We start from the raw sequence: 72089 nt of genomic DNA on the forward strand, positions 1-72089 counted from the left end.
AATAGCCACCACTGGTATAGCAAAGATAGCATGAGATATACTATGTGATCATCACGAAAGAAACTCTACAGTCAAGCAATCCAAGCTACAAATGATTCTGTTAGTGTTTTATTTTTCTCCATAAAAACCCCAACATATGATTGGCAATATTATTATTGAAAACTAAGATAGGGTTTAGCTTGGTGTCTGTTTGCTGTTATAGAAGACTGATTGATCAGAGACATCAACAGACACACTGACACTGAAGATCTGATAAAGGAAGAAGTTTCCAAAACACTGAACGCGGCTTGAAGACTTTTTTGGAAAGAAAATCAGCGGATCTATTTTGGAAGGTATGGACCGAATCTCTAAGATTGCATTCTTCACAAATCGTCCTACCATCTATAATCAACGATATTTTTGGGGAGTGGCTTTTCTAAAGAAGTATAAGTACCCTCATTCGATCTTGAATTAGAGTTACGTTTTTAAGAAGACAAAAAGCACTCTTGGCTATACAGAAGATTACATCTTTGATTATGCCTCTTCTCAAGAATATATGGTGATTATGATGAAGAACTTGAGAAGAACTATCGTTGCTTAAACGAAAGGACGCGAAGATCACTCAGTTGTGGGAACAACGTGGGACTGCGTCATTGAAGCGGACTGCATCAGAGTTAGCTCTCCAACCGAAGGGATTTTGTTGGACTTCTGCATGCGTGGCTCTCCGTCTTCAACAATCCACTAAACCTTTGTAGACTGGGTACGCACCTTGTGTGGGACACTTGGGTGAGATTCTTGTTTCTCTACCTTTGTACATTAGATTATGAGTTAGTGGATTGGACGCCTCGGTGATCGTCCCCCAGACGTAGATACACACTGTATCGAACTGGGTAAACATCGTTTGTGTGGTTTTACTGTCTGCTTTTAGTTTTTCCTCGACAAACCAATATTCGATATATCTGTCTGACTGACATCTCACATCATTACATCAGTCAGTCGTTTACAACAGTGCTTATTGCTAATAATTATCTTAATCTGCGAAAATGCAAAATTACAGATTCAAACTCAGTTTAAAACTTAAAAATGGAAGAAGAGGAAAATATCATCCAGTTTAATGCAAGGGTTTTAGGGATTGCTGGAGATGCCTTTAATCTAGGATAACATATTCCTAAACCTAGTGTAACACCCCGTGTTAACGACCTCCAATCCCGGATTAATTATTTAATTAATTCCGTTAACAATAATTAAAAGGGATTTAATTTGGTTAGGATTCCCTTTAATTAATTAATGTGGCCCACCATGAATGGTGGACCCTTGCCTAAACTAGAGTTTTAAGTCTATTAGGAATAAAGAAAGTAAACCTTTTACTAGTCAGATTCTAATTAGGAATCCTAGACCTATTTATCTATTAAGAATAAAGGAAGTAGGTCTTTTACTATTCAGATTATGATTAGGATTCTCTTTAATTAATTAATATGGTCCACTATGGACCATGGACCCTTATCCCTAAAACAAGTCCTTAGTCCTATAAGGAATAGGATTAGTAAACCCATACCACTTAGACCCTAATTAGGACTCTTAAATATATAAATAAGGTTATAGGAGGCACATAGATCTTACACCACAATAATCTCTCACCACACAAAAAGTTCTAAGAATTCCCTTAGGAGAAATCAAGAAAGAAGAAAGCTTAAAGAAAGACCCTTCATAGCCAAGGAATTAATTAAGGCTAAGAGGTAACCCATGTCTCAACAAAACCTATTTTCTTAGCTATGATCCCCCTCTAGGCATTCCTCTACATTCTTGTGTATTGATGATTCGTTTATTATATTGATGATGTGATCTTGATAATTGATGTTATGATTCCTTGGGTAATCTTGATAATCTTGATGATGGAAAGAGATTCTTGATGGTTGTGTGATATTCTTGATAAACCTAGATTCCTAGTGATTGTGTGATATTCTTGATAAATCGTATTGTTTCTTAATGTTAAAAGATGAATTACGTTCTTAGTAATTTGGTTATGATTAGAGCCCTAGAATGCGTCGTGAAACTCGTATGTGGTCATTCTTGATATATTGGGTGGGAATTCGCATGTTTGGGTGTTAATTCTGTTTAGAAAACATGATAGGATATGTGCCGTATGATTCTTGCTTTTGATCCGTTAATTGTTTATGAATTGTCATGAGTTGCGGTTTATCGGTCGGTTTCGATCGACCCCTCCGTGTTGCGATACGAGGCAGGGTGCTGCGGGGCCGTGTCAGAGCTATATGCGCTGACCCTCATGTATGGGCATGCGATTGGTCCTGTGGCGCCATCAAAGTGTGCTATGTGATGAGATATGGATGGTTTGATGTTACGAATGTTATGAAAGCGTGACCATAGGATACATGCTAGTAAACCGTATATGCTTGGTTATGACTATTGGCTGTGCTTATCTCTATCTGTCGAGTCTGTTCCTTGTGCTTGTGAATTGTATGACTGTTGACTGTGCTTATCCCTACCTGTCAAGTCTATTCCCTGTTTTAAAAGCTAGAGTCTCTTAGGATATATCTTCATGCTTCAAAATGGTTTTTCTTATATCTATATATATGCCTATATGTATTGTATTTCAACGCGTTGGAGTGGGTTACCAGCATCTCTCGCTGAACAGATATATTTGGCTTTCAGGCACAGATGATTAGACACTGGAGCGCGCTAGAGACTCGAAGCATAGAATAGATAATTTCCCTTTCGGCCTGCGTGTCATGGTTATGTATTGATACTATTTGAGGATTCTAGAAGTAAGCCTGTGCACCTGAGTTCTCTAGCTCAGGTGTGGCATAACACCCCGTACTCTTATGTTTGTTTTGGGATTTATGAGCATTTACCTTTATTATATAAGCTTCAAAAGTTTTAAAATTGTCGGGGTGTTACACCTAGGCTAGTAAAAAAGGTATTACGGTCACCGCCTGAGAGGTTCATGACGAAAGTTACAGCTATTCAAGAAAGCAAAGATCTAAATACCTGCAAACTCAGTGATTTAATGGAAAATCTTCAAACATATGAACTTGAGATGTTGCAGAACAAGAAAAATAATGGCAAAGGAATAGCATTCCAGTCAAAACAGGAAGAAAATCCAAATATTAATACTGAAACCATGGAGCAATCAATTGCACTCTTAACTAAAAACTTAAATAGAATTCTCAAAAAGTTTAACAGGTTTAGAAACAAGCAACCTTCAAATAATCAAGGAATCTCCTCGAATCGACAAAGTCAATCTATCATCACCAAAAAGAAGGATAATCCAAGTCTACGAGAACTACTAGAATCATACACTCAACTATACTCAAAATGGGAGCAACTCATCCAAGTAAAGCTAGGTCTCATGCAAGAAAATCAGTTTCTAAAAAATGAAAAAGAGAGAGAAAGACTATTTCTCTCTTATGTAAGGAGTGGCTTAGAATCTTGACCCAACTCTCATTGAGGCCAAGAACTCTCCAAAACATGCTAGTGAATGTTGTACACCAAACATTAACAATATACAAACTCAAATCCTTCATAAACTCAAGAAGCCTAGGTTAGAGTTCTTCCCCTTTTTGCATGCAATAATCACAAATTAAGCATCAAGATATATAATACAAAAAAAAAAAAAAAAAAAAACACTGGCTTTCTTCTTCAAGGGTTTCATCTTGACTCTCTCCTTCCTTGTATGCTTTAAGAGCTTTTAGCCATTGTAGGACTTCTATCTTTTCTTCTTTGATCTATATGTGCTTCCTCATAATATGTTTTTCTGAAGCATCCAATTCAGCCAGCCTTTTTTCAAAGTACCTAATCAGTGTCTGTTGATCTGTTGGGTTTTCTATTGGAGGCTTGGAGCTGATGACTTGAGATCATTCTGGTGACCATCTTTTTTCAATTTTGTGGTAGTGTTTATAGTCTTGACTTGAATCTTTGACCCATGAGATTTGAGTCCTTGCTTTGCCAGAACAGAGAATATTAGATTTGGAAAGATGAGAGAAGCTTTTAGCATACTTTTTTTCAGAAAGATTTGTAATATGACTATGAATGATGGCTCCAATGTTAACCTTGACACCCTTCCCTATTTTGTATATCAGTTCTGCTAGGCTCCATTTTACTGTGGTTTCGTGTAAAGATGGCATCCAATTAACAAGGGCGGTCTTTTGCAGTATGGCATACTTTCTTGTTAATGATGCAGCTTTGATCTTCCTTCTCTCAAAACACACATTTCCAGCTGTGAGTTCTTGGGCAACCTGCTCACTTGCTAGATGTATACTTTGTTCTTCATTGGTTGATCCCAGGTACCTATTGATGATTTCTAGATTGAATTCATAAAATTTTCCCCTTAGATACACCTTTCCATACATAGGACTGCTAGGTGTGGTGGTGTCTTTGGTGAGGTTGCAATAGAATTCTTGGACAACTTGTTCTTCATAGGGTTCAATATTGGTAACTGTTCCCAAGAGTTGACTATTAGTCAATACTTCAGATATTTGTTCATAATTGTCCAGCCTGTCCATGACTAGAAGTTTTTGACTAATGACCTTTTTCTCTACAATTTTATCCCACAGTATGGCAGACTCTTTGTTTAAAAACTTAGAGCTATGAGGTTTTGGCAGATTAGTCACTTTTCTTGAATTGCCAGCCTCATTAATCACTTTCTTCCCCTTCTCTTTGGCAGAGAGTTTCCTCTTTTCCTTTTCTTGGTGTTTGGCACGAGTTCTTGGCCTTACACCATCAAATTCTCCACTTGTTTCTTCAGGAACCCAGCTTGCTTCCTCCTTTGGTTCTTTCTCTCTTTTGTTTTCTTACCTTTGTTTTTCTAGGAGGGGGTATATTAGGCTGTCTCCGAGGTGGTCTAGCAGAGATTGGAAAATCATCAGATCTTTTAGCCCTAGAGACAGCCCCCTCGAATGGATCGACTCTCTTTCGTTTTCTTTTAATTTTGTCCGACTGAGGTGTTGGAATTGTGGTTTCATCACCTCCGGTTGAAAGATGTTCACTATTTAAGGAACTGGGATGGAAATTTATCTCAGCTTCTTGATTATGTGGTTCCTATATTTTTTTTCTCCTCCTCGGAAAACATATGCAAGTCTCTCTCAAAGCTATCAGTAGAGGACGAATCAGACACCCAAGTCTTGGTGAAGACAGATTCCCTTTTTAGGGTTTCTCTTCGTTCTTCCTCCGATTCTTCATCAACTTGCTAGCATGCCCGATTTAGGGCAAATGCTAATTGGCAAAGCTCATCATTTGGGTCAACTATGAAATTATCCCCCAAATCGGCCGCGATTGGCATAGGGTTAGATGTTTCTTCATAGACCACAATAGGGTGATTTAGGTTACCTGGATGGGGTCCATGACGATTGTGCCCGGGTCATTGGTGTGTGTTGGGGTCGTGGAACGTCCGGCGACGTCGTGGTGAGTTGTGGTTCCTCTTTGAGGCACTTTTGACTTTTCTCTCTTCAATCCTTTCATGATCTTTTCAGGCTCCACTAAGATTTTCAATTGTGACTGATGACGGTTTTAACCATTTTTGCTTGGTGGGGAAGGTAGTGGGAGTAGCGTCGTGGATGAGTGGTCTTAGGAAGAAGACAACCACATTTTTCTTCCCTCTCTTTAAACCCCTAACTATTCTCTTGCGCCAAGGCTTTGGGCCGGGTTGGGGCTTTTTCCTGATTTAACACTGTAGAGGGAATCCTGCTACACACTTTTTTCACATATGACACAGTTTAATTCCGGACCTTAATTTTGCAAATCTGTTCCCATCTAGTGTTTTTGTTAAAATATCAACTAGTTGATTTTCAGTGCTTATATGTGTGAGATTAATAATCTCATCTTTGACTAGTTCTCTAATAAAGTGATGTCTAATATCGATGTGTTTTGTTTAAGAGTGTTGTACTGGATTTTTTGAGATATCTATTGCACTTTGGTTTTCATAGTGAATGGTCATAGTTGTCTGGCTTATTCAATAATCTTCTAACATCTGTTTCATCCACAGTAATTAGGTGCAACAGCTTCCAGCAGCTATATACTCAGCTTCAGCTGTTGACAAAGATATTGAACTTTGTTTGGAAGCTTGTTTGAATGATGTAGTTGAGAATCATGGAAGAACACTAAACAAAAGGAAATGAACAATCAACAAAAAATGTAAATTTAGGAACTTGGACCTAGCTACTTTTGTATAGATGCTATAGTGTGTCCTACGATAGAGATTATGCAATGCCTTCATAGACGGAGCCAGAGGGGGGGGGGGGGGGCAGGGGGGTCAGCTGCCCCCCTCACCCCACCCCTACCCTATATTGTATATAATATTTATATATAGTACATTATTCATATAAGTATTATAAAACAGATTATATAAACAAAAGTTGTGATGGATAAGGTGGTAGCTAACATGTATGAGTTTTAGAATGGCCTGGGTTCGAGTCTTTGCATTGACAATGTCATAGTCTTCATTTTTTTGATTAACACAATTAAATTTTGGCATGATATATATATATAACTTCCATTATAACTTTCTTTATATTAATAATGGAATGTGTAATTTAAAATGTGTTTTATATTTGAATTGTTTTATCAAATTAATTATGTTTCATATTTTGTTATAAATATTTTTATAAAGTTTTAATATGTTTTATTTTTCGCTATATCCAACAATATTTATTGTTATACTTTTTAAGTATTTCATTTTTTTAAAACTTTCTCTTTTATTTTAATTTTTTTCCCTCACTAAAAAAAATTTCTGAATCCGCCATTGAATCCATCCTTACTTCTTTGCCCCCCTCAACATATTTTCTGGCTCCGTCCTTGAATGCCTTAACAAGGGAATTATAGAGATGCTACTAAGTGCATATGCCACTTTCGTAGGCATTGTGCTATCAATTAACTTTAAGTCCCACTCTAATAGTGGCTTAAACTAGTTGAAGCAATTCATCAAACATGTAGTGTTCACATCTCCTTCCAACTCCCTTTTCTCAAAGAAAAGTTGGACTAGTGAGATGTGTGGCTATAATGATGCCATATTCTCATAGTGATAACACTTATCCATGTTCCTCTCCCATAATTGGGCCCAAATTATGCAAGAGTCCATACAAATCACCAAGCTTACAACTAGAACCATCATTGAGTCATTACACTATCTCACATTACAATTGTATTCAAATAGCGTCCATAACAAAAGAGTTCAACCCAAATTGCTAGATGAACCTATCTACTCATACTTGGAATTGAAACAAAAGCATGAATTGAAATGGATGTCATTACAAGAACAATTGAATTAAAGAAAATGTAAACTAAGAAAGACTTAGTTTTGATCAAGAGAAATGGAAGATGCAATCTTGAAATTGCAATTGAAAGTTGAATTACAGTTGAAAATTACTTCAAATCTTCATCAAATGTGGAACAATTACAAAGAGAAATGTTGTGGAGATGTTTCTCCCTAAGAAATACCCAGTGAGTGAATGGAAAAATGAAAAGTGATTTAAAAATAACTGCCCAGGCCTATTTATACCCTTCAACTCGAGCAAAATAACCAAGCTAACCAATTCCGGATGCGTGCCCATGAGGTCGACCATGATCTCCAGGGATAGCTTGCAAAAGCTTAAGGTCACGTTGATGGTCACACCCACAAGCATCAGTGTGTACTTAAGCTTTTGCAAGCTGGCCTAGCACCTCACGGTAGTGAGGTTGATTGTGAGGGCTAGACCCAACTTTCTGATTCCCGGCCTCATGCTGACGCTCATGACCATGAGTGTCAGTGTGAGCTCAAGGCCGGGTTTAGAAAGTATCTTAAACTGGTCACGGTAGCTCTCACAGCGGTGAGCGCCCACATCCTTCTCCTATTCTCCGATTCAACCCATTAACTTGCTTCGTGCCCTTATGCCTTCGTTTTGTGCTTCCTTGGCTCCTTTTCACCTACAAAATGTTGTGTTCCTTGCTCGTTCTTATATTCGCCCAATCTTCCTTACCTACAATAAAACACAATTCAATTAAGAGCTATTTTCATCTCAATCACATTAATCATAGATTCAAAATGAGTTAAAATGAAGTGGCCCACTAATCCAAATTATTGCTTACCAGGTAGTGTTGAAAAGTCAACATACCTAGACAAGTTTCCAAAAATGCTTTATAGAAAGCTTATACATCTAGACTTTTTTTTCACTAGGATCATCATGAAGAGATAGTGAGTTGATATTTTAAAGTGGTTCGGGAACTCCCTACTCCACTCTTCTTCGTGATTCGGGTTCTTTAAGTTCATTGCAATTTGTTACTTTTTTCTTATTTGAATCATTACTTATTGTTGTTATGAAATTATATTATATCTTTGAATCTATGCTTGTTTCCATATTAATCATGTTTGAGTAATCTCCTATGAAGGGGATGAGGATGAGGATTAGGTTTAAGTGAATGTGACTTTGAACTGGTTGAATAAGAGTGATAAATGTAACTTTATGATGTTAATTAACATGATTGGGTTTCCATTGGGATATAATTACCTCATCTAGACTTGAGGGGTTAATTAACCATGCCCCACCTTTGAGAAAATGAGAGTATGGAATGGCAAGAACTCAAGATATTTGATGAATTAAATTTCACTTAGGTACTCATGATTCATGAGAATGTCCGTGTGTATCCTAACGGAGTGGAATGACCTTGAGAAAGGCGTTCCTCCCGTTCGATGCCATTCGTTTTGAAGTCATTTAACTTTCATTCTTGTTCTCGATTTGGTCACATTACTTGAGCCTAGTCTAAACTTCTATCATCCTCTTTCTATTATTTGTTATTCGTTTTAATTGTTATTTTTATTAGTCTATTCCTATATTGTATGAAATGATATTTCTAAGGGCTAGAATTCTATAGATGTTTTAGTACTTTGTGATTTAGTGAAAGTTGAGCATATAACTATCACCAATCCTCAAGAGAACGACAATTATTTAGAATGTGCATGATTTTCCTTATTAAAGTGTGTGAGTTTCCTTCTTAAGGCGTGTGGTTTCTGTGCTTAAGGTGTGTGGTTTTTGTGCTGTGTGCTTAAGGTTGAAACTTAACTGCGTCGGTCTAAAGGTTTAGGTGCGTGGTTTTCCTTCTTAAGGTGCATGGTTTTCCATCTTAAGGTGCGTGGTTTGTGTGCTTAAGGTGCGTCATCAGTTGTTGAAACTTAAGGTGGGTCGCCTAAAGCTTTGTGTGCCTGGTTTTCCTTCTTAAGGTGAGTTGTTTTCTTTCTTAAAGTGCGTTATTTTCCTTCTTAAGGTGCGCCGGTCTAAAACTTTAGGTGTGCGGTTTTCCCTCTTAAAGTGTGTTGCTTTCGTTCTTAAGGTGTGCCATTTTGACAGTTTTTTTCACTCAACAGTACAATGGTGTTTTTTCAGTTTTGGTTCCCAAGCTCAAAATGATCTGATCTAGGTTTTTTGTTTTCAATTATCTAATTCAAAAGAAAAAAAAAATATGATAGCAATATAATAACAAATAGTGGAGTTGTTATCTTTGGAGTAAACAACATGAAGAAGATGGATGCATTTGAGGACGCGAGTTTTTTAAAAAAGTTTTCATTGATTGAGCGTTGATCTAGATTTCATCAACGGCTCTGATCTAATCCCATCTTTTACAAGAGAGCATCTATGCACTTGATTTTTTGTGATGCTAATTTGATCTTTTTGTGGATTATGGATACTAAATGTGAAAAGTTAGGAACAGATGTTGTTGCCGTAGATGACTTTTATCCATCTTGATCTAACCCTATATATATATATATATATATATATATATATATATATATATAGAGAGAGAGAGAGAGAGAGAGAGAGAGAGAGGGGGTTCTGGATCCAGTGAGATCATCTAATAAGATGAGATCTCATCTCAAGCATTAAAAACGTTAGAATGAATGGTTAGGATTAAAAGTCAACTAGCATTTAATTAAGAATAGTTTTAAAATAGAATATTTACTATAATATAAGTGAACATATTAATCTAAATAATTAATTATATTTTAAGTTCTGAGATGAATTAATACGTCTGTGGGTGTGTGCGTTTGTGTTACATGGCGTGTACGGTGTAGAGGTGGCCACGGGCCGGTTCAAGGTCGAACCAACCCTGAATCGGGCCGGAAAAAAGTAGGCCTGGGCCTCACTGGGCCTGAGCCGGGCTTAGCTCGAACCAGAACCTCCTTGTTAAGGGCCGGTTCAAGTCCTTGTTAAGGGCCGGGCCCGAGCACGACCCGGGCCCTAACCGGCCCAGGCCCGGGCAAACACACCTATGGCAGCAAAGGATGCTAGCTTTGCTTCCATGGCTAAATGCCTATAATTCTAAAAAAAAAATAGTAATTTTGATTGTGGCAGCTAGACTTATTACTTACTACACATCCCTGCAACGTGCAACGGCCAAATATATTTGGCCGTTGCATGTAGCCTTTGTCGGAGGCTAGACTAGGCTTGGCCTCCGGTAGAGGCTACTCCTGTTCTCGCCTCTCGGCTAGTGCAACGGCTAAATTTTTTTGTTTTTCTTCTTTTTATTTACCATTTTACGCTATAAATACTCTTATCCAATTTATTTTTATCACACAAAAATTTTTAATCCGACACTTTCTTACTTCTACTCACAATAATTCTCCATAAATTAAAAGCAAACCCAATTTAAAAGTCTTTTAAAAATTTTTAATTTATCTTCTAACATAATTTAGTGAGTAAAAATCAAATGAACTTTATAAACTATACTCATTTTATAATATTTATAAGTTATCAAATAATATTAAGTCAATAAGTCTTATATAAAGATTTAATAGTACAAGACTACAAGTTCAAATGTTTTTAACGTCATTTATAAATTTTAATTTAGTAGAAAATCATGTTAATTTTAAATTTTGATATTAATAACAAAATTATTAATCTTATAAAAGTGTGTGACTATGTAATGTGTATATATACATTAATTATTATTAATATACTAAGAGGTTGTAGTAGCTTAATTGGAAAAAAACTTAAATTGGTAACTTGGATTTATAGGTTAAGGATTCAAATCTCTTTTTAAACAAAAATATATCAATTTATATAAAAATTTATATATTTAAAAAAATAAACAATATAATAAATTATGGGCATAGCTCACAAAAAACCCGGGAGCGGCCCGGATTAGGCCCGGCACGGGACCGGTTCCTGAATACCATGGACCGATCACGAGTTGTGCTGGCCGAGGCCCAAGACCGGACGTTGGCCAGCTCTAGTATGGTGTACAAACCCATATAGGCGAATTATAAAAAAATAAAAATAAATCCTTATAGGCAAATACAATTTACATATATAATACAACATTGCTACTATTAAGGAGTCCCAATACTAAACGTATTCATACAAATTCTGAATATTTAATTTTAAAAATCATTTGAAATTTTGACCCTTTTCCCAAAGAGAAATAAAAAAGATAGGTGGGTTAATTAGGGGGATGACCGGTAAAATTATTTGAAATTTTGACCCTTTTTCCAAAGAGAAATAAAAGAGTAAATACCCAAAATGGTCCATCGACTATATCCAAATTCACAAATTGGTCATCGACTTTCAATTTCAACCAATTAAGTCCTTAACTTTGCAATTTTGACACGATTTGGTCCTCCATCTATTTGACCGTTTGTTGACCGCGATCTTTGAGGATTTATATGTAGTTTCACGTGCAAAGCTCAAGAGAACGCTCTTGGAGGTGACATCGTTGTTTTGGAGGGGGAAGTGCTTCTCTGCTTGCTGCTTGGTGATCACAAGCCGGTTCAACTTAGAGAACGCTCTTGGAGGTGACAGCGTCGTTTCAGAGGGGGGAAGTGTTTCTCCGCTTGCTGTTTGGGGATCCCGAGCCGGTTCAGCTTGCCTACATCGCTTGGAGTCACGACCTTCTCGAAGAGCCACTTCAGAGACTTCGGCGATCTATCTATCAAAAGCTATAATCTCTCCGGCATGGGGTGCAGTGCCGGTAGTGGATTCAAATGTAACAGTGCGGTCTAGAAATGCAACCGGAATCTTAAAATACTGACAATGGACCATGAAATTACATATATAACCTAAAAAAGCGCAGTCAACAAACAGTCAAATAGACAAAGGACCAAATTGTGTTAAAATTACAAAGTTAAGGACTTAATTGGTTGAAATTAAAAGTTGAAGACCAATTTGTGAATTTAGCTATAGTCGAAGGACCATTTTGGATATTTACTCAATAAAATAGATAGGTGGGTTAATTAGGGGGATGACCGGTAAAATTATTTGAAATTTTGACCCTTTTCCCAAAGAGAAACAAAAAAGATAGGTGGGTTAATTGAGTAACACAATGATATGCTGAAGCCGGCCTCACGGGGAGGGGGGGGGCCCTTTCCGATCTGAAGGCCGAAGCAACTTCGTCTCTCGCCTCCGCAGAGAAACTTCCCGCCTCCACACGCCCAGTTTTCCACCATCTTAATGCTCCCGCTGGAGTTACAGGTTCGCGCTACTAAGCGCAGCGCAGAGTGCTTCTAGCTAGGGACTTATGAAGAGAATAAATTTCTCATCTGATTTCGATGTGGGAAATTGTGCGAGGACTTGTTTGGCTTTCATGGGGAAAAATGGAGCAGACAACTATCAGGCATGGTTTTTTATTTGCTTCACTGAATGGAATGACAGAGATGATTGGGTTCTACTGGCAGCATCCAATCACACCCTATAAGCTTTAATTTGCTTCATTTTTATTTCCATCTCACATTATTTTCATATGGCTTTATTGTTTAGTTTAGAAATGTGCTCGATTATATGTTATGCAGGCGAGGGAGGAATGATATGATGAAAGATCTTCAGCATTATTTGGAAGCCTTGGTACTATATATGTAAACTTTAGCAGTTTTGATCATTTATTGAGTTTAGGGGAAATTAGGGTTGCGATGGAGAAATTAGAAATTAGAAAAATATGCTTTGGATGGACCTATTCAGCAAGTTAAGTTGAAATGGAGTTAGTTCAAGCGTTTGCCTGCTCATCCCAGCACATAAATATATTTCTACCCAAAAGATTGTGTATTGTTCAATTTTCATTCCCTGTTGTACGTTGACTATTATCTTCTTATTTTTTCATAAGACTTCACATCTCGCAGGATGAAACTAATCCGGTCAAATCTCGGTCTGTTCTCAAAAGGATATGATGTTCAATGCAAAGATTAGAGTTGAAGCTTATCCCCTTCCAATCTTTTGAGGTGAGTGCAGATATCCCTATAGTCATTTTCAATTTTTCAGTGGAACAACTTGAACTAGTGTATGTGCACCTAATTGGCTAATTACCCTATAGTCATTTTCAATTTTTCAGTGGAACAACTTGAACTAGTTTTAGTAGTGTATGTGCACCTAATTGGCTAATTATAATGTTGAAAGAAAGCTGTGAAAATGATTTCAGTGCACCACCCCTTTTCTTCTAAGTTTTAATACTGGAAAAACTTCATAGTGGGCTAAAAAGACGATGGTTCAATTTGGACAGCCCATTAGGCATTAGTGTGCTTTGGACACCACAGCTTGTTATCCTTCCACTGCAGAGAGGAGGAGGTTTTCGCTGCTCTGTGAAGCCAGCCTCACGCAGTACCCTCCAATCTAAGGAGGGAGTAGCCTCCGCCTTCGCTAAGACTACTCCATCAACTCACCACTTGGAATGGGCAGGCCAGTAGATAGCAACCTAAGCCCAGCCTTCAGAGCAAGCCCAATTCTTCCACCATCTTAATGCTCTCGCTTGAGTTACAAGCTCGCACTACCAAGCCCAGCAAGCAATTCTTCTAGCTAGGGACTTATTAAGAGAACATATTTCTCATATGGTTTCGATGTGGGAAGTTGTGCGAGGGCTTGTTTGGCTTTCATGGCGTAAAAATGGAGCAGACAACTATTGTGTATTCATGGTTTTTGACAGCTATGAGATTTGCGTTGTATCATTGTGACGGAAGGAGATGAAGAAACAACGGGCGCATTATTTGTAAGCATTGCTACTATATATGTCAAATTTCACAGTTTTGATCATATATTGCATTTAGGGGAATGAAATTAGGGGTGTGAATTGAGATTATGCATTTTTCTTTTCATGCTAATTTGATCGTTGTTATGGATTATGGATAAATAATGTAGGCAGTTTACAGTTTACATAAAGGCAATTCCAATTGCATTGGTGGAAGATCGAGAATCTATCAGCAAGCTCTTACTCAGTGTATATTGTGGTTAGAATGTCTCCTGGTGAACTGTGAACATACCACTTTAATTTCTTCTTCTGATCTTGTAGTTCCTTACTAAGTTTCTCAAAGTTGCACATTGCAATATGGTAACTTCCTTCTTTGTTTGATAACTGATACGCAATCCTATGAATTTGTAGCATTTCAATTTTTTTCTGTTTGGTGTGACAGTCAGTCTGTGTTTGGCATTGGTTTCTTGATCCATAGTTTTGCATTATTATATTGTTATTATGATGTTTTGCATTGTTGAAGCTCGTGAAAGCTACCATGCCTTGTATTTAGTCTCTAACACTTCTAAGATCATATCGATGAAGCAGTGTATGGGTATTTGAATTGAAGGAGGAAACCTCTGCTTGCTGTTGTGGATACTCAAGGAAAGATACCTCTGATAGTATGGTAGAAAATGCAATAATCTTGCAGATGCTTAATTGAATATTATTGAATGTTGTAATGTGGCAGGTGCATGTTATTTTAATATATACACTGTTGTGTACAATATTGTTGACCATTTTATTTTAATAATACAATACATACATTGTATTTGAATATTGTTGTGTTGTAAATATGTGTGTTTTATGGCCATTATTTTTACTGTTATGGTAGCACTTTCTAATCCAGTTTTTCCTATTTTGTATACTAGTATTTGTCCCGTGCGACGCACGGTATAAAATTTAAGTATTTTTATTGTTGATAAAATTCAAACATCAATCATTAAAATTAATTATGAAATGTTACTTTTTTTTTTATAATACTAAATTGGTTGTTATATTAAAACATCACAACATACTATTAGCATATATTATAAAGCATTGTGTTATTAGATATCACATGATATTTTAAAATTTTACATTTAAATATATATATATATATATATATATATATATATATATATATATATATATATATATATACACACACACATACATAATTTAAAATTAATAAATTAAACTATATACAGTAAATAAATGATTTTTTATTTTTTTCCCAAGACATTTAAAACTCATTGTGATTAATAATCAGCCATCCACAATTAATCTACAATCAATCTAGCAATTAAGGTTATACCATGGAATGATGCCATTTCATTTAGGCGGGAAAATGACATGGCAAAAACATTTTGCTATTATATAGAGTAAAATAAGATGTATATATATCATCGATTATCTAATGAAAGTGGTTCCTGAGTTGTACTTTCTAATACAGTTTTTTTTTTCTATTTTGTACATACATATACATATATATAGAGGCTCTGGACCAAGTGAGAGAATTTAATAAGATGAGATTATGAGATCTCATCTCAACTATTAAAATAGTTAGAATGGATGGATACGATTAAAAGTCAACTAGCATTTAATTAAGGATAGTTTTAAAAGAAAAGGGTGAAAGAGTAATTGTATTATGGTGTTTAATTTTGGTTATAATTAAAATAGAATATATACCATAATATAAGTGATCATATTAATCGGAATAATTAATTATATTTTGAATTCTGAGATGAATTAATACGTTTGTGGGTGTGTGCGTTTGTGTTACATGGCGCATTGGCGTGTGCATATTACGGCGACTAACAACATGATCGATTATGTGCATCTGTAATTTTTATTTAGGTGATTTTTACGATGGTGTGTGCATGGGTGCGGTATGGCATGTGCAAGTTACCGTGTCGCGAACTTTGCATGACATTGTTATTATTATTATTTTTTGTTTTTTTTAAGTGTTATTTGGTGTGAGCGTGAATTCATGTTGGTTTTTTCTTTTTTCTTTTTTTTCTTTTTTATTTTATTTTTTAAAAGATTGCAAAAGAAGGGGACCTTTGATTTTTACGGGGGTGTGTGTGTAGTTGTGGTATGGCGTGTGTATATTATAGGGATGGGGACATTTGATGTGTGCGTGAATTAATGTCGTTTTTATTTTATTTTATTTTATTTTATTTTTTTAAAAAAAATTCTAAAAGTACTTGTCCTTTGTTTTTATTTTTATTTTTTAAAACAAAATTGTTATTTACGGAGGTGTTTGCATTGGTGTGGTATGGCATATGTAAGTTATTGTGCCACGGACTTTGCATGACGTTGTTATTATTATTTTTTTGTTTTTTGTTTTTTTTTTAAAAATTGTTATTCAGTGTGAGCGTGAATTCATGTTGTTTTTTTGTTTTTTTGTTTTTTTTTTTAATGCAAAAGTACTAGGCCTTTGGTTTTTATGGTGGTGTGTGCATAGTTGTGGTATGGCGTATGCATATTATGGGGTTGGGGACATTGCATCTTGGTTTTTTTTTTATGGGGTTGGGGACATGCATATTATGGGGTTGGGGACAACGCTCGAGTCCTGAACTTCATGCAACCGCTGCCACCGCTGAGCAAGCCCTAACCGCCTCCCGATATCATCTCTCTGCTGGCAATGTCATCGTCCAATGAAGAGAGCTACGCCACCGCATTTTACACGCCGTAAGGCTCCACTGTCAGCAACGATGACAGCTCACTCTTGTCAACAAAAGCGGGGGCGTGTGCTAATGCCCTCAAAGTGGAGACTGAAAGGACTATTATTCCCTCACAGTACACGGCCACTTAACACTCCAACAGACGGAGGACCATAAATCAATACTTGAGAACTTAATCAGTCAAAAATGAAAGCCGAGGACCAATAATTTGGTACTTTCGCCATAATCGAGGGACCAATAGCCCATAGCCCAAATTTTTATCATGAACCATAAAAAAAATCTTGATCATGACCCATAGCCCAAATTTTATTAAAAATAAGTTTATATATTTTCTAATTTTTTTAAAGTTCAAAGTTATTATATTTATCAATTTATGTTTTTATTTTGTTATAAAGAGTTAGGACTTAAAAAGTACTTATTTTCATTTTTTTATTATAGTTATTGTTAATATTTATAACTAATTAACTAAATAAATTTTAATTTAGAACTTTATTTTAATATAAATTAAATAAAAGCATAGTATGTAGCCAAAAGAAAAAAAAGAGAACAAAATCATAGTATTAGTACAAGGACAAAGGGGTATTTGACAAATAACTATTAGCTGATAATTGATAGCTGATTGAGTTAGCTATAGCATTAGCAGATTGTAAAATATGTTTGATAAAATTAGCTGTTAGTTGATAGCTTATTACATGTAAAATGACCTATAAGAACATAAGTATATTATGATATTTATTTAACGCTTAAAATATTTTTACAATTTATTGTCATCGTTGTGTTATTATTAATTATATTTTAAGTATTGTTTGTTGGTTTATTATTAATAACTAGTAACTAGTAATTCACCCGCGCGATGCACGGGAAAAAATTATGTTATTATAAATATAAATAAAAAATAAAAAAAATTAAAAATTTTTAAATTGTTTAATATAATAATATTTTTGAGCTTCCATTGGTCAAGTATTTATTATTTTTATAGAATATAAAATTACAATTAAAATTAAAATTAAAATTAAATTAAAATTAAAATTTTGTATGGTTAGTATAATCTCTAATTATGTGCATATTCAAATAAACTTATAGAGAGAATTTACATAATTACATTAATTTATTCTTAATTGTATTTCATCTATATTATAATTTTCACAATACGAATAATAACTAAGATAATTACATTTGGAAAGTAAATTTCAAATTTTGTATGAGTAAATTTAAACTCTAATTGAACACATTTTTTATATGATTATATAATATATAGCTATTTTTATTTTTCAAAAGTACATTTTTATATGATTATATAATATATAGCAATAATGTTATAATTATATAGAAATTATCCTTAGTTAATAATAATTTAATATTAAAAATATAATTTCAAAGAAAAATATAATAAACATTATTGTACTATTTACTTAACTTTTACAATACTTTTTCATCGTCGCATTATTATTAATTATATTTTAACTATTTTTGTTGTTTTATTATTAATAATGTTATAATTTTAAAGAAATACTCCCTACTTAATAATAATTCAATATTAAAAATATTATAAAAAAACCATAAGTTGTTTATAATAATAATTCAACATAACAGTTAACACAATTATATAAATGTTTTAGGCCAAGAGTCAATTCAGATAAATGTCAGGCTCTAGGTGGTTTTGGAGATATTATTAAAATATAAAGTTGAATAAAAATTGAATAAATATAAATACTACAATAATCAATGTGTAAATTAGACTTTTAAAATAAAAATAGAGTTAATACCCAAAATCGTCCTCGACTATAGTGGTTTTTCTCAATTTCGTCCTAAACGACTTTGGTGACCTAATATCGTCCCAGACTTTTGTGTTTCGCTCAATTTAGTCCCAGACTTTTGTGTTTTTGCTCAATTTAGTCCTTCATTTGTTATTCTGTCCATTTGGTGTTAAATAAATAGACAATTTAGTAATTTTAATATTGGCATATCTTTACTCAAAGACATGTGAACTGCAAAATCGTTTTTTTTTTTTACTAATTACTCCAAGAATTACTCCTAAAACTGCGAATATAAAATTTGATTTGCAGGTCCGGGAGTAATTCTGGGTGTAATTCGTACAAGAAAGAGAAATTTCGCACTTCACAAGTTGAAAGTAAAGAGAGATCAATATTGACATTACTGAATTGCCCCTTTATTTAACACCAATTTGACGGAATAACAAATGGAGGACTAAATTGAGCGAAACACAAAAGTCTGGGACGATATTAGGTCACCAAAGTCGTTTAGGACGAAATTGAGAAAAACCACTATAGTCGAGAACGATTTTGGGTATTAACTCAATAAAAATAGAATAAACTAATTAATATCAATATGCTACTCAAAATAACTTTTTCATTTTCAACTTTTGGCACCAATAAGTAAAATCAAAAGGTTATTTACCAAACACTCATATTAAATGTTTGACCATTCAACTAACTAAAGTTGGTCAAACAATAAGTGAATTTTGGCTGATAAGCCATTTTCCAAACACCCAAAATAAGTTACACATAATCTTAGGAAAAGAGAAAGAGGGAGCAATAAAATAATTTAATGCTCAATATTGATGGTAATAAATAAATAAATAAAACTTAGAGTTGTTAGATTGTCTTACTTGCTAATAGCTTTTTGAGTTGGGAATAGGAATTTTCAATATTTTTGTATTGACAAGTAGTTCATATTCTCAACCTTGTCGTGCTTGAATGGATATCATGGGCTGATCGAGACATAATTCTATAAAAAAACAATAATAATAATAATAATAAAATGTGTAATCTATTGGTACGGTTCATGCTGATGGTCATGTTAAAACAAATTTAGAGTTGTTAGAGTGTATTATTTTCAATTTATGAATATTTTATGAAATTGTTGGGTTGCCCATAGCTTCAATCAATATTTCATGGACCGTGGCCCACACATTTGTGTGAACCATAATTTATGTATATTTTTAATATACTAAAAGTATATTAGTATATTTTTAATATACTAAAAGTACATTATTTGTATACATAAAGTACATTATTTGAAAGTACATGATCTTTTATTATATTATCAAATAATGTACATTTAGTACACAAATAATATATTTTTAGTATATTAAAAATGTATATTGCATTCATGGTCCACATAGCTGGGTAGAACATAGTCCACACAATAATTTGCCCCATAGCTTGTAACAAAAGGTGGAATCGCCCACCTCAAGTGTCCTCGCACCCCAGTTCGATAGAATTACTCTTGGTGAGAGGGAATTCTTAGTCTCTTGTAACAAATTTCACCTTTCTGTGACAATTGAGCTACCCAAGTGGGTTTAATTGTCCATACCTAATTGACTCAAACCAAGTTAAACTTGTAAGCTTGTGATTTTCGCCTGACCAACTTGGCTGAGGTTGTCCTAAATTACCCAATTAATTATCTTTTCATGGTTGGAGGGTTATTGGCCGCATACCTGATCTAGTTATTGGATTGAGACATAATAATAATTTAAGGTGAATAATTTGGTTGTCCGTCCCCATCCACAATCGTTACGCTATGAGCACGTGCCCACCTTGTATGATGCGTACGAATCTATATCTCTAATTTTTATACTGTAGATTCATAATTTCTAAACTTTCGGTGAGCAAAAATTTATACTTTAGATTCATAATTTCTAAAATCGTAGGATCCATAATTTAACTACAGTATATCCATAATTTCTATACAGTAGATCCATAATTCCTATGCTGCACTGATTTGTGAAAACATGGTATAAATTTTAGCTCACCAAGATTTTAGAAATTATGGATATAGATTCGTGCACACCATATGCATGGTAGGCATGTGCTCACAACATAATTCGCCGTTCTTGAACTATTCATGAAAGTGTAATTAAGTCCGAAAAAGTTATAATTAGACACTTGAACGTAGATATTATTTATTTATTTATTTATTTATTTATTATTATTATTATTATTATTATTATTATTATTATTATTATAAAATTACAATATTAAAAAATATCTTGGCTGCCAACTGTCATGGCATTGCCGGCCAAGCTTTTTTTTTTTTTTTTTTTTTTTTTTTTTTTAATATAATAATAATTAATATCTTGGCTGCCAACCGTCATGGCATTGCCCGCCAAGCTTTTTTTTTTTCTTTTTTTTTTTTTTAATATAATAATAATAGTAATTATAATAATAATAAATAATAATAATAATAATAATAATAATAATAATAATAATAATAATATCTAAGTTCAAGTGTCTAATTAAAGCTTCTTCTAAGGCAAATTATGACGTGAAAACGTGCCGACCTTGTAAGGTGGGGACAGTTCCACAATGACGTCGTTTTCAACGAAAATGATGCTGTTCTATTTTTTTTTTTAATTATTTTTCACTTTCCGTTAACGACGTTTCTCTCTTCGCAATCGGACAGTTTAGAAATTATGAATGTACTGCATTTAAATTATGAATCTACAGTATTAGATTTGTGAATATGTGACAGAGCTATATGTTCATAATTTTATAAATATATGTTCATAATTATAGAGCTATATGTTCATAATTTTCAATGTTCATATATCCAATTGTTGGACTTTGTATTCACAAATCACAGAACTATATGTTCATAATTTGATAACTATACAGTTTAGAAATTATGAATCTACAGTACAAATATTATGAATCTACAGTACATAAATTATGAATCTACAGTACAAATATTATGAATCTGCAGTATAGAAATTATGAATCTACTGTATAGAAATTATGAATCTACTATTTTTAAATTATGAATCTACGATTTAAAAATTATGAATCTACAGTATAGAAATTATGAATCTACAACCGTGCCCACATTGTAAGGTGGACACGATTCCACAGCATAACGCTCCATTCAAGAGTTTATTTGACCATTATCCCTATATATATTTCTAACTCAAGGGCTTAAGAGAAAATTACACTTTTAGTCCTATGACTATTAATGTCTTGTTAATTTCAATCCACGACTTTAAAAACTAACAATTTAGTACCTTAACTATGCAATTTTTAACAGATTTGGTCCATGCGGCCAAATTGCCGGCGAATTTTCACCGGAAACTTGTAATTCATTTTAATTTGTTTAATAAGGGGGGCAATTCGGTCATATCACGTTAAAAAACAAAAGGGGAAGTACTTTTCACCACCGCCCAAAATGCAGCCTCCGATTGCTTCGCTCGCATTGGAAATTTCGACTCGCGAGATGTATATGTTTGTTTAGAAATATAGAGGATGAGGAAGAATGGTGATGGTGAAGTGGAGGCTGGATGAAAAGTAGTTTATGCTTCGCTTACTGTGTTTTGTGCTTTTAGCCTCAGCAATCGCGGTTATGTGTTTCAGAAGTCATGTTTTCCAAGGAAGCAGCAGCATTTTACATTCGTCCGCCGTTGGAAATTTCATCGCCGCCGGAAATGCAGCTTCTCTGCAGTTTCTGACTACTTCGCTCAGCGGCGATGGAAACTCGGACTCAGAGTCGCCCCCGCCGGAAATAGCAACGTAACGGTGCAGTTGAATTCGACGGTGATCGGCAGCGAAGATGCAGGTTCTTCGCCTCCGTCTCCGCCTAGTTATCCCAATTTGATCGATTCAATTCAGTAAAATACATCAATAATTGTATGAATTTTTTCTTTTTTTAGATATATAAAATTTTCACAATAATGGTTGAACTTTCACCGGCGAAGAACGAAGAAGGAAGAAGGAACAAAGTGAAATGACCCATTTGCACCCCAATTAAATAAATTAAAATGGATTAAAAGATTCCGGCAATAATTGGCCGACAAATTGGCCGGATGGACCAAATCTGTTAAAAATTGCATAATTAGAGTACTAAATTGTTAATTTTTAAAGTCGTGGATTGAAATTAAAAAGACCCTAATAGTCATAGGATCAAAAATGTAATTTTCTCTTACACTGTCATATTCCAAGCAGTGCATGTTTGCTTTTGGTTAATGGATAAAGTTATATGAATAAATTATTTTCACCATCGAATGTAACAATAAAATTGTTCACTACTTATTATTATTATTATTATTATTATTATTATTATTATTATTTGGATACTTACTAAACATTTACATACAATGAGATAAATGTTAAAAAATTATGCTTAATAACTCACCACTCCAGACCTATCATCCACAAAGTATTTTGATTCCTTGCAACACGAACTGCTATATACAACATAAATACATAATTTAATTAAGTAACGAAGACAAATAATTTAGTCCTCCATATTCATGGTAATATAAAAACAAAATTGGAGTTGTTAGGTGGTTTGATTTATCATTTGAAGACGAAATTATCAACTTTTTTTTTGAATGCTACTAGCTCTGGAGTTATTAGGTGGTTTGATTTATCATTTGAAGACGAAATTATCAATTTTTTTTTTTGAATGCTACTAGCTCTATTATTGAGGCTTGAACTCATAACCTTCCTAATGGAAGTCCAACCCAGGTACCATTGGACCACATAGTCCTGATAAATTATCAACTTTTTAAATAAGTAGGTTACCTTCAATAATAATAATAATAATAATAATAATAATAATAATAATAATAATAATAATAAATAGGTCATATTTTTTAATATTAATTATAGAGCAAGTTGGGGGTGACATTTGCACATCTACCAATTGATTGAGACTTTTTTTTTTTCTTTTTTAGCGAAGAGAACATCTTCAAACATGTCGTGATGAGTGATAATGATGCGTCCTATAGTTTGCAGAGCCGATTAAATATTAAATAGTTAATTTAATATAACAGCAAAATTAAATATTATTGTATATTTCATATTGCTATAGAACCACTTGCATTAATATAAATATAAACAAATTATGAGTGTAAGTAATTTTTTATTTTTCTTTTTGCAATTTTAATAAGTAGGCCATATTTGTATTCTTATTAGATGCCCAGAACTATACAGGGAAATAGTCAAGAAATGCGGGAAATTATACCATGAACCAGAGTCTATCTTGCATTGTGGATTCTGGTCCAAAAATAATCTTTAGATTTTTCTTCATACAATTGACACATTTTGTACTTGCAATTAATCGTTTTTGTATTTGTAAATAAATTAAAGACACATCATATGGTAATTATAGACACATAACACAATAACTACAAACACATAAACTGTTAACTGCAAGTATATAATATGTTAACTACAAATATATAACATGTACGTTAAATATCTTATTTGTTTGCAGTTAATATATTTTGTACTTGCAGTTAACAATTCATGTGTTTATAGTTATTATGTTATGTGTATTCAATTTGTTTACAGGTACAAAAACGATTAACTGCAGGTACAAAATCTGTTAACTACAGACACAACCCTGATCCAGGGTATAACAAAGGAAAAAATGCAGTATAAATTAGGAAAGCCAAAAGTTGCAAATGCATTATTACAAATTCAGCTAATATATTTATATATGTGTACTAATATATTATTATAAAATAGTTATAGTCGAGATTATTAAATATCAAATTTTGTTACTCTAAAATGACTGTTAAATTTCGTGGTTTAGGTAGGTGTGCAATTAATTCTAAATTGTTTGGCAAACAGAAGCAGTAAGATTGAATGTTAAATTCAATTTTCCACTCATGGTGCGTTTGACAACTCAAAAAATAATTCACAAAAATCATTTAATTCCCAATTTTCTTGTGTTTGTATATTGGAAAAAAAATGGAGTCAAATTAAAGGAAAATATTTATTCTAATCAACGTAAAAAAGGTTATTTTTGAATGCTACTGACTATATAATGAAACACATAGAGTTAACAACACCTCCACTAAGACTCAATCTCATGACCTCCCATATAGGAGAAATCACTACATGCCATCTAAGCACATAGTGGTTAACAACATAAAAAAGGTTTAATTTGGTGAAAAATGTTTTTCTAGATTTTTAGTCTGAAGACATTTTTGAAATTCTTTATTTTCATGTCTCTCTTTTATCCATCTTCAAGCTAGCTTTCGGATTACTAATACCACCACACAACCACCAATGAACGCAGCACACCACCACCACCACCATTTACTTTTATTATTATTACTAGTCTTTTCTATGCGCGATGCGCAAAAACATATGCACAATATTTATATTTTTAAAAATAACTAACAAATCCCTACTAATTAAAATCTATATGAAATCAAATTTATTTATTATAATAATCCAATATATAATGTCTACAAATATTATTATCATTAAAGAATATAAGAAAATATGTGGTGGATGCATGTGCATGACAAAAATAATGGAAAAGATAACGAACGTTATAACGGTAGAGGCATTTTTGTCCAAAAAATTATATAGTACAACTCTAAAAGCACAATGTACAAAATGATTAGCATTAAAAACATGGACATAAATGGGGGATATAACTTTGATTGAGACTTATTATTATTATTATTATTATTATTATTATTATTATTGTTATTATTATTATTATTATTATTATTATTATTATTATTATTATTATCATTATTATTACAAATAATACATTTATTTTTAGGAAATTGAACCAAACAAAAAATATAATTTCTTAACTTTCAACCAAATACTAAAAAATTAAAATATTTTTTAATAAATAAGTTATTTTCTTAAAATCATTTTCTAGAAAATATTTTCTAGGTTTCCAAATGAATCCTAGTGTATTTGAATTTTTTTAAGAAGTGAGAAATTCAATTAAATAAGTTTTGATATAGTGCATGTAACTATGTAAGTATTATATGGGAATGTTTACTTTTGGTTAATGGATTGTTAGATGAATAAGGGTTAGTTAGAGTTAGGTGCTTATTCTTTCATTTGAATTTCAAATTCTTTGGCTGGTACTCTTCCAACCTTTGTATAAATAGGGTTATTCTTGTACAGAAATATATGAGAGTATACACACTGTTCTTGTATTTCAACATTTAACATGGTATCAGAGCCAAGTTAGTGAGAGTGAGTGTCTGGGCTAGGTCGAGGGAGGACGGGCGACGCCACTTCAAGAAGTCCGGCCGCCGTCGGTGCATCCACGCGCCCTCACGCGCCGCCGTCGCCGAGCAGCTCCGACGCCACGCGCCGGCGCGTGAGGCGGTTTCCGGCGACTTCGCCGGTCGATTTTTGCTTCTCCAGTCTCGCCTCGTCGTTCTGAGTTTTAGGAGGTGGGAGGTGTTGAAGTCTGGTTGTGTCTTCCAGTGAAAGAGGTACAGGCACTGTGTGGTTTGGCTGTTCTGCTTACTGCGTGAGGTTGGTACTGTTAAGCCTTTTTTTTTTTTTTTTTTTTTTTCTGTTGGTGTGCTGTGTAGGCTTTTGGTTGTGTTGGGTAAAGGGTTAGAATGGCACAAGAGAGGAATATCACTGTTATCTCCACGCCATCTAAATTAATTGATATAGTTTTGGCTCCGGATGAGTCTAATTTTCCTGAATGGAAATTTTTGGTTAAAGTTAATCTAGATGGTATGGGGAAGGGTGATCATCTGGAAAAAGAGTGTCCTACAGATGCTACAGCTGGGGACTGGAAAACTACTGATAAAGCGTTAATGTCACGTGTAATTAATTGCATTGATAGGAGAATTATTTTATCTATGCAACACTGCCAAACGGTTAAAGAAGTATGGGATTTAGTGAACAAATGGTTTAGTGGAACTAGTAACTTGAGAAAGTTATACCAATTATCTCAGGAAGCGTATCGGTCTAGTCAAAAGGGACGTGAGCTTAGAGATTACTATTACGACTTTAAGAGTGTTTGTGTTGCTTTGTGTGCTGCTATGCCGATAACAAATGATGTGGGTGAAATGACAAAACAACGTGAAAGATTACTTGTTTTTAGTTGGATTGCTGGTCTGGATAAAGAATATGATGTTATTAGATCTCAACTGCTAGGAAATAAGGATTTAGAGTCTTTGGATCAAGTATTTTCTATGCTACAGAATGCATCAGGAAATAATAATGATTCAAATGAGCTCCAGGAAAGAAATGTCCTTATGTCACAGGGTAATATGGATTCAAGTGCCCTGGTAACCCAAGGGGGAAGTACCAGTGATAATTATGGCTATGGCTCTCGAGGAGGGGGTAATAACCGCTCCAGAGGGCGCGGGGGTTCTTGGAGAGGTCGTGGAGGACGTGGAGGCCCACGAGTTTGTTTTAATTGTGGGGATCCCGGACACTTTCGAAATCAGTGTCCTAAGCCGCCGAGACAACAAATGGCTGCTAATACGGCTTCCACGTCAGAAGGTCATACAGTAGTGATGACAGATGAGGAGTTTGCTAGATTCAATCAGATGAAGCTTTCTTCTTCCTCGCAGTTTCCATCCAGTCAAGTGCCTACCTCCGCAACGTTTGTCCAAACAGGTAATTCAATTGCGTGTGTTTCTTCTGCGCCTCGACAGTGGGTCATTGACTCAGGGGCTTCTGAGTATATGACAGGTAATTACAATGTTTTTTCTACATATTTGCCTGTCACTTCTAGTCATACCGTTACTCTAGCAGATGGGTCTATAGCCACTGTTTCGGGTAAAGGTAGTGCTGCTGCAACATCCTCGTTACCCCTTGCTTCTGTGTTATACCTCCCAAAATTTCCCTTCAACTTACTCTCGATTAGTCAAATAACTCGTAATCTGAAATTTTCTGTTACGTTTTTTCCTGGTTATTGTCTGTTCCAGGATCTTTTGACGAGGAGGATTATTGGTAAGGGGAAGGAGGTTGACGGTCTGTATGTCTTAGAGCAGTCTACATCACTCGAGAACGTCTCTACTGGTTTGGTGAGCAATGTTTCCCCCTTTCAATTGCACTGTCGGTTTGGCCACCCGTCTTTACCAGCGCTCAAGAAGATGTGTCCTGGTTTAGAGGCTTTGACTATCTTGCAGTGCGAGTCGTGTGAGTTTGCAAAATACCATCGTGTTCCTTATGTTTCTCGGGTAAATAATAGAGTAGATTCTTTATTCGAGTTAGTTCATTCTGATGTTTGGGATCCGTGTCGGGTTACGTCCAAACATGGTTTTCGGTATTTTGTAACCTTTGTTTATGACTTCTCTAGGTGTACTTGGTTGTATCTCATGAAGTCTAAGGGTGAATTGTTTGATGTTTTCCAAAGCTTCTGTGCTGAAGTGAAAACTCAGTTTAATAAGACTATACAATGTTTGAGAAGTGATAATGCTCGAGAGTATTTTCTTAAATCCTTTTCTACCTTTATGAGTCAGAATGGTATCATACATCAATCTTCCTGTGTTTACACCCCCCAACAGAATGGTGTCGCGGAAAGAAAAAACCGCCATTTGTTAGAAGTTGCTCGTGCCCTTTTATTCTAAATGAAAGTGCCTAAAGTGTTTTGGGCAGATGCTGTTCACACTGCTTGTTTCGTTATCAACAGGATGCCTTCCTCTGTACTCCGTGGTCAAAACCCATATTCAGTTGTGTATCCCTCCAAACCTCTGTTTGCCCTGTCCCCCAAGATTTTTGGTTGTACGTGCTTTGTACAGGATGTCCGTCCACTAAAGGGAAAGCTTGATGTTGGTCCCAAAAGAGGTAGGGTGAAAGTCTAGAAGGGGGGGGGGGGGTGAATAGACTTTCAAACTTTTTCACACAGCACAACAATTGCTAAGACAGAGATAAACCAAAACTCTTAACTAGATTGTTAGAGTATGATGCACAGCGGAAATAAATAAACATAAAGTGTGTGTGAGATTGTGTGAGCAGTATATCTTCGTGAGAGCAAATATATAAAGAGCAGTATGTAAAGAAAGCAGTAAAGAACACAAGACAATTATAGTGGTTCGCGAGGTGGTGTAATCCTCCTACTCCACTTGCTCTTTTCTCCAAGAGCCAATTCACTATATCTACCACTCCTTGGTTCCAAGATACAATGAATTTCCGTGATCTAGTGCTTTGATCACAAAGCCCGCACTAATCACGCCCAGTGACACCACACTGCTGCTTCGGGTTTCACGTCGCCGCGCTACTATCCCAGGATTTCACGACTCCGCGTTACTTTCCCCCCGTCTTCCACACTCCGGTAGAAGCGTATCCCGTGATCTGGTGCTTTGATCACCAAGCCCACACCAATCACGCCCAGTGTCTCCGACACTGCTGCTTCGGATCTCACAGCTCCGTGTGACAATCCAGGATTTCACAGCTCCGTGCTACTTTCCTCCCTTCTCTTGTTTTGCTCCAAAACAAGTGATGTCTTGCTTCCAACTTCTGAGACTCTGTAGATGATCTTCAATGATGCGCATGTCTCTTTGATGAAGATAAACACTCTGGAATGATTTCTCTTGATAGCTCTGAGTGTTTTCTCTCTTTGAATATATCAAGTAAAGCACTTGATATTTATGCTCTGTTTAAGAACTCTCAGAATATTTCTCTTTTGAAGCTCTCTGAGTTCTTTTTCTTTTCTCACTTCTCACTTGAAGATTTTTCGTATGCTCTGTACCAAATGAGATTTTTGCTCTATGCTCTTTCAAGCTTAATTGCTCTATTCGATCCCTTTGATGGATTCGAATTTTCTGCTCTCTTGTTCATGAGTTCCCCATCTTCAAGTCTTCATATCTTCATCATTTTATAGCTGGTAATGAGAATCTGTCCGTTGGAAAGAGACGCTCTCATTTTTTAAATCTTGTATATTTTGTCAGAGATCTTATCTTATCTTCTGCAAAAATGTCAGAAAGAGATAAGCTAGCCATTGATGGAGTTTCATCTCCATGTAAATGAGCTCCCAAACTTCATCTGATACTCCTCTGGTTTTACGTTGAGTGGAAATATCTGGGTCTCAGTTTTGGTGTAGAATGGCTTCTCTGATCAGCTCTGAAGTGGTCTTTGTATCTTTGGGATTTAAAAATATTCATCAATTTAATCCCATACTAGTTAAACTAGTATTTTTCCTGCTCATTGCTTCCCAATTTGAATTGGCTCCCAGACTTCTCCTGGTATTTGAATTTCATCTCAATTCAATTTGATCTCCATGTCTTCTTTGATTTGAAATTGCACAACCTCAATTGGCTCCCAAGTGAAATTGCTTCCCAATTTCCACTTGTAATCGGCGCCCAAAGCTTAAACTAGCGCCCAACTCCATCAGATTAATTTAATTTGACTTCTTGATGGTGAGTTTCGAACTTGAGCCATTTCGAATAATATATCAAGCATCATCCACTTCGTTCGTACAGCTTTTGATTAAATCTCCAATCACATTTGATGTACTTCTTTCTTTCCATAGATGCTTGATCTCCAAGTCAATTTCATGCATTCTTCCCATATTAATTTTCTTCAAGAAAATTCTTCTGGGATATCTTCTTTGAGTAGCATTGACGTGATTTCATATCTTTCATCTTCTTCTTCAATTTGCCATTTTCTCCAGACAAATTCTTGATTTTCGGCTTTATATCTTCTTCTTCTATTTTCATCCATTTTCCTCTGTTTTTCTCTTTTCATAATTAAATAATTTCCCGATCATGGTCTAAGACTCTACTAGACCTATGAAATAAAATTGGGGGATCTACAAATACAAATTTGGCATATCAAAACCATTACACTTTATTCCTAACACTTGATCCTAAATCTCTTAAGTGTATCTTCCTGGGGTATTCTCGAACTCAAAAAGGGTATAGGTGTTACTCCCCTGATTTGGGGAGATATCTGGTTTCGGCTGACGTCACGTTCTTTGAGGAAACTGTGTTCTCTGGTAGCGTTCCAGGGGATAAGTCGTCGGGGATAGAAGGGGATTTTCTTACTTATACTATCACTATTCCTGTACCCGCAGTGGATCCTGATTCTGGTGTCGTACCTCCCGTTACGCAAGTGTATTCTAGGCGGCCCCGAGATGTAGTGGCGCCAACGGTGAATGCTCCTCCCCTACCACAACCTCCGTCAACTGATCTTCTAATTGCTGTTCGAAAAGGTAAACGTAGTTGCTGTCATCCGCTTTCTTCCTATGTTTTTTATGGTCATCTGTCAGAGTCTTCTCGTACCTTTATATCCAAACTAGATTCTGTGTCTGTCCCTAAAACGTTGTGTCAGGCTATGTCTCATGATGGGTGGAGATCTGCTATGGAGGAAGAAATGGCAGCCCTAGAAGAGAATCAGACTTGGGATCTTGTCCGTCTCCCCGTCGAGAAGTCGGCAATTGGGTGTAAGTGGGTTTACGTTGTCAAGACGAACCCTGATGGGTCGGTTTCTCGGCTTAAAGCACGGTTGGTGGCTAAAGGGTATGCACAGACTTATGGAGTTGATTATACGGAGACTTTTTCACCAGTTGCCAAGTTAACTTCTGTGCGGGTTTTCATTTCTCTAGCTGCTATTAATGATTGGCCGTTACACCAGTTAGATGTCAAAAATGCTTTTCTACATGGTGATTTGGCAGAAGAAGTGTATATGGAGCAACCGCCTGGGATTGTTGCTCAGGGGGAGAACGAGAAGGTTTGCAAGTTGAAGAAATCTTTGTACGGGTTAAGACAGTCTCCCAGAGCGTGGTTTGGGAGATTCAGTAGTGTTGTTACTGAGTTTGGCATGCAGCGTAGTGCCTATGATCACACTGTTTTTTATAAACATTCTAACCGTGGCAGCATTTTGTTAATTGTCTATGTGGATGATATAGTGATCACAGGTGGTGATGCAGCGGGAATTGATGCGCTCAAGTCTTTTCTTAAGAAGAAGTTCCATACTAAAGACCTGGGAGTGTTAAAGTACTTCCTTGGAATAGAGGTTGTTCGTTCTAAGAGAGGCATATTTCTTTCACAACGGAAATATGTGCTAGATTTACTTGAAGACTCTGGGCTCTTAGACTCGAAGCCTTGCGAGACTCCTATGGACCAGAATGTTAAGCTTGTAGCCAGTGAGGGGGAGCCTCTTGAAGATCCAGAGCGGTATAGGAGACTGGTGGGGAAATTGAATTACCTTACTATCACTCGCCCGGATATTGCCTTTCCGGTGAGTGTGGTGAGTCAGTTCATGGCAAATCCGGAGAAAATCCATTGGGAAGCTGTAGTTCGAGTTGTGAAGTATTTGAAGGGTGCTCCTGGGAAAGGAATTTTGTATGCCAATCATGGGCATGTGAGGGTTGAGGCCTTCTCTGACGCTGATTGGGCTGGGTCACCGAGTGACAGGAGGTCAACGACGGGGTATTGTGTGTTCCTTGGTGGCAACCTAGTGTCGTGGAAAAGTAAGAAGCAAAGTGTTGTGGCCCGCTCTAGTGCAGAATCTGAGTATAGAGCAATGGCTCATGTGGCGTGTGAGGTGACGTGGTTGTGTAATATCCTTGGGGAGATTGGTGTAGAAGTGAGTAAACCAGTTCCTTTATGGTGTGACAACAAAGCCGCTATACACATTTCGAGCAATCCTGTGTTTCATGAGCGCACTAAACATATTGAGGTAGATTGTCACTTTGTGCGGGACAAGATTCAACAAGGGCTACTTTCTGCTGTCCATGTCCGAACTGGTGATCAGCTGGCGGATGTGCTTACAAAAGGCCTTTGTAGAGCCAGGGTTGAGTATATTTGTAACAAGCTGGGCATGATTAACATCTATGCTCCAGCTTGAGGGGGAGTGTTAGATGAATAAGGGTTAGTTAGAGTTAAGTGCTTATTCTTTCATTTGAATTTCAAATTCTCTGGCTGGTACTCTTCCAACCTTTGTATAAATAGGGTTCCTCTTGTACAGAAATATATGAGAGTATACACACTGTTCTTGTATTTCAACATTTAACATGGATAAAATATTTTCACCATGGAATATAACAATAAAATTGTTCAATTCTATTATTATTATTATTATTATTATTATTATTATTATTATTATTATTATTATTATTATTATTATTATTATTTCTAATATTATTTTTATTTATGGTACTTACTAAACATTTACATGCAATGAACAATGTTGAAAAATTATGCTTAATAACTTACCACTCCACACCTATCATCCACAAAGTATTTAGATTCCTTGCAACACAAACTCCTATATATAACATCAATACATAAATTAACTAGCAAAAGACAAATAATTTAGTGCTTCATATTGATGGCAATATAAAAACAAAATTGGAGTTGTTAGGTGAAGCAATATAAAAACAAAGGTGGTTTGATTTATCATTTGAAGACTAAATTATCAAGTTTCAAAACTTAACCAGTTGTGATCCTCTTGAAAGGACCATGGTTGGTTAAAATTTAATAGTTGAAGGACCATGGGTGGTTAACTTGGACCATGAATGGTTAAATTTAAAAGTCGAAGGACCACATATGGTCAATTTGAAAGTTTAGGACTAAATGTGGTAAAACCACTATACTCGGAGGATCTCGGATGGTATTAACTCTTTTAAATAAGTAGTTTATATTTTTTAATATTAATTATACACCAAATTTGGGATGACATTTGCACATCTACCAATTGATTGAGACATTATGTTTAGAGAAGAGAACAATTCAAACATGTTGTGATGAGTGATAATGATGCGTCCAAGCTATAATTTGCAGAGCCAATTAAATATTAAATAATTAATTTTGTATAACAATGAAATTAAATATTATTGTATATTTTATATTGGAGTTAATACCATCTGAGGTCCTCTGAGTATATTGGTTTTGCCACGTTTAGTCCTAAACTTTCAAATTGACCCTCTGTGGTCTTTCGACTTTCAAATTTAACCATTCGTGGTCCAAGTTAACCACTCATGGTCCTTCAACTATTAAATTTTAACCAACCATGGTCCTTTCAAGAGGACCGCGACTGGTTATATTTCAAAAGTTGAAGGACCATGGGTGGTGAAGTTGGACCACGAATGGTTAAATTTGAAAGTCGAAGGATCACAAATGGTCAAATTGAAAGCTTAGGACTAAACATGGCAAAACCACTATCCTCAGAGGAGCTTATATGGTATTAACTCTTTTATATTGTTATATAAAACCACTTGCATTAACATAAATATAAATAAATTATGATTGTAAGTAATTTGATGTTTTTTTTTGGGGGGGAATTTTAATAATAAGTAGGCCAGGCCATATTATAGGGGGAGAGAGTCAAGAAATGCAGTATAAATTAACAAAGCCAAAAGTTGCGAATGCATTATTACATTCTAATCTTACTTTAAAAAAAATACAAACAGTTAGAGAGAGGAAAATTAAACATACACAAAGAGAGATGGCTTGTGTTGCATTGACTTCTCTGATGGCTACCATTGAGCTTGAATTTTTGCAACCCAACCACAGAGTGCCTCTTTGTCTTGATGATGAAAAGCTATTGAAATCTGTGTTTGAGAAGCTTTCTTATATGGAAGCCTTTGTGGAGAAGGAATACAACAACGCTGTGGGTAGTGGTGCTCCAATCCGACGACATCTGCAAAACAAAATCAGAGACTTTGCATTCAAAGCTGAAGATTCCATCGAAATACAACTCACAAACATCCTTCAACTTCAACAAAAAGCTGATGAACGGGAACTCCATCTCCATCGAACCTTGCAAGAAGTAGCAAAGGAGGCAGAAGAGTTGCTGAACGTTATCAACAATGAAGTTGATTCTCTTCCGTTGATTGGTTGGCCTCACAACATTATTGCGTCATCGTCAGGTGGATCCTTGCAATGCTCTCCACAGTTTGAGGAGGAGCTTATCTACCTTGATCGTGACTATGTCATTAAAAGGGATATGTACCCAATATATTGGACAGACTACTTTTTGGAGCCCCAGGCATTGGAACTAAGAGTACTCTCAATTATTGGAGTCCCAGGCATTGGAAAGACTACTTTTTGTAAAAAAGTGTATACAGATGATATGGTTGTATCATATTTCGACATTCAAGCTTGGATTACTATTCCGCCAATATACAATGGGAATGTGCAACAACTACTGTGCCACCTTCTTCAATCAATGAGCCCAACCCCCCTCAATGACGAAATTGACATGGGAAGCACTTTTTCTCAACTAAAAGAGCAACTGCACAGACACTTGAAATGCAAAAGATATTTAATTGTTTTGGATGATGTCCCTAACACTCTGCTTTGGGATGATATCCATCAATGTTTTCCGAATGACTCAAATGGAAGTTGGATATTGCTAACCACTCTTTTCACTGATGTGGCTGAGTACATCACCGAATTTTGGAATAGCATCAGGAGCCTTCCTTACCTAAGTGACAATGAGAGTTGGCTTCTATTTTCCCACAGATTTTCTCTTGAACAGTATATGACACCTAAATTTGAAGAAATCGCGAAGAATCTTGTTGAGGAATGCAAAGGATTGCCGCGCTCAATTGTTACAGTTGCAGACCGTCTATCTAAATGCAACTGCACATTGAAGGAATGGAAGAAGATTGAGAAAGAATTACTGTCATTGGGAATTCTGCATAGAGATACACAACACTCAAGTAAGCTTACCAACATTTACAATCATTTGCCACAACATTTAAAAGTTTGTTTTTTATATTTTGTGGTCTTTCCAAAACACAGTCAAATCAAAGTCAAAAAACTTATTAAGTTATGGATTGCTGAGGGATTTGTGAAGCCACTGAGGTGTCTGCCATTAGAAGATATAGGTTATATGTATTTAAGGGCTCTTAGAAATAGAAGACTAGTCAGAACAGCTAATGAGTACCAATTCAGACCAAAGACTTGTTCCATACATATTGACATGCATAGCTTTTGTATACGAGAAGCTCAAAAAGAAGGTCTTTTATGTGCAGCAAATACTCAACAATGTATTGGATGGCCATTAGACATACTTGCAAATTCATGTCGCTGGTTAAGTTTACGCTCACATAGTTTGGACTATCATGTGTTGTTTAGTTCAAATATCATTCGCTCCCTTTACGTCTTTCACGGAGGTTTTGAAAGGTTTTACTTTTCAAACATTTAAGAATTTTAAATTTGAGTGAATCTCTAATACTCAAAAGAGTGCCATTATTGTCCTTAAGGAACTTAGCTTTTTTAAGATATCTTTCTATACCACAGTGGTTTGAGAGTTTTGATGATGTAGTATCAAGTAATTCAAATTTGCAAACACTTACTGTGTCTGGCATTGATGAATCAACACTTGGAGCACGTACTCTTCATTTGCCATCCAAAATTTGGGAGTCGCAACATTTAAGGCATCTCAAACTTGGGGATATGTATATGATAGATCCTCCAAACATGGTTAAAGAGCATTTGCAAACATTAGTTTGTGCAATGCCAATTCATTTCAGGAAAAAAGAAGTGTATTATTGTAGATTTCCAAGCATAAGAAAACTGGAAGTTGTGTATAAAGATGTCTTAGTTCCGGGTTGCAGCGTTGGGCGATGTTGCAGAAGTCCTATCATCATTTTGGAGAATTTTGAGGATTTATTGAGGTTGAAGACTCTAACGGTTATGGTTCCAGTTGGTAGTATAACCCTTTTAGAGCGGGTTGGTTTTCCTGCAAATTTGAAGAAGTTGAGCTTGAGTGGGACTAATTTTCCAGTGAAGGTTTTAATGGTAATTGGGCAATTACCGAAGCTTAAAGTGCTGAAACTAAAGAATGCTTTCTATGGCAGAGTGTGGGAAGTGGTTGAAGGAGGATTTCCTGAATTAGAAGAATTGGAGGTTGAAGCCAGAAGTCTTGAGCAATGGGTGGTCAATACTAATAATTATTTCCCAAAGCTCCTCTACATATTCTTAAAACGTTGTTATTTTCTAGTAGAGATCCCTTCTATAATTGCAAAAAAGCCCGGGTTGCGGTTAATTGAGTTGAAGCAATGTCCTCCTTCTGTTGCCGCTTCTGCCAAGATGTATCAAGAAGAAATGGGGCACATATTTCTCGTTACTGTTGACGGCAAGAATTTTGCAGGAGTATGTTCAATCCGTTTCTCTTTCATTCATTTGTTTATTTTCTTTGCAAAACCTGTTTAATATTTTTTTTTCTCACTTGGTTTCATGTTCTTGGTTCCGTTTTGACAGTATCAAATAACAGAAAAATTAAAAGGAGAAGAAGAAGAAGAAGAAGAGGTGAGACTTAATTTAATATACACACGTGTTTGCATGTTTAGTACTTTTATTTTGGCGTGCTATATATATATATATATATATATATATATATATATAGGGAAGGGACTAGGTGCGGATGGTGCTTCCCGTGCGGTTATGCGGGTGAACTCACATTAAGCATTACACTGGCGCACTTTAAGTACACAACAGACGGACATTAAACAGACAAACAAAATACATTCAAAACACAAACTCACGCACCTTAAGCACAAAACTCACGCATCTTAAGCACAAACCTCACGCACCTTAAGCACAAAATTCACGCACCTTAAGCACAAAAACACACGCACCTTAAGTTTTAACAACAACTCACATTAAGTACACACTCACGCACATCAAGTACAAAACTCACGCACCTTAAGCACAAGACTAATGCATCTTAAGCACAAAACTCACGCACATTAAGCACAAAACTCATGCACTTTAAAGTTTCAACAACAACTCACATTAAGTACACACTCACGCACATTAAGCACACAACTCACGCACTTTAGGCACAAGACTCGCGCACCTTAAGTACAAAACTCACGCACATTAAGCACTACACACTCACGCACATTAAGCACAAACCTCACGCACCTTAAGCACAAGACTCACGCACATTAAGTACAAAACTTACGCACATTAATCACCCGCACAACCGCATAGGAAGCATTCACCAGCACTGGAACTTAAACATATATATATATATATATATATATATATATATATATATATATATATATATATATATATATATATATAGAAGAGCGCTCATATGCGGCGGGGTCTTACCGTGCGGCGGTGCGGTCAAATTCCAGAATACACCAACAGTGTTAACAATATGCACCAACAGTGTAATAAAAACACACCACAATGAAATGCAATAAAACATCACAAAATACACAACAGACTCAAAAAAATACACCATATAACTCACTACCCCCAATGGTGTATTTCCGAACAGTGTATGGTGTTTTTACTCACACCTAATGGTGTGTGTTTGGTGATGCAGGGCTCTGTTTACTCTGTTTTGTGTGGTGTATTTTCATAACGTTGATGGTGCATACTTGTTGAACTATTGGTGTTGCCGCACCGTAAGAAATAACCGCACCGTAAGACACTGCCGCACCTGAACCCGCCTATATATATATATATATATATATATATATATATATATATATATATATATATATATATATATATATATATATATATATATATATATATATATATATATATATATAGGATCATATGAGAACACTTGCTTAGGTGAGAACAAATCGTGTGCATTCTTCTAATTTTTTAATGGTCTAGATTAGATTAAGTGTGTGCGAACACGAATTAAATGTGTGCAAACGCGATTAAGTGTGTTTGCACACATTTAATCGCATTCGCACACACTTAATTTAGATCAATCTAGACCATTAAATTTATTAGATTGATGCACAAGATTTGATCTCACAATGTCACCTAAACCAATCTAGATCAATTGCATTTACACGCACTTAGTCGCGTTTGCACACATTTAATCTACGTTCACACACACTTAATCTAGACCATTAAAATTAATTAGATTGATGTACAAGATTTCTTGTTACGTTCTCACCTAAGCAACTGTTCTCATATGATCCTAAAATCTCTAATATAATAAAGTAGAAATTTTTTGGTAATAAAAATAGGGAAAAAAGTTCCTGCCCAAGCAAAACACTGGGTTTTGGGCTTTTTTTTTTTTTTTGGGAATTCGGATTCATTAAATTAAACACATTAAGTAAATTTAAATGTCTTGGAATTGTAAACGTTGCTTACATATCAAATATTCAATACATGGGAAAATGCAAAATGAATTTAAATGGAAGATGACTGTTGTCATCTTCAAGACTAAATATTAATTTTAAAATGAATGCTTCTATACACCTACAAACAACACTATAAATAAGTCTTCACAACACTATGGAGGAGAAATGTTGAAATTATGTTGCGACGAAACTAGGCTGTGCAAGGCAGCAGTGATGCAAGAGGCCTCGCCGGAAAGGAAGCAGCCGACTGAATCAGAGCCTGCCAAGGGAAAATGTCCAGAACCTATTCCACAGCCGTATCTTGAGCACATGGAAGCGAATGGAACTATCGGTGGAGGAGAAGGATACTAATGAGATGAAGGCGCAAACTCATAAGGAGATCGGAAAGGTTTACACTTGCAAAAGCCATGGTACGGGATGATGAGGATATTTCATTCTTTACTGGACTGCTGTGTACTTGGAAATGGGAAAGGTATACACTTCAATTTGTAATTTCTGGTGTTTTTAGAAGAAATTTGCGTTGATTCATTAAATGTGAAAAATGTATATAAAATCTAATTGTTTATAACAGACCTTTAAAATTTTAAATACATTAGTTTTTTAAGATTATGAAAACAGTAATTCATTTATGGGGAAAAAACAAAGAAAAAGGAATACATAGTTGAATGTTACCTTTTCTACAAGAATGGTACTCTTCAGAATTTCTTAGATTTCAATACTTACAGAGAGTCTTATACTGTCTTCTGCCATGGATGTAAAACTGCACAGAACACTAATACATTACATACTGAATTATTTTGAATGCTAAATAAAGAAATGCAGAATATAATTGTTGATCTTAACAATCTATGAAACAAAGTGATCTTAAAGATTAAAATATTCACTTCTGCTTAGGTTAACTACCTAACACAAATTGAGTGTTAATTAGTATCTAACTGTTAGTATTCCAAGCATGTATTCTCATCTACTATAAAACAAGAATATGAATAGGCAACACAATCAATAATCACATTGGTGTGCTATATTTGAATTACTTATTAATCACTGACTTATTATGTGTTTTTTACTATTTTCCTGCTTTGCTTACCATATGTGACTTAATTCTGCACCATATTCATAACAAACTAATGTTAATTCTGTAAACAACCATACACTAGGAAAAAATCATGCACTGGGAAGGGATCACATACCATTGGGGAGCAAGCACTGATGGCTGCTTTTACGCCAATGGAGCCACAACTAATATAATGTACACGGTGATGCAGCTACCATGAGTCCCAGTGCTCTGTAAATTGATCCTCAGCAAGCTACATGAAAAAAAGCATGCTTCAAAGAATAATAGAGTTTAAAAAGAATATAATATATACAAGTTGCAACATGTATAATTTTTCATCTGGAGTAGGCAAGCAATGGAGTACTTGACCTCACATATAGGCAAAAGCCTACCCTCACACTTCAAACCATGTAAAGTCCATACAATAATTTTTGTCTTTTCTGTTACCAATAGCATTCTCATTGATCAAATGTATGTATAAACATAAAACAGAATAATATTCAACCAAAAAAATCAGCAGATAATTAAATGAATAATTGATTTACTAAAATATATTTGTACTCATTAATATATTTCAAGAATTAAAATTATAATTGATGTTGGGTAACCGTTGGTAAAACTGAATAATAATCCTACAAAATAAGGATTATTATTTCCTGTAGGAAAAAGGAAGGAAAGATGAAGAGATTGGCTCCTGTTTGGTGTAGGGTTTTTAGCAAGAGTCAAGCGATCACTCTTTTCTTAAAATCTTATTTGCTACCTCCCACAAGTGCTAGGAACATTGTAGCCTAGGCTTCCCAGGATAAAACTTGCTACGATTCAATGTTTGAGCACTCAAACAAGCAATCTGGCAAACTAGAGCAACGGGATGAACACAATTAGGCTAAGAAGAGAGTAGAAGCAGAGAGTTTTGAGGCTGGAAAATATGATTTTCTATATTATAAAATTCTGCTGATCTACCCTCTCTTATATAGGGGTGACGGAATTCAATAGCATTAAAAAATGACATTAAAACATGAAATGAAATCCGTAATTAATCTCTCAAATGGTCACCACTTACGGAATTCAATAGCATTAAAACATGAAATGAAATCCGTAATTAATCTCTCAAATGGTCACCGATAACATAGCTTCAAACGACATTCGTACCCGCAGGTGCCGATTAGGCTTGAGTCAAGCCTTTTCGATTTCATTTTGGGATTTGATTTGCACTTCCCCCGCTACGCACGAGAGAGAGCCTCTATGCTATACAATTCAATAAGCCTAAAAAGAGCTCTTGTATAAATAGTGGGGCAAATCCTCTTCCCAAACCAATGTGGGACAAAAGCTTCACTTTTTCCCTTCATTTTTCCAACTTAATGGGTCTACTTTGAGAATTAATATCTCATTCACCCATTATTCGTTTTGAGCGTAAAATATATCAATCTCTTCGTCTCACTACAAGAACCCGAATCCACTTTAACCCGACCCAAATCGGAAGTGGACCTCACTGATAATTATACCACAAAATAGCCACTTAACATGTCATTTTATGCCATTTTAAGCTATTTTTTCCAACAATCCCCCACATGAATGAAAAATTGATTTTCAGGTTATTTTGAAATCGGAAACAACTATTTTCAACGGTATATCCCTGCATAGGATAGGTAGGGGGTACCGCACCCTTTCAACCTTCCCTTGTGAAGATATGATTACTCTACTGGCTGTACGGTAAAACACGATGTCTTTGAACCGACTGCCGTTTGTGTAAACGATCACATATCTCACACAGGAACCTCCCAACCATGCTTTGTTCTCATGACTGTGCCCGTTTTGGTCGTGGGTCACCGTTCCTGGTTCTGCGGGAGTTTCTAAAGAATTGTGCCCATCAATTCTCTTTTGAAGCGACCCTCACTTCTCTCTTACATATGTGATTCTTTTTCGAGTATCCTGCATACTCACACATGTCAACCGACATTCGAATGATTAAAGCATCAACATGCTAGCCTCGTGCGGGAGCCATTGTTTTAACGAGGAGTGGTAAGAAGTCTGAGACCCCCACAGTGACGCGTTCCGTTCCATAATTTAGTTGTCCCATTCAGCCTAGGTGCCAGCTGGGTTGGGAATCCACTATAGAACTTTTTTGTCCAAGGGCTTTAGACCCATTCCTAGTGTCAACTTCTCCACAAATTATTTGCCTAACCCTTTGGTCAGCGGATCCGCTATATTGTCTTTTGACTTTACGTAGTCAATCGAGACAACATCAGTTGTGAGAAATTGTCTAATGGTATTATGTCTACGACGCACATGTTTAGACTTACCATTATACATATGACTCTGTACTCTCCCAATTGTGGCTTGACTATCGCAATGCACACATATTAGAGATACATGTTTTTCCCATTTTGGAATATCCTCTAGAAAATGGCGTAGCCATTCAGCCTCTTCACAACCTTTGTCCAAGGCTATCAGCTCAGATTCCATCGTTGATCTAGCTATCACAGTTTCTTAGAGGATTTCCATGCAACGACTGCACCTACTAGTGTAAACACGTAGCCTTTCGTGGACTTAGAGTCCTTAATATCAGATATCCAGTTCGTGTCGCTATACCCTTCAAGTACAGCGGGATATCTCCCGTAGTGCAGTCCAAGGTCACGAGTATACCTCAAGTATCTCATAACCTTTACTATTTCCTTCCAGTGCATAGTACCGAGGTTACTCGTATATCTACTGAGTTTACTAACCGCAAAAGCAATATCCGGTCTAGTACAACTCATAAGATACATCAAACTACCAATAACCCGAGCATATTCCACTTGTGAAATACCTTCTCCGTTGTTCTTGGTTAGATGAGCGTTTGTATCAAACGGTGTTCTAGCCAATTGATCATCATCCTTGTTAAATTTCCCAAGAATTTTGTCAATATAATGTGTGTGGCTCAACACAATACCATAAGGTCTTCTAATGATTATAATCCCAAGGATTAAATCAGCCAAACCCATATCCTTCATGTCAAATCTCGCATTTAACATGTTTTTGGTAGACTTGATCATCTGATCGTTATTACCAACGATGAGCATATCATCTACGTATAAACAAAGAATGACATAGCTGTCTATCATTTCCTTAACGTAGACATATTTGTCACTTCTGTTTATCTTAAACCCATTAGTTAACATCGCATGGTCAAACTTCTCGTGCCACTACTTAGGCACTTATTTCAAACCATAGAGCGATTTAACCAACTTACACACTTTCCTTTCTTGGCCCGGAACCACGAACCCTTACTGTAACACCCCGTGTTACGACCCCTAAACCCAAATTAATTAATTAATTATCCAGCCCAAAAAGGGAGTCAAGACCCACTAATTAGCTAAAAAGAGGTCCACCATGGTTCGTGGGCCTTTATCCCTAAAAGCCAATCCCTTAGTCCTATAAGAAATAGAATTAGTAAACCCATGCCACCTAGACCCTAATTAGGACTCTTAATTATATAAATAGGGGCATAGGAGGCACCTAGGATTCACACCACAAATAATCCCTCACCACACAAGAAAGTTCCAAGAATTCCCCTAGGAGAAATCAAGAAAGAGAAATCTTAAAGAAAGACCCTTCATAGCCAAGGAAATTAATTAAGGCTAAAAGGTAACCCATGTCTCAACAAAACCTATTTTCTTCGCTATAATCTCTTTCCTTGGCCTCCCTCTATATTCTTGTGTCTTGATTGAATTCTTCTATGATAATTATGTTATGTTCTTGATGATTAATAAGATGAATTATATGCTTTCTTGAGAATCTTAATGGCCTTGATGTTAGAAAGAAGTTCTTGATTATGATTTGATGATTCTTGACGAATCTTGATATTTTCTTGATGTTAAAAATAAAATATGTTCTTGATAATTTGGGTGGGATTAGAGCCCTAGGTTGGATCGGGATTTTGTCTTGAGGATATTCTTGATTTGTATTTGGGTGGGAATTCGCATGATCGGGTGTTGTTTATATTTAGAAGCCGTAATAGGATAAGTCCTACATGATTCTTGCTTTTGATCCCTTAATTGCTTATGTGATGTCGTTATTTGCGTTTAAAAGTGTCTAAGCATGGTTTCGGGTTCCACAAAGGATCCTGGGACGAAATTGTGATGAATGAGTCAGTGGGGGGTAGGTGGGGGTGGGGGAACCCACCACCTACCCGCTGCCCAAAGGGCACTGCCTGGCAGCGGGTAGCCGGCAGCGGGCAGCCGACTGCCCGCCGGCTACCCGCTGCCCGGAACAGTGCCCACCGGCGGGCAGCAGGCGGGTGACCCCCACCCACCGGCTACCCGCTGGTCCATACCCCACCCCGGGTCCCGGGCTTCCCCGTTTGATGTTCCCCGTTCCCCATGGTGTCCCAACGGACCCCATTTGTCATGCCTGAGTCTAGTTTGGAATTTCGGGTACCATTCGTAGGTTAAACGAGTCTTAGGAATTGCATGCTAGTTGAATTGGTAACCCGTGGTGGTGGGTGTCGAATCCAACAAATAATAAATTACTTACTCTTATTAATTGCAATAGTGATTAGTAAGGTCGTACCCACAGAGATTGGTTCGATTAAATTTTATACCAAAAGACTTAACAAAGAATGAGACGAGAATTGAAAATTAAATAGCGACAATAAAAATGCAAACAATATCAAATATCAAATAATCAATAGCAACTAGTATCCAACTCAAGGGATAATATCAATTCAATTCTAACAAGACAGATCATTGATTTCCAAGAAATAATTACTCCACTCTTTACCAAATTGGTTATGGTTATTAACAAGCTCTAATAACCTATCTTTCCTTACTTTGTCGATAATCAAAACAAGCTCTTTGATTACTTCCCTAGCTAATAAACAACCCTAAACAAGCTCTTAGGATTTAATTTACTAACAGCATTAAAAGAATTAGAAAGACTACCAATTCTAACCAATAGACTCGCAAGCTCGGTCTATTTAAACTAGATTATACATCTCCATAACATAAGATTGAAAATCTATTTATAATCAACTATGTTATTTGCTACTAGCTTTAAAACACTTAAGCAATTACGGATTCAAAGTTCTAATTAGCAATATAATACCTTGACAATTGAACAAAGGGCCCTTTTGCAACAATTAATCAAGCAATAATTAAAACTCATATAACAGGAGATATATAAATAATAAAGAGTTCAGAGAATAAAATTAAGCTAAATAAATCTCACTGGTCTTTGAAAATCAAACTTCAATAATCCTTGAATTGGAAAATTCAAACTCAGCAGTACATTGCAGGAATGTTTACAGTAAAATAAAATTATATTCTGAATAAAACTGACTTCCCTCTACTGAAAAATCCAACCCTATTTATACTAGTTCTAGCTCCCTAATCTGCTAAAAATAATCCTAATTTCCCTAACATCCACAAATTAAATTCATCTACTCAACCACATAAAACTTAGAAAATAAACAATCTTTATTTTCCTAATTTCTAAAAAACCACAGAAACTCAATAGAACATGCTCCAACCTCTAATTCACTTCGTAGGAATTTGTGAATGTTGTTCGTAGAAGCTATCTCAAACGTAAAGTCCTTCATCGCAGCAGTTCGTGGATCAGTCGTAGCAGTAGTTCACGGAAGGAATAATTTATTGCAGTAGTTTGAGGAAGCCGTCGCTTGCGGCTCGACAACAAAGTCGTCAACGGAGTCGAGCCTCGCCGATTTAGTCGCTGTCTTTATTTCATTCTACTGTTGCCGTCCCTGCGAACATCTTACGTACAGAGCTGCAAAGGAAAAACATAAGATGGATTGCTTAATTTGATCTTGGGCTAAACAATTAAATAAATAAATAAATAAACTTTGATTGGGTCAAGCTAAATTAGAAAAGTATAGAGCCCATTTTAATCCAACTAGCCCAACTTTTATTAACTTGTTCATTAAGCCTAATTATTCAGCTAATTATTATATTAGTACAAAATATAAAATAAAGTTTAAAATAAATATAATACTAAATAAATAAAACTAATTTATTATAAGAATTAATCTAAATTAAATATATAAATAGTGCTTATCAAAATTCTCCACACTAATCATTTGCTTGTCCTCAAGCGAAAACATTATTCAATAAAACTTAAATATATAAAAACTCACAACACTTCATGAACATTGGTCGCAAACACACTATAAATAACTAGCTAGCAATTTATTTGAAAATGGAGTGAACTAAGTAACCAAGCTCTCACGGGAATATCACTCATAACGCACAAGTGTTTGAAGGGTGTGTATATTTCACTCAAATCAATTCCTATAGAAACGCTCTACCATAGGCTTGCATATCTTCTCATTCTCCACTACAAGATAACATGCATGATCAAATCATAAGGACTTTTTTCATGGTTGTAATGGGGCTAAGGTAAAGGGTAGAAATTATTTAGGAAATAGTTCAAAAAGCCTTAAAAACTTAGAGGAGCATGATTGAATAAACTAATAATTCAAAATAAAGACCAAGTGAACCAAATCTCTCTTATTTTGATAGTTTAACTCCAACCAAATTAACTATCACATCCCATAAGAAACTATCTATAGTCTAGTAAAAATAATAACAAAAATAATAATAATCCTTTTTCCTTTCTTCTATTTTGTTTTGTATTCTTTTTCTGTCATCTTTCTTTTTGTATTTTTTCTTTTTTTTTTTCCATTTCATTTTCTTTTGATTCTTTTTTCATTTTTGAAGAATCATTATATATGCTTTCTTCTTGATTTCTGCTTCACCAACGTACAATTTCTTCATCATCCAATCCTCAATTTCTTTCTTATACTTTTTTTCTCTTTGAAAATACCAACCAAAAAGCTCATAGAATTTTCAATGACAAATTCATTATTCTCACTCAAACACTTTGTCAACATTTTTCCCCACACTAAAATCTTTATGCATTTACCCAATCAAAGCTCCCCTAGTCCTTTAGGCAGGGTTAAGGAAATCAATTTCAGATATGAAGCTTATAATGTGGTTCCATAACAACAAAAATGCAGTTAAAAAGGCTCAAAATGGCTAACAAAGGATAAATCAATTATGGTATGAATAGGCTATTTGGCTAGTGAGGCTAAAAATCAAAGACGGCTATAATCATATTAAAATCATGCATGCATCAAATTAGCTTTAAAGAGAATCAAGGCAAGTTCTAGAGATACATATCTATGGAAGATATCACACATGAATAAATTAATTAGACTGAAGTGTCAGTCAAAGGCTCAAAAATCTCACATGTTCATGCTTGCTTAGTTTAGCCACCACCATATCAAACAAAATACTAAACTAAATAATCATAATATGCAAGACCAATTATTCAATTATGTTATGAATTTTAGTAAAAATACTATATTTTTTGAAAAATTTATTAGTAAAAATATTATATTATATTTTTTGAAGGGAAGAATTAAATAATGAATAATAGTTAAATCCCCTTCCCACACTTATTCTTAACATTGTCCCAAATGTTAAATAGAATGTAAAGATAAGAGAAAAATTAATAAAAATGCAAAACAAATAAAGGAAAGAATTGAATAAACTCCCCTTGGGTTGCCTCCCAAGCAGCGCCTTTCTTTAACGTCTTTGGCTAGACTCCATCGCCGTCCTAACGCATTCTCAAAGTTAGGACTTCTATTCAGCGCAACATTCATTTCGTCATCAATCAAATGAGAATTATCTTCCTGCAATAAAATATTCACAGCAAAAACAGATGATATGTCATTCAAATGTTTTATGGTAGTATTAAATATATCAAATTTTATAATTTCACCATCAAACTCCATTGTCAATGTACCATCATGCACATCAATTTTTGACTTAGTTGTTTTCAGAAAAGGCCTTCCCAATAATATTAATTTTGAATCATAAGAATTATTATCTTCTTCCATGTCAACTACATAAAAATCAGCAGGAAAAACCAACCCTTGCACTTGTACTAAAATATCTTCTAGAACCCCCATAGGATATACATTAGATCTATCAGCAAGTTGAATAATTATACCCGTTTCTTTTAATGGACCAACATTCAGAGATGAATAAACAGACAAAGGCATGACATTAATTGAAGCCCCAAGGTCTAACATTGCTCTTTCAATATTAACATTACCAATCTTGCAAGGGATAGCAAACATACCTGGGTCTTTACACTTGGGAGGTAATTTTTTCTGAAGGATAGCTGAAACATTTTCCCCCATGCTTACCATTTCATTTCCTTTCAACTTTCTTTTATTTGTGCACAACTCTTTGAGAAATTTAGCATACCGAGGAATTTGTTTAATAGCATCAAGTAAAGGAATATTTACCTCAATTTTTCGAAATGTTTCAAGAATTTCTTTCTCTTCTTCATTCTTTTTGGATTTAGCCAATCTACTAGGAAAAGGTGGAGGAATTACCAAAGACTTCGGGAGCTCCCCAATAAGATTTTGATCATTTTGAGGCTGAGAGACTTCTTTTTCAGTTTCCCCATCTTGGTTGGGTGTTTTTCTCACATGAGTATGTTCTTTCAACTCTTTTCCACTCCTCAATGTAATTGCACTTACATTTTGCTTTGGATTCACAACAGTTTGTGATGGCAATTTACCTTGAGACTCCAATCTACTCACGGTAGATGCTAGTTGGCTCACCTGACTTTCCAAATGTTGAATACTTGTTTTTGTTTCTTGCTGAAATTGTTGTGTGTTAGTAGCAAGTGACTTAACAATATCTTCCAATGACGTACCTGAATTAGAAGATGGTTGTTGTGAGGATGAAGGTTGTTGTTGTGGAACATGCTGATATTGTTGAAATTGTGGGCGTGCTTTATAGCTAAAATTAGGATGATCCCTCCATCCTGGGTTGTATGTATTTGAGTAGGGATCATAATTTCTTTGTGGTTGTCCCGGAAATCCTCCAACTGCATTGACATCCTCACAAGAGTTGTATTGAAGCGTCGGGCACATGTCAGTTGGATGGCCAGTAACAGCACAAATTCCACAAGCTTTTACTTGTTGCACATTTCTTACAACTAACTGTTGCACAAGAGTATTTAATTGAGATAATTTATTGTCAAGGGAAGAAATATTTACCTCATTCACTCTTCTTGGAGATGCGTCTTGTCTACATCCAAATTGTTGTGAATTAGCAGCCATGATGGATATCAAATCTCTAGCTTCACGAGGAGTTTTGTTTACTATAGCACCTCCACTAGCTGCATCCATCATATATCTCTCCATGGGTAGCAATCCTTCATAGAAATATTGAATAAGGAGTTGTTCAGAAACTCCATGTTGGGGGCAACTTGCACACAGTTGCTTGAAGCGTTCCCAGTATTCGTGGAGGGTTTCTACGTCTCTTTGCTTAATGCCACATATTTCTCTTCTAATGCTAGCTGCTCGTGATGCTGGAAAAAACTTTTCAAGAAATAGTCTTACCATATCCGCCCATGTGGTTATTGTGCTAGGAGGGAGGTAAAATAACCAATCCTTTGCTTTCTCGGTTAATGAAAATGGGAAGGCACGCAGTTTGATTTGATCTTCCGTCACTCCTTGTGGTTTGAAGCTCGAACACACCACGTGGAACTCCTTTAGGTGCTTATGTGGATCTTCATTTTCAAGTCCACGAAAAGTCGGAAGTAATTGAATCAAACCTGACCTTAATTCAAAACCAACCTCTAACGCAGGATGTTGAATACAAAGCGGTTGTTGATTCACATTTGGTGCCGAAAGCTCCCGCAAGGTCCTTTGTTCTTCGGCCATTGCTTGCTCTACTTCGGGATTGCAACAAGAGGCAGTTGATTCAGTTGTGGTATTTGATTGAAGGGATGTTGATGACAGGGATTGATTTTTGCGCAATTTAGTTTCTTTTCTCAACCTTTTAGCAGTCTTCTCGATCTCAGGATCGTATTGCAATTGACCTGTACGAGAAGAACGTGGCATAAAAATAATCTATTTGACACCAATCCCCGGCAACGGCGCCAAAAATTTAGTGGGTGTCGAATCCAACAAATAATAAATTACTTACTCTTATTAATTGCAATAGTGATTAGTAAGGTCGTAACCACAGAGATTGGTTCGATTAAATTTTATACCAAAAGACTTAACAAAGAATGAGACGAGAATTGAAAATTAAATAGTGACAATAAAAATGCAAACAATATCAAATATCAAATAATCAATAGCAACTAGTATCCAACTCAAGGGATAATATCAATTCAATTCTAACAAGACAGATCATTGATTTCCAAGAAATAATTACTTCACTCTTTACCAAATTGGTTATGGTTATTAACAAGCTCTAATAACCTATCTTTCCTTACTTTGTCGATAATCAAAACAAGCTCTTTGATTACTTCCCTAGCTAATAAACAACCCTAAACAAGCTCTTAGGATTTAATTTACTAACAGCATTAAAAGAATTAGAAAGACTACCAATTCTAACCAACAGACTCGCAAGCTCGGTCTATTTAAACTAGATTATACATCTCCATAACATAAGATTGAAAATCTATTTATAATCAACTATGTTATTTGCTACTAGCTTTAGAACACTTAAACAATTACGGATTCAAAGTTCTAATTAGCAATATAATACCTTGACAATTGAACAAAGGGCCCTTTTGCAACAATTAATCAAGCAATAATTAAAACTCATATAACAGGAGATATATAAATAATAAAGAGTTCAGAGAATAAAATTAAGCTAAATAAATCTCACTGGTCTTTGAGAATCAAACTTCAATAATCCTTGAATTGGAAAATTCAAACTTAGCAGTACATTGCAGGAATGTTTACAGTAAAATAAAAATATTCTGAATAAAACTGACTTCCCTCTACTGAAAAATCCAGCCCTATTTATACTAGTTCTAGCTCCCTAATCTGCTAAAAATAATCCTAATTTCCCTAACATCCACAAATTAAATTCATCTACTCAAACACATAAAACTTAGAAAATAAACAATCTTTATTTTCCTAATTTCTAAAAAACCACAGAAACTCAATAGAACATGCTCCAACCTCTAATTCACTTCGTAGGAATTTGTGGATGTTGTTCGTAGAAGCTGTCTCAAACGTAAAGTCCTTCATCGCAGCAGTTCGTGGATCAGCCGTAGCAGTAGTTCACGGAAGGAATAATTCATTGCAGTAGTTTGAGGAAGCCGTCGCTTGCGGCTCGACAACAAAGTCGTCAACGGAGTCGAGCCTCGCCGATTTAGTCGCTGTCTTTATTTCATTCTACTGTTGCCGTCCCTGCGAACATCTTACGTACAGAGCTGCAAAGGAAAAACATAAGATGGATTGCTTAATTTGATCTTGGGCTAAACAATTAAATAAATAAATAAATAAACTTTGGTTGGGTCAAGCTAAATTAGGAAAGTATAGAGCCCATTTTAATCCAACTAGCCCAACTTTTATTAACTTGTTCATTAAGCCTAATTATTCAACTAATTATTATATTAGTACAAAATATAAAATAAAGTTTAAAATAAATATAATACTAAATAAATAAAACTAATTTATTATAAGAATTAATCTAAATTAAATATATAAATAGTGCTTATCACGTGGACCTAGGTGGAAGTAATATGAGCCCTTAGGAATTATTCTTAGTATGTGAATGATCACAAGTAAGCTTAATTATATGTCTCACCCTTCCCTATGTGAATTATGTGTTATTATGTGTTATTGTGTGTTACGTGATGCATGACCCCAACTTGGTTAAGATCAATTGGGCTATACGGGCAGTTGAATGGGCTGAGAACCATCCCAACTGTTAACCAGGCTGGTAGAGACCGGTCAGATATATAAAGATTATGCATAGGACTGAAGGTCCACATGGGCCTCCGTGATATGACCCACCGACCTGGACGCGCCAGGCGATGTGTAGGGCCAACAAGCCGAGGAAGACTGTAGTCCACCGACCTGAGTAATCAGGCGGTGTGTAGGGCTACGGCTGGCTGCGATCCACCGAGTGATGGGACATCGGTATGTTGGACCGTAGTCTACGAGGATCTTTGCCCACCTACTGAGTTTAGCTCAGCGGTGTGTCGGGCTTGATCCGCTATGGTCCATCGATTGTGCGCATCAACGGTGTGTAGGGTCGTAAGTCTCCCCTTGTAAAGGGGATCGCGGTCCACCAACTGGGCGCGTCAGCGGTGTGTCGGATCGTGGTCCGACGCTGAGTTCGTCAGCGGTTCTCAAAGGGTTGGTTGCGATCAACTCTCCTCGTACCGCGGTACTGAGGTAGGGTGCTGCGGGACCGTGTTAATGCTATAAGCATTAACCCTCATGTTCGGGGCATGCGATTGGTCCCGTGGCGCCATCAATGATTATGTGATATGAATGATGATTGGATGATGATGTGGATTGGAATTGAGAAGTGGCTTGTGACCGTAAATGCGTATTCCTTATGATGTTATTTATACTTTACTGCTTATTGTTGTCTGATGTGCTTGTCCCTAACTGCTGAGTCTATTCCTGGTTTTAAAACTAGTGTCTCTTAAGTATATATCTTCCTGCTTCGAAATGATTTTTGTATATATATATATATATATATATATATATATATATATATATATATATATATATATATATATATATATACTATATTTCAACACGTTGGAGTGGGTTACCAGCATCTCTCGTTGAACAGATATATTTGGCTTTCAGGCACAGAGGAGTAGACACCGGAGCGCGCTAGAGATTTGGAGCGTAGAGTAGATAATTTCCCTTTTGGCCTGCGTGCCATGCTTATGTATTTACATTATTGAGGATATTAGTTAGTTAGCCTGTGCACCTGAGTTCTCTAGCTCAGGTGTGGCATAGCACCCCGTACTCTATTATATTATGTTTTGTGATTTAATGAGAATTTACCTTTATTATATAAGTCTTAAAAGTTGAAAAATTTTGGGGTGTTACACTTACGATTGTTCCATATAGATTTCCTCATCTAATTCGCCGTTTAGGAAAGAGGTTTTCACATCCATTTGGTGAACTTCCAAGTTCCGCAACACGGCTATGGCAAGTTGTAACACCCCGTGTTACGCCCTTTTGGGAAATTGGCCATATTGAAGCTCCAAGCCTGTTAGAATAAAGAAAGAGTGCCCATTATTAATCAGATTCTAATTGCGAATCCTAAACCTTTTACCCAGTCAGATTCGTATTAGGGATCCTAACCTATATAAAGGGGGAATTAGAAGGCATTAGAACCCTATCACCCATATCTCTCCCTCCCCACACGAATTCTGCTCCTAGCCAAAGAATTCCCCATCACCAAGCTTAGGGAGGATCGATAGGAAGATGACCTTAGGGAAGACCCTAGAAGTCATAAGAAGTTTAATTAAAGCTACCAGGTAACCCATGTCCTACAAAACTTATTTTCCTTGCTATTGTTTATTCATTGGCTCCGTTGGATGATTAAACGAGTGATTTTGTATGTTTGCCCGGTTAGAGCTTGTCTTTAGGATTTACAGTATGAATTCTTGTTGTTCTTGATATTCTTGATGGCCCTGCGTGGTTATTGGCTTGTTTTGTATTCGATTGTGTTTAGAGCTTGTCCTTAGGATTTGTACGGTGAATCTTGTTATTGAATACATTCTTGGCGTTCTTGGGGTGGTTTATGCATGCTCGGGTGTTATTCTAGGTTTAGGGCTTGTCGTTAAGCTTGGTATGATCTTGTTCTAGAGGTTCTTGAACCATTGTGGGTTTAACCTTGATTCTTGGCATGTTTAGTGCTTGTGTTTGGGATTTAATTGTGTTGTTTCTTGGCTTATTCTTGATGATCAAGTCCCTATTGTTGTTGTTGTGAATTGGGAAGTGTTGGGACTTGATTTTGGGTGAATTGGGTGAATTCCCGGGTTGGGAAATTGGCCAAGAAGCAAGTTCCAGCGGGTGGTTGGTGGGGGGACGAACCCCCACCTGACCACCCGTCGGCGAGGGGGAAAGGTCCCAGCGGGGGGACAGGCGGGTGGTCGGCCACCCGTCGGAATAGTACACCGCCGCCGGCAGGCGGACGGCGGGGGGACGGCCACCCGCCAGTCTACTTACTGGGGGCGGCGTGGTTCTGCCGGCGGGAGGTCGGCGGGAGGTTGTTCTCCCGCCGTACCCCCCGCAGGTACGGGCCTGTGCGGGGTCGTTCGGTCTTCCGCGGGTCGAACCCCGTACCCCGTTGTGTCTCGTTTGACGTATATGAGTCTCGCATGATGTTTAGGTACCGTAACGTGATTTATGAGTCGTGTCTAAGCATGTGGTCTAAACTTGTATCGTGTGGTTTATGTTATTTCCTGTAGGTTGCATGATATAGCTAATATTCCGTGTTGTTATCGCATGTTGAGCCTTTTCCCAATAACCCTGTGATGTAGTTGTTGATTGAATCTTGATTATTGTGCCTTGCCCATGGTATTGAAAAGATGTGTTGTTGGTGGTTTGACGCATTGCGAGTGCTTTGATCATTGTGCTATAGGCACTGATCACATGATAACCGTGCTATATGCCGGATCATGTTATGTTTGGCATTGCGAATGCCCGGTTATTGTGCTTTAGGCACAGACCACTTGATCATTGTGCTATAGGCACAGGTCAAGCTATGTTTGGCACTGCGAGTGCTGTTTTGTTGGTGGATTGTTGGAGGTTTTGTTGGAGGGGAGCATGCGTTGCTCCGGAGGGATAAGAGTGGTGTTATAAGGGTGGCCTGGAGGTACATGTTGGAACTGATATAAGGATGGAGAGGCATAAAGGTTGGAACTTGGCATAAGGTTGGAACCTGGGCGTGTCTTGTCGTGTGGCCTGGCTTGTTATTGTGGTTACCTTGTTTTGTATTGCATGTTGTGTCTCTATGCTTCATGTCGTGTTGTGTCTATTGATATGCCTTGAGTCTGATTCCTGGTTTTAAAGCTAGATTTGTTAGGACTATATTATGTATTCACTACTACAGAAAACACTTATAACGTCGCCAATTTAACGTCGATTTTTTAAAAAACCGACGTTAAAAATTTAAAATTAATTAATTTTTTTTTTAAAAAAAATACATAAGACGTCGATTTTGCGAGACAACCGACATTTTATATGTATTTAAAATTAAAAAAAGAAATAAATATACTATACGACGTCGGCTAACTAACGAGCCGACGTCGTATAGTATACGATTTTTATTTTTTTATTTTTATTAAGGTTACGACGTCGGTCTTATAGAAAACCGACGCCGTAACCTTTATTTTTTTAAAAAAATAATAAATTATTAAATATATGACGTCGGCTACTTTTATATCCCACGTCGTATTTTTAATTCAACCCTAGATATACAGCCTATTCGAACAAAAGAGATCTCTTCTTCTTCAACACATCACACCGTCGCCCCATCACACCGTCGCCCCATCACACCACACGCTACACTGTCGCCTAACACCATCGCCACTGCTCCAGCCCTTCTTATCGTCGCCACTGTTGCCGCCCACTTCGAGGTCGTCTTCGCCAGCCGCCGCAACAGTCAGCCGTCGCCCCTTTCAACTTCGTATTCGCCAGCTGCCCCAAGCCGTCGCGTTGCGTCGCCGCAAAAGCTTCACCGGACATCGCCTCGCCGCACCTGGTCGCCGGAAGTCACCTCGCCGCACACTGCGGTAAGATTATTTTTGTAGAATTATTTGCCTATCTACGAACATTTGTACTGAAAATTTTGCAATTACCGCAATCAGGAACGCTCTATGAATTTAAGGGCATTGTCTATGTAATTAATCTAGCACTAATGGCTTAGATCTGAGGAAGAGTTGTTGCACATGCATATTTGTCTAATCCCTGCCTTTTAGGGTGGAGATGTGGTCTAATTAACTGGTTTTATTTTATGCAGATATATTAGGTAGTCTACTTGCATACTTGTGGAACTTTATCAGGAAAAATGTCGGCATATGAAAATGTAGTTGTTGGAAAGTTGAAGCTAAAGGGCAAGGCTCTAGATGTGAAGTCTGGAGGTGCCAAAAAGAAGAAGCACAAGAAGCTGCGTGATCGTGATCATGTGTTCCGAGTCACAACAGGTTTGCACCTTTCTTTTATTTGTTGTAGCTAAATTTATTTCAAATGTGTTTCTTAGGGTAGTGTAAATATGATTCTTTCATTGTTATATGCCGGTGTAATCAATATCTATATCTATATATACAACTATACTAATGTTGTGCACGTTTCAAAAAAAAAAAAAGTATTGCATTTAGTTGCTTAATCATTGATGCCTGCATCTTTGTTGTCAGTTGCTCTTCCCTAATTGTTGTTAGTTTCGTTGTGTAAACTCGAATTGGTTTTAGGGAAGGAAGCAAATCAGCCTTATAGTGGGTGCATATCTTTAATCTTTATCTGTGATCGACTAGTATTTCTTGTGGTTTTCAGCGCAATGGATACAAAGAAGATGAAGATGGAAACTGAAGATTATTATATCATTTGCTTATAAAGATATCAAACTGACCAATATTGAAGTTGCTTTCCAAGCTGGTGAATTTCTCTTTATCTTCTTCCAGGCTGCTCCTAATTGTATTGTGATAAAGCAATAGTATTCATAGTATTACTAATAGTGCCAATAAACTGATAATAACATGAAGAAGATAGTCAGGGCGAACCTTTTTATAATGAGACTATTTATTTCACTCCTAAAATCTATTCTTTGAGGGATTGAATAAATGACCTGTGGGTTAAGAGTTGGTCGTGAATTTCAAAAATTCTTATGAAAAACATAACTTTTGCGCTTTTGAAAGAAAAATGTGGCTGACAAAGATGTGCACATACTGTGAATTATATTCTTCTGTTATATGAGCAAGACTAGCCTCAAACTATTTTACATTGAATTGTTTGATCATATTATGGTTATATTAGAGCTACTTGATTAATCGAAGAGGATGTAAGATCTCTGGTTTCATAATCTAGTATTCTAGTGAGTAGTAGAGGTGCATGAGATTACACAACTTGAATGGTTTGCACCAATAATATATCTTGAGTTACTATATGGATATTCTTTGGTTGCTTAAGTTGGGGGAGGATGAGACTGCAAGTTTGTGTACCAAGGTATTCTTTGGTTGCTTATATGGATATTCTTTGGATATTAGTTAAACCTTTAATGAACTTGCAGTTGGACATGCTAAATTAAATTCATTTTAATTTATTTATTTACAGTGGGAGCAACAACAGATTGTGGAAGCTGAAATCATGAAGTGTAACAAGGCTATTGAGACCGTGTTACATGGTCTGCTCCTTACTCATATCTTGTTTCATCTACCTCAGTGGCCATTGCACATAGCCCACTTAGTTGAAAATAAAGTTATACGCATGCTATTTTAAGTTTAAGATGATTTTCTCAAGAAATTAGATAATTCAAGGACCGGCTAATCCATAATTGGTCGATTCAATATGCATGCTAGGAAATGATACCTATCAAATTTTGGCTTAGGTGAAAATTGCAATTATTATCCATTTTCTCTTTTGCGTTCTCAATGTGTACTTGGTTTGGACTTTCTTTCAATTGAAGTATGACAATCTGATTCAAATGTTATCCTTTTCTCATCTCTTCCATCCCTTGCTGTTGCTTTTAGGAGGTTCCATGGTTGAATGTTGCTCGTCTTGTTAGAAAGAAAAGGATGATCTCTTTCTTAGGAAGATCATTTTGCATGTTAATTAAATTATTATATACTAATAATTCGTACATGACTGAAAACTATTGACCTTGTCAGTATGGGAGCAAGGTGAAAATATGGATTTTCTTATGAGTGCTTCAAACTTCATTCCAAACATATGACGATTATTTTATTTACATCTTTACACTCATCATGCACCTCCGTTGTATTGACAGCCATGACAGTGATCATTCAGATAATAGTGTCATATAGATGGGTGATCTTTTATGTGGAGAGAAATTAATTATTAGCAACTAATGAACGGATTCATATTGCTTATACATTGACTCTATTTATTATGTTTATAAAGGTGGTAAAAGTGATTTGTCAAGCATTGAACATATGATAGAAGATCCTTCTGATGCTTATCTGGAAATCGAAGAAATTCAACAGAGCACTAGTCTTACTGTGGAACCCCAATGCAAGGTATAGCATCTAAACTTGAGACTTTTCTTCTATCTTTCACTGTTCTTTATTTATTTCTCCTTTCAGTTTTGCTAGTTGATATGCCTGAAGTGTTTGCTAAATCTGAAATTGTTGCTTGGTACTTCAATTTTTTTTATCATCCTTAAATATCCATGTACAGTGCTGTTGGGAGGAGTTCTTGTCTGGTACTCTCATTCTCGTTTAAATTTTAATAAAAAAAAATAAACGACGTACGTTGTTTTTTTTTATTTTTTTATTTTTAAAGTGAACATAAGACGTCGGTTTTTACAAAAAAACCGACGTCTTATGTGAATTTATTATATTTTTTTAAAATATACGACGTCGATTTTTTTAAAAAACCGACGTCGTTTCTTAATTAAAAATATTTTTAAAACTATACGACGTCGGTTATTACTTAATAATCGACGTCGTATGTTAATATTAAAAATTTAAAAATTATACGACGTCGGTTTTTTTAACCGACGTCGTATCTCATACTTACGACGTCTGCTACCTAGACGTCGGTCGAAATCCGACGTTAAATGGGGTAAAAGGACCGACGTTAAAGCCCTTTTTTGTAGTAGTGATTCCCAAGTCTCAAAATGGTTTTCTTATATCTATACTTATTGTACTCAACGGATGGGAGTGGGTTGCTTAGCATTATTCACTAACGGTTGTAATACCGCATGTTTTTCAGGTACTGATTAGATGATCGTGAGCGTGCTAGAAGGAGCTACGGTTCCTGGCTTATATAGTATTAGTTTAGTCTAGTCGGCCTGTGAGCCTGGCCTGTATTCGGATAGTGATTATGGATTGTACTTTGCTTAGATAGTTAGCCTGTGCATCTAAGTTCTCTAGCTTAGATGTGGCATAACACCCCAACTCTAATGTTTAGCTTCCGCTCTATTTGGATATTAATGTTAGTCTTGCCTTATTTCATAAGCTTTAAGGGTTTTAAATTATGCTGAAAATTGGGGGTGTTACACAAGTATCATCCTAATCGAGTTTATTCTCGTCACGGGAGAATACGTGTCGAAGTAATCAAGGCCCTCGCGGTGCCTGTAACCCTTGATTACAAGTCTAGCCTTATACTTCTCAATGGAACCATCCGGTTTCATCTTCCTTTTAAAGATCCACTTGGATCCTAAGGGTTTGCTACCACTTCTGTAAAAGAGAATCCACTTCACTCTTTATAGCCTCTTTCCACATTGGTCATTCTATAGAAGTCACGGCTTCTATATACGTTCGAGGCTCATTCTCTATCAAACAAGATAGAAAACCAGGTTCATTTTCTAATAAACAAGTTAGAGTATCCGAATCATACTCTAACAAGTAAGTTAGAAAATCAGGACCAAATGATTTTTCAACTCTTGCCCGCTTACTGCGTCTCGGCTCGAGCTCGGGTTCTTTATCAGATTCCCCACTATCATTATCCATAGTTTCGTCAAACTTCCATTTTGACGTACTCGGTCCCTCATTGGACCTACAAGGAAATACATTTTCAAAGAAATATGCATTTATTGATTCTATTATCGTGTTCTCATGTACGTCCGGATTATGGGACTCGTGTACTAAGAACCGATAAGCACTACTATTATGTGCATAGCCAATAAAGATACAGTCCATCATCTTAGGACCTATCTTTACTTTCTTAGGTGTTAGCACCAAAACTTTGGCAAGACACCCCTACACTTTCAGAGTTTCAGGTACTGGTAGGAAGGTTTCCTACCATTCCACAGCTCATAAGGAGTCTTATCGAGCTTCTTGCGGGGTACCTTATTTAAAAGGTAATTACTTGTCAAAATCGCCTCACCCACATACCTTGAGCTAGGCCCGAACTTACTTGCATCGCATTCATCATATCTTTCAATGTACGATTCTTTCGTTCGGCAACACCGTTCAATTGAGGTGCGTAAGGTGCCGTACGCTCGTGTACGATACCTACACTTGCACAGAAGTCACCAATCGGTGCTTCGTACTCACCACATCTATCGCTTCTAACCTTCTTAATTCTCTGATTAAGTTAGTTCTCCACTTCATTCTTATACAGAATGAATTTTTCAACGGCGTCATCTTTGCTTTTAAGCAAATACACATAGCAGTTCCGCGTGTTATCGTCGATAAACGTGATAAAATACTTATTACCACCTCTCGTTTGTATCAATCTAAAATTGCACAAATCACTATGGATTAAATTCAGTGGTTCAGTTTCCCTTTCAACCGATTTGAAAGGTACTCTAGTTAGTTTTGCCTCAACACAAATTTCACACAAGTTATTTGTGTTAATTTGAAAGTTAGGAATATGGTGCATGCTAATTAATCCACGTATAGAATTAAAATTAACATGACCTAGTCTACCATGCCACAAATTAGAAGACTCAAGCAAGTGAACGAAATTAACTTTGTTTTCATTGATAACATGAATTACACTGAGCTTAAAAAGCCCATTAGTTGCATATCATTTACCAACAAACATCCCTAACTTAGACAAAACTACTTTGTCTGACTCGAACACCATGCGGAACCCAGGCTTGTTCAGCAGCGAGCCAGACACAAGATTCTTCCTCAGCTCCGGAACATATAGCACGCTGTTCAACGTCAGTTCCTTCCCGGAGTCATCTTCAGAACCACTTTGCCCATGCCTTCCACAACAGACTGAGTAGAGTTTCCCATCCACACCTTTTCACCCTCAACGGTTTCAAAGGTGTTTAATATCTCTCGATTGCAACATAAATGCCTGGTTGCACCGGTATCGATGAACCACTCACGTGGGTTAGAGCCCACGAGGTTCACCTCGGTCTCCATAGCCGAAAGGATAATCTCGACCTCCTTCTGACTGCTCTCTCCAACAACGTTGGCTTTAGAACTCTTGTTCTTCTTCCTTGGAGCCTTGCATTCAGATGCTCTGTGGCCAGGCTTGCCACAATTGTAGCATTCACCAAGAAACTTATTCTTGGTAACGCTACCTTTCGGACCTAGCTTTTGCTTATCCTTCTTGTTCCCCTTGGAGTTTTTACCGTGCTCCACAACGTTGGCTTTAGCGCCACTAATGATAGGAGTTTTCCCATCATTCGTCCTGTTCCCTTCCCCAATTCTGAGTCGCTGGATCAAGTCCTCAAAATTCATCTCCTTACGCTTATGCTTAAGGTAGTTCTTGAAGTCCTTCAAACCTGGAGGCAACAAGTGGATCACATATCCCACTTGGAAGGCTTCACTCAGCACCATGCCCTCGTCACAGATCTCGTCGATGATTAATTGCAAATCTTCTACCTCACTTAGCACGGTCTTGGAATCAACCATTTTGAAGTCCAAGAATCGACCAACCACAAATTTTTTTTTGTGCCGGCATCCTCGCTTCGGTATTTATGATCCAAGGCTTCCCACAGCACCTTTGATGTGCTTATCTTTCTATATACATCATATAGTGCATCACTCAATCTATTCAGGATGTAGTTTCGGCATAGGAAGTCCGAATCCATCCAAATGCCAACCGCCATCACGGATTGTTCCTTCATCTCGGGAACTTTCTCGGTCAAGAACCTTGCCAAGCCGAGAGTTGCTAGGTAGAAAAGCGTCTTTTGCTGCCACCTCTTGAAGTTCGATTCGAAATCGGTGAACTTCTCCGGCTTTTCAGCCGATCCGCTCGGTACCGAAGGTACCCGAGTCATGGGAATATATCCCTCAGTGCTCCCACCATCTTGTGAACCAACATTCACTGGTGGTGCTTGGAAGTTCGCAACATTGTTTTCATTCGCTCCATGTTTGCAACAACATTTTCCTCCCCATGGATTGGCAGTACGGGGTCCTCCATTTCTTCAACGAAATTAGAGACAAGAAACCAACGGGAAAACGGAAAAATAAGTTTTTAAGACTGTTGGGTAACCGTTGGTAAAACCGAATAATAATCCTACAAAATAAGGGTTATTATATCCTGTAGGAAAAGGGAAGGAAAGATGAAGAGATTGGCTCGTGTTTGGTGTAGGGTTTTTAGCAAGAGTCAAGCGATCACTCTTTCCTCAAAACCTTATTTGCTACCTCCCACAAGTGCTAGGAGCGTTGTAGCCTACGCTTCCCATGATAAAACTTGCTACAATTTAATGTTTGAGCACCCAAACAAGCAATCCGGCGAACTAGAGCAACAGGATAAAAACAATTAGGCTAAGAAGAGAGTAGAAGCAAAAGAGTTTTGAGACTGGAAAATATGATTTTCTATATTATAGAATTCTGCTATTCTACCCTCTCTTATTTAGGGGTGACGGAATTCAATAGCATTCAAAAATGACATTAAAACACCCGACCGGACTGTGATCGGTACGTACTGGTGGCGCACACGAGATTAGGCTTGAGTCAAACCTTTTCGATCTCATTTTGAGATTTGATTTACACCTCCCCTGCGCGCGAGAGAGAGCCTCTATGCTATACAATTCAATAAGTCTAAAAAGAGCTCTTGTATAAATAGTGGGGAAAATCCTCTTCCCAAACCAATGTGCGAAAAAAGCTTCACTTTTTTCCTTCATTTTTCCAACTTAATGGGTCTACTTTGAGAATCAATTGTTGGGTAATAAGGTGGAAAAATCCCAAAATAATAATCCTACGGAAAGACTATTATTATATGGGAAAACAGAAAAAACTGGGAAGGAAAGTGTGGAAAAATTGGGTAGAGGTTAGCACGAGTTTGAACACAAAGTTCTTTTCCTTAAAACCTTATTTGCTACCTCCCACAAGTGCTAGGAGCGTTGTAGCCTAGGTTTCCCAAGATAAAACGTGCTACGGTTCTTTGTTTAAGCACCCAAACAAAGAACCCAGCAAACAAAGCAAAGCAAGAACACTTGTTGGCTAAAGAAGAGAGTAGAAGCAGAGTTTTGGGAAGCTAAAACTTACTGGAATTCCTTTGTTTCTAGTTCTGTGTAAAAAGCTACTGCTCTACCTCTCTTTATATAGGGCTGTTGGAGGGATATCATTCAACATGGCCATTAAATTGGTATTAAAACCAATTGTGTAACACCTGTAACAGCCACCCACTAACTAGGATTAAACTCAGATTTAAAATTGTAATTAAAACAGTATTAATTCCGTAACAGATGAGTTTAATCTTCACAACAGGCTGAATTTTTGGGTTTCAGACCGTTGGGGTGCAGGTTCGCTGTTCAGGACACGAGAGCACAAGGACCAGCAACACGAGAGTGCATCTCTCGTGCTGTGGTGCAACCCAAGAGTGCACCTCTCGTGTTCACCGTTGCACGAGAGTTGTGCTCTCGGTGCACCACAACCTCTCGTGCTCTCTGTAGCACGAGAGTGGTGCTCTCGGTTTCGGCCGGCCAGCCAATTTCCGGACGACATTCGTGCCCGCAGGTGCCGGTGCACACGAGTTTGGACTTGAATCAAGCCTTTTCGATCTCGTTTCTAGTTGGAATTTGATTTGCCACTTAACATGTTATTTTAAGCTATTTTTTTCAACAATTGATTCGTAATAATTTTTTTTTTAAAATTTTAAAATGAAATCTTATGGGAACTGAAATATAAGCCATGCGATATGGGGATCTTAGGTGTCCATATTGAATTTCGGCCATGCGATATGGGGATCACTTAGGTGCCCAAATTGAATTTAAGCCATGCGATATGGGAATCTTAGGTGCTCATATTGAATTTAAGCCATGCGATATCGGGATCTTAGGTGCCCAAAACCGTTAGAACATATAACATGCAAATTTTACTTAGTTTGATTGAGAAACAATAAGAATTAAAAAATGCAATAGCGATAGACAAAAAGCATATTACAGGCTACAGATATTGCTATCACTATTCTGTCATGAAAATGGAAGTGAATTGGGATGTGAAAACCAAATTGCCTGTAAAAATGAATAGTAATGCTAATCTGTATCGAATTCGTAGCAATTCATTCCACGAACCAGTAAATGGAATTGATTCAAAATGGACTAGGGCAAATAAATTTACGAATTAAAAAAAAAAACAGAATACTTATCTAGGTCATGCAGAACAGATGGCTCAAGAACAAATTTCTCTGAGTTTAGATCGTGAATCGTTAGGGTTGAACAACTCAATGACAACTTCGATGACCAGATGATTATGATTTCTGTAAGCTGCGATCAGAAATCCTAGCTAACACTACGAGCGATGATGCCATAACGGCTCAACCCTTGGTGTCTCCCGTCACTTGGAGTGACAGAATAGATTAGGAGATGGAGAGAGGTATCATTGCGTGGTCTAAATGGCGGACATAGCTAAGAAACCAGCGAGAGAGATGATACTATGGTGAATGGTCTGTTCTTTCTCGATCCGGACGGTGACATAAGATAATGGGATGGGTTGGTAGTATTGTTGCTATGGGCTCAAACAGGTATGGCTAATGGGCTGTAACCATGGGCTATGTTAGAATTAAAAAAATAGGTGGGTGTTGGGCAACCATGGGTAATTCCCGGCTGGGGACTGATGTTGTCATATGCAATGACCATTAATAAAAGTTAAGGCTAGACGCTTGCACACATTGAAATGTTGCTAAAGAAACCGGTATTTGTACATGGCCAATTGTGCGTAGCTACTTCCGGAGTTAGAAACCTAAACAGTTTAAAGATCTTGATTTGCAATGAAGGTGATGCGAGTTCTACATCAACTATAAATGTTGTTTATCATGAAGTGTTCAATAATTTGTAATTTCAATTCAATTGTAACCAGCTACTCCTTTGAATAATACATATTATCTAATTATTGCATGGATATTTTCATAATTGGTTACTTTTATGAAAATTAACTTTAATATAAAAATTACTAAATTTATTACTGTATAAGTCATATTCGTGCATCGCACGGGTGAAATACTAGTTTACATATATAATACAACATTGCTACTATTAAGAATTCCCAATACTAAACATATTCTGAATATTTAATTTTAAAAAATCATTTGAAATTTGACCCTTTTCCCAAAGAAAAAGGCCGATACAACATTACTACTATTAAGAAATCCAAATACTAAACATATTCATATATATTCTGAATATTTAATTTTAAAAAATCATTTGAGATTTGACCCTTTTCCCAAAGAGAAAGGTTGAGGCATTTCCGTCTCTCGACTCCACCTTCGCAGAGAAACATCCCACCTCCACACGCCCAATTATCCACCATCTTAATGCTCCCGCTAGGGTTACAGGCACTTGCTACTAAACCTAGCAAACGATGCTTCTAGCTAGGGACTTATGAAGAGAACAAATTTCTCATCTGATTTCGATATGGGAAATTGTGCGAGGACTTGTTTGGCTTTCATGGGGATAAAATGGAGCAGACAACTATCAGGCATGTACTCATGTTTATCCATGGTTTTTAATTTGCTTCACTGAATGGAATGGCAGAGATGATTGGGTTCTGCTGGCAGCATCCAATCACACCCTATAAGCTTTAATTTGCTTCATTTTTATTTCCATCTCACATTATTTTCATATGGCTTTATTGTTTAGTTTCGAAATGTGCTCGATTATATGTTGATGCAAGCAGGGAGGAAATGAGATGATGAAAGAGCTTTAGCATTATTTGAAAGCCTTGGTACTATATATTCATACAGATTTTTTGTGAGTTCATTTTGCAGAAATTAGAAAAATATGCTTTGGATAGACCTATTCAGCAAGTTAAGTTGAAATGGAGTTAGTTCAAGCGTTTGCCTGCTCATCCCAGCACCTAATTATATTTCTACCCAAAAGATTGTGTATTGTTCAATTTTCATTTCCGGTTGTACGTTGACTATTATCTTCTTATATTTTCATAATACTTCACATCTCGCAGGATGAAACTAATCCGGTCAAATCTCGGTCGGTTCTCAAAAGGATATGATGTTCTATGCAAAGATCAGAGTTGAAGCTTATCTCCTTCCAATCTTTTGAGGTGAGTGCAGATATCCCTATAGTCATTTTCAATTTTTCAGTGGAACAACTTCAACTAGTGTATGTGCACCTAATTGGCTAATTATAATGTTGAAAGAAAGCTGTGAAAATGACTTCAGTGCACCACCCCTTTTCTTCTAAGTTTTAATACTGGGAAAACATCATATTGGGCTAAAAAAGATGATTCGTGGGCTTTGGATGCCCCAGCCTGGTATCCTTTCACGCCTCACACGGTACCCTCCAATCTAAAGACAAGTCAGAGAAGCCTCCGCCTTCGCTAAGACTACTCAGTCAACTCACCACTTGGAATGGGCAAGCCAATAGATAACAACACAAACCCAACCTTCAAGGCAAGCCCAATTGTTCCACCATCTTAATGCTCTCACTTGAGTTACAAGCTCATGCTATCAAGCCCAGAGAGCAATTCTACTAGCTAGGGACTTATTAAGAGAACATATTTCTCATCTGGTTTCGATGTGGGAAGTTGTGCGAGGGCTTGTTTGGCTTTCATGGCGTAAATGAAGAAGACAACTATTGTGTATTCATGATTTTTTACAGCTATGAGATTTGCGTTGTATCATTGTGACGGGAGGAGATGAGGAAACAACGGGCGCATTATTTGTAAGCATTGCTACTATATATGTCAAATTTCGCAGTTTTGATCATATATTGCGTTTAGGGGAATGAAATTAGGGTTGTGAATTGAGATTATGCATTTTTATTTTCATGCTAATTTGATCGTTGTTATGGATTATGGATAAATAATGTAGGCAGTTTACAGTTTACATAAAGGCAATTCCAATTGCATTGGTGGAAGATCGAGTATCTATCAGCAAGCTCTTAATTTCTTCTTGTGATCATGTAGTTCCTTACTAAGTTACATCAGTAGAAGAATACAAAACTAAACAAAGTTTTCCAATCTGACTGAATAATGCAAAAGTGAAGGAGGAAACATGTGCTTGCTGTTGTGGATACTCAAGGAAAGAAACCTCTGATAGTATGGTAGAAAATGCAATAATCTCTGAGTTTGCAGATGCTTAATTGAATATTATTGAATGTTGTAATGTGGCAAGTGCATCTTATTTTAATATATTTTTTTTGAATGTTACTGGCCCTATTACATTGTAGTATCTGTTCATATACTTTCTCAACCTACTGAAACACAAAGAACCAATAACGCCTCCACTGAGGCTCGAACTCGTAACCTTCCAAATGGAAGTCCAACCCGGATACCATTATTTTAATATATATATACACTGTTGTGTACAATATTGTTGACCATTTTATTTTAATAATAAAATACATACATTGTGTTTGAATATTGTTGTGTTGTAAATATGTGTGTTTTATGGCCATTATTTTAACTGTTGTGGTCTCACTTTCTAATCCAGGTTTTTCTATTTTGTATATGTATATATATCATCGATTATCTAAAGAAAGTGGTTCCTGATTTGTACTTTCTAATACAGTTTTTTTTTTTTTTTTTTTTTTTTTTTTATTTTCTACACACACACACACACACACATATATATATATATATAGGGAAGGGATCAGGTGCATTTGTTGCTTCCCGTGCGGATGTGCGGTGGATTAATGTGCGTGAGTATTTCAGAATTACGAGCTCAGAAAGAAGCAGAACAGAAACTCACGCACATTAACGCCCAAGCTTCTGTTACTTCTTCCTTGAATTTGGCCATGAATTCTGGATTATCAGCTACCTTTAGTGCAGTTGAATGTTTATATAAATGATGCACGCACAGTAAAATTTGCACAGTAGCTAAGTGTGGATTTCTGTTGTATTATTCCCATAATTCTTAACCACCATAACCTGCCTCCGCATCATCATCATCAGGGAGGGGGCAAATGGCTACTGGGGATGGGGAAGAAGCTGACATCAATATTTTCTGCTGCATTTTACACATTCACGCACATTAAGTACAAATCTCAAGCACATTAAGCACAACACTCACGCACATTGTGTACAAATCTCACGCACATTAATCCACCGCATATCCGCACGGGAAGCAACAAATGCACGGGACCTTTGACTATATATATATATATATATATATATATATATATATATATATATATATATATATATATATATATATATATATATATATATATTCTACTATACTAATAAGAGCCCAAGAGAGTTAGGCCTATAATGGGTAGAAAAAATGGCGGTCACAGATTTTAATCAAATGAATGGCTCAGATTGATTAAAAGATTGATCAGATTTAAATTTTACACTAAAATTTCCTAAAATACCCGCACACCGTTACTAATTCCGTTAAAATTTTAAGAATTGTCGTTAGTTCACCGTTAACTTACTCATTGATTTCAATAAAAAAGGTCTTTGGATCGAACCTCATCTCAATCAAAGTTGGCATAATTAGTACTCTATTTTACTCTTATTAAATAAATTATATAAATAATAATTTCGTAAATACAACAAAAAAATAATACATATGCATTTCTTTAATTTAGAATTATGTGTCCTCAATGTCTTTATTCAAAAAAAAAAAAAAAAAATTATTCATTATCAATAAATTAAATAAGATAAATAATTTTATTAGTTATATTGTCTTTATTTTTCTTCAATATAAAAATAAATTATTAATTATCAAATTCAAATTTATTAATTGATTATATTCGCTACATTGTCCTTACAATGTCTTTATTCAGTGAAAAACAAATTATTAATTATCAATAAATTAATTAAAAGAAATATTTTCATTAGTTATATTGTCTTTATTTTTCTCAAATGTAAAAATTTTTACATTCAAATTCATCAATTGATTATATTCACTAAATTATCTATTATCTTTTTTGTGCATTATTTTTCTAATTAAATATCAAAGTTATAACATAAAATAATGCTATATATTTATTTACCAAGCATTTTATTAATACCATGAAAAAATTAAAAAAAATATAATTAATAAAGTCAACCATATTAACTACTTGAGAGATTTTGTGACAAAGAGAGTATTCAAATCACACAACAAATTGAAGTGAGAACTACCTCGCAATGTCCTTTTTTGACAATCAGCAGTTAGCGGTTAGCGTTAGCGGAATATACTAGCGGATTTGACCAGCAAATTTATTTAATTATTAACATTGGGTAGAAAAAATGACCGCCAAATTATTAAATCAAATGAATGATTCATATTGTTCAGGTTTAAATTTTTTTCTTTTAAGATTTTCTAATTTATCCTTAATTATATGATTATCCATTTAACTTTTCCGTTAATTCACCGTTAGTCTAATTCTAATATTAAAGTCTAATATAGAATTATAACTACACCATTAATCTAATTCTAATATTAAAGTCTTAATAGAACTTAACCACAAATCCTAATGTCAGAATCTCCTCAAACAATATTAGTATATATTTAATATTTTATGCCCTAATTTTTATTTGTTCTCCCTTATGTCCCATATTTGGTTTCAACCATACCTATACAATTATTTTATTGACAATTATAATCAATATTGACTATATTATCTTGCATTTGTAAACTTAGAATTACCTATTTAACCTGCACGGGCTTAGCTCAATGGTTTGGTGGGTAGTATTTGGGAGAAGAGACCAAGGTTTGAACCTCGGCGGCGGCAATGCGAGAATTATGTCCAAAGTGGGCAGATTCCTTGTGCGTATCAGCATTTGGCCCTATCTGCTGAACCATTGAGTCACCGTGATTTACAACTTCACACAATGCTCTGTCGGGTCGGAGTGTGGGGGCCCTATGGGTTGGGGACTCAACCTTTGGGAGAAGAATTACCTATTTAAATACGCAAATTCAATATAATCTTACATTAATATACTTTAAAGTACTTATTTAAAAAAAAAAACATTGGGCATTATCCCAATCGCGCAATGCGCGTAAAAAACTAGTATATATATATATAGGCTCTGGATTCTGTGAGATGAGATCCTTGACCGTTAAAAAGGTTAGAATGGATGGATATGATTAAAAGCCAATTAGAATTTAATTAAGGATAGTTTTAAAAGAAAATGGTGAAAGAGTAATTGTATTATGACGTTTAATTTTGGTTATAATTAAAATAGAATATTTACCATAATATAAGTGATCCTATTAATTTAAATAATTAATTATATTTTGAATTCTGAGATGAATTAATACGTCCGTGGGTGTGTGTGTGTTTGAATTACATGGCGTCATTGGCGTGTGCATATTCCGGCGACTAACAACACAATTATGTGCATCTGTAATTTTTATTTAGATGATTTTTACAATGATGTGTGTATGAGTGCGGTATGGCATGTGCAAGTTACTGTGTCGCGGACTTTGCATGACATTGTTATTATTATTATTTTTTGTTACTTTTCTTAAAGTGTTATTTGGTGCGAGCGTGAATTCATGTTGTTTTTTTTTTTTTTTTTTTTGTTTTTTTTTTTTTTTTAAAGTTTGCAAAAGCAGTGGGCCTTTGATTTTTACAGTGGTGTGTGCGTAGTTGTGGCATATTATAGAGTTGGGGACATTGCATCTTTTTTTTTTCCTTACCAAAATTGTTATTTGGTGTGTGCGTAAATTCATGTTGTTATTGTTTTTTTAAAAAATAAAAATTCTAAAAGTACTTGTCTTATGTTTTTTTTTTTTTTTTTTTTTTTACCAAAATCGTTATTTACGGAGGTGTTTGCATGGGTGTGGTATGGCATGTGTAAGTTAATGTGCCACAGACTTTGCATGACGTTGTTATTAATTTTTTTTAATTTTTTTTTAAATTGTTATTTAGTGTGAGCATGAATTCATGTTGGTTTAAAAAAAAAAAAAAAAAAAAAAAAAGAATGCAAAAGCACTGGGCCTTTGGTTTTTACAGCGGTGGGTGCATAGTTGTGGTATGGCGTATGCATATTATACGGCTGGGGAAATTGCATATTTCTTTTTAAACCAAAATTGTTAATTGGTGTGTGCGTGAATTCATGTTTTTAAAAAAAAAAAAATTCTAAAAGTACTTGTCCTTTGATTTTTACGGTGGTATGTGCATAGTTGTAGTATGACGTATGTATATTATAGGGTTGGGGACATTGCATCTTGTTTTTTTTTTTTTTTTAATACCAAAATTGTTATTTGGTGAGTGCGTGAATTCATGTGTTTTTAAAAAATAAAAATAAATTCTAAAAGCACTTGCGCCCTTTGATTTTTACGGAAGTGTGTGCGAATTAAAGGGACGGGAACTTTGCATCATGTCGCGTGCTTTTTTTTTTTTTTAAATTGTGGCTTCCTGCTGTATTTAGTTGTGTTTTTTCAATGCAAAGACCAAAGTTGAAGCTTATCCCCTTCCAATCTTTTGAGGGACAGCCCATTAAGCATGATCTAAGGACAAAGAAGCCTCCACCTTCGCCAAGACTACTCCATCAACTCACCTCTTGGAATGGGTAGGCCAATAAATAGCAACCCAAGCCCAGCTTTCAGCACAAGCCCAATTGTTCCACCATTTTAATGCTCTTGCTTGAGTTACAAGCTCGCACTACCAAGCCCAACGAGCAATTCTTCTAGCTAGGGACTTATTAAGAGAACATATTTCTCATCTGGTTTCGATGTGGGAAGTTGTGCGAGGGCTTGTTTGGCTTTCATGGCGTAAAAATGAAGCAGACAACTATTGTGTATTCATGGCTTTTGACGGCTATGAGATTTGTGTTGTATCATTGTGACGGGGGGAGATGAGGAAACAGCGGGCGCATTATTTGTAAGCATTGCTACTATACATGTCAAATTTCGGAGTTTTGATCATATATTGCGTTTAGGGGAATGGAATTAGGGGTGTGAATTGAGATTATGCATTTTTGTTTTCATGCTAATTTGATCGTGGTTATGGATTATGGATAAATAATGTAGGCATTGATGCTATCAGTTTTCAATCTTAATGAATGCACAAGCTTACTGTGTAGTCACTATTCATACTTTAGTATCCAATCTTTGGATAAGGAGTTCTTTTGATTTAGATCATAATCTTTTTTTTGCCCAATATTAGACATATTAGTATACGCACCTAAGCCGAAACATTATTGTATTGATAATGGAAACAGAAAGCATGCACAGCGCCCCCAAATTGTTATGACCTGAGTATCAAAGTTCAGAGTTGCACTAATTTCCTGTATTTAATATACGATGTACAGGATTCTCGAAGTTGCACATTGCAATATGGTAAATTCCTTCTTTGTTTGATAACTGATACTCAATCCTATGAATTTGTAGCATTTCAATTTTTTTTTCTGTTTGGTGTGACAGTCAGTCTGTGTTTGGCTTTGGTTTCTTGATCCATAGTTTTGCATTATTATAATGTTATTATGATGTTTTGCATTGTTGAAGCTCGTGAAAGCTACCATGCCTTGGTATTTAGTCTCTAACACTTCTAAGATCATATCGATGAAGCAGTCTATGGGTATGTGAATTGAAGGAGGAAACCTCTACTTGCTGTTGTGGAAACCTCTGATAGTATGGTAGAAAATGTAATAATCTCTGAGTTTGCAGATGCTTAATTGAGTATTATTGAATGTTGTAATGTGGCAAGTGCATCTTATTTTAATATACAGGAATAAGGTTCAAATTGGCCATTGAACGTAACCTGAAAATGCAATCAGACCACTAAACGAAAAAAAGTGCAATTAGGTCACTGAATACTCCAAATGTATGCAGTTTCACTTGATAGCAGATTATCTGCTTACGTGGCAGTTGAGTT

At 36.0% G+C, this 72089-nt stretch overlaps 2 protein-coding genes and 3 long non-coding RNA genes across 8 annotated transcripts; all 5 read left to right on the plus strand.

The window, feature by feature from the left end:
• The first annotated feature begins 12777 nt into the window (after positions 1-12777).
• Positions 12778-21915, plus strand: LOC109179206. Its single transcript, XR_002053860.1, has 5 exons — positions 12778-12797; positions 12876-13168; positions 13447-13929; positions 14432-14434; positions 21905-21915. It is a non-coding gene; the product is annotated as an uncharacterized LOC109179206 (long non-coding RNA).
• Positions 21916-33751: 11836 nt separating this feature from the next.
• Positions 33752-35105, plus strand: LOC109179184 (putative late blight resistance protein homolog R1A-4). The gene is made up of 2 exons (XM_019328745.1): positions 33752-34970; positions 35053-35105. Exons 1-2 carry the CDS (start codon positions 33752-33754, stop codon positions 35103-35105), a joined length of 1272 nt encoding a protein of 423 aa, XP_019184290.1.
• Positions 35106-35689: 584 nt separating this feature from the next.
• On the plus strand, positions 35690-39618 carry LOC109179205. 2 transcript variants are annotated; one of them, XR_002053859.1, is made up of 4 exons: positions 35690-36408; positions 36517-36564; positions 38576-38853; positions 39539-39618. XR_002053859.1 is itself a non-coding variant. In XM_019328765.1 (3 exons), the coding sequence occupies exons 1-3, from the start codon at positions 35710-35712 to the stop codon at positions 38630-38632; spliced, it is 804 nt and encodes a 267-aa protein (XP_019184310.1). In that variant the 5' UTR covers positions 35690-35709; the 3' UTR covers positions 38633-39077. The 2 variants fall into 2 exon arrangements, 1 of the variants encoding a protein (XP_019184310.1); XM_019328765.1 differs by lacking the exon at positions 39539-39618 and having other exon boundaries at positions 38576-39077.
• Positions 39619-54745: 15127 nt separating this feature from the next.
• On the plus strand, positions 54746-58401 carry LOC109179209. Of its 2 annotated transcripts, XR_002053864.1 has the most exons (6): positions 54746-55026; positions 55254-55437; positions 55784-55885; positions 56561-56630; positions 57368-57483; positions 58181-58392. It is a non-coding gene; the product is annotated as an uncharacterized LOC109179209 (long non-coding RNA). The 2 variants fall into 2 exon arrangements; XR_002053863.1 differs by lacking the exon at positions 54746-55026 and having other exon boundaries at positions 55214-55437; positions 58181-58401.
• Positions 58402-64646: 6245 nt separating this feature from the next.
• Positions 64647-66108, plus strand: LOC109179207. 2 transcript variants are annotated; one of them, XR_002053862.1, is made up of 3 exons: positions 64647-65198; positions 65278-65376; positions 65934-66108. It is a non-coding gene; the product is annotated as an uncharacterized LOC109179207 (long non-coding RNA). The 2 variants fall into 2 exon arrangements; XR_002053861.1 differs by having other exon boundaries at positions 64647-65040.
• The last annotated feature ends 5981 nt before the right edge of the window (positions 66109-72089 follow it).

This window comes from Ipomoea nil, unplaced genomic scaffold (genome assembly GCF_001879475.1).
Source record: "Ipomoea nil cultivar Tokyo-kokei standard unplaced genomic scaffold, Asagao_1.1 scaffold0878, whole genome shotgun sequence".
Lineage (NCBI taxonomy): Eukaryota > Viridiplantae > Streptophyta > Magnoliopsida > Solanales > Convolvulaceae > Ipomoea > Ipomoea nil.

What these genes read in the sequence shown, in the direction of transcription:
- LOC109179184 (XM_019328745.1), top strand. Translation starts at nt 33,752, where the DNA reads ATGGCTTGTGTTGCATTGACTTCTCTGATGGCTACCATTGAGCTTGAA. An exon ending in TAGAGATACACAACACTCAA is followed by an intron (nt 34,971 to 35,052) that starts GTAAGCTTACCA and finishes TCCAAAACACAG; the next exon opens with TCAAATCAAAGTCAAAAAAC.
- LOC109179205 (XM_019328765.1), top strand. Translation starts at nt 35,710, where the DNA reads ATGTATATGATAGATCCTCCAAACATGGTTAAAGAGCATTTGCAAACA. An exon ending in ACGGCAAGAATTTTGCAGGA is followed by an intron (nt 36,409 to 36,516) that starts GTATGTTCAATC and finishes CCGTTTTGACAG; the next exon opens with TATCAAATAACAGAAAAATT. An exon ending in AAGAAGAAGAAGAAGAAGAG is followed by an intron (nt 36,565 to 38,575) that starts GTGAGACTTAAT and finishes CGACGAAACTAG; the next exon opens with GCTGTGCAAGGCAGCAGTGA.